Genomic DNA, 72,089 nt, shown 5'->3' with positions numbered 1-72,089 from the left:
ACTCGGGAGGTTCTGCAGCAGCTTTCTGAATTGCCAAAAACCTGTCCACGCTTTCCGAAAAATGAATTCGGGAAGGCCGTGCGTCTTTATCACAATGATAACCAGCCATTCTTGAGCGCCATATGCAGTGGAGGCCCATGAGCACAATTAAATCAAATAGTACCACATCCGCACTTTCTACGCGTACGTACCGGATGCCATGCGGGTCTAGAGGAAAATCTTTCATTAGCGTTCTTTGCAATACATCCCAAAAATATACCCCTTCCCAACAGCGTAAAAAAAACAAAACAAAAACATGGTCTACTGTTTCTGGCTTCCTGAATATTAAACAGTGTGATCTTGAATGCTTCCCCTAAGCAAGCTGTGAATAGTAGTGGCGAGGTCGTGTCTCCTTGCCTGACACCTTCCTCTCAGGTTCAGAATAGCATGCTGCAATTTAAACGGCATTTTCCATAATGCGCGACTGCCGCTATTGAATCATCCGGTAGTATGAAAATTACTTTACACCTCGTGCCGCCTCCAAGGCTGCACCGAGGGAAGCGGATGACGATCAAGGACAGGGATCTCTCCGTCCTCCTTACACGTTGGTTAAAAGAAAATAACCTCGCCCCTGAATCAGAACCTATCTACTCGTCTTACTAAGTATGGTAACGGGTACAGGAAACACTTCAGGGAAGAGACGAAACAGACCAGGAGAAACATATAAGCCACACGTGAGCGCCTTCTCCCACTAAAGACAGTCGCCCAGTCTACTGGCATACAGGCAAGTCAAAATTAGAAGATTTCCAGAAACAGGTTCCAACTACCTCAGCTCCACAGTAGTTAAGAATGCGCCTAGCGGAAAAAGCGGACATATCTGCTGTAGTGGATGCACAGCAGCCATAGCTCTGCATAAACAAAGTAACAAAATTCCCATAAAGAAAGGGGTTAGGCAAGGACTCGGAGACGCGCTCTTCCAGTCCTATTCAGAGTTTGCTTAGGGGAAGCATTCAAATACTTGCAATGGGAACAGTTAGGGATAAAGGTCGATGGAGGATACTCCAGTAATCTGAGATTCGCTGATGACATTGCCTTGCTAAGCCACTCATGGGGATGAACTGCAAATAATGATTGATGGCTTAGACAGGAAGAGCAGAAAGGTATGCCTTAAAATTGATATGCACCCGTAACAATATGCAGAAGACTAAAGTAATGTTAAACAGCCTCGGGAAGGAAGAGCAGTTTGCAATAGTTAGCGAAGCACTGGATGTCGTAGGCGAGTACGTCTACTTAGGACAGGTAATAACCGCAGATCTAGACCATGAAAGAGAAATAACTGGGAGAATAAGATTGGGATGGAGTGCATTTTGTAAATACTCGCAGATTATGACCACCAGTTTACCGGTATCGCTCAAGAGAAAAGTGTACAACAGTTGCCTTTTACCCATACTCACCTATGGGGCTGAAACGGGGAGGCTAACGAAAAAGGTTCTACTTTTAAGTGGAGGACAACGCAGATGGCTATGGAACGCAAAATAGTAGGTGTAACGTTAACAGATAGGAAGTGTGCAGAGTGGGTCAGAGAAAAAAACTCGAGTTAATGATATTCTGGTGGAAATTAAGAAAGTGAAATGGGCATGGGCAGGACATGTAGTGCCAAGAGAGGACAACCGATGGTCGTATTGGGTAACAGATTGGATTTCAATGGAAGAAAAGCGCAGCAGGGGGCGGCAGAAAGTTGGATGGCTGGATAAGCTTAAGAAGTTCGTAGGGGTCAAGTAGATACAGCTAACACGGGACCGGGTTAATTGGAGGAATATGAGAGGTGCCTTCGCCCTGCGGGAGAGGGGGGGGGGGGGGGGGGGGGGGAGTACAGTCCGGCTGATGATGATGGTGATCTGCTGTAGTGATGAAATAGCGGATGGAAACAATGCACGCCACTGGCCGTGTTGTATTAAGAAGTCAGCAAAAAAAAAAAATGCTTCAGTCCGTACGAGATGCGAAGATGCCCGACAGATACACAATATGACGACCCATCTCTGTGTTCTACAGGGTATACATGTTTTATGAAAGATGAGTCTGCTTTGTTTTGCTTTGTGTATCTCTTTGCCGAGGTCTCGTTCGTGCTCAAGTTCTATTTGTTATTGCATCACTTAAGGTTGAAAAAAGCTTCTTTAATGATCGCCGACTTGCGACACTCTCTTTGATCTCGGTACTCTGGAAATAAAAAGTTAACGAATATCTTTTACGCTAGCAAATTTATTTAAACCCCTGATCGGTAAAATTGCAGACTCACTTAGCGAAGTCTCTATTATAATTCGCAAATTTTCGTTACTACTTTAAATAGTTTGGCAACAAGATATACCAAATTACATGTAGGAGGGGAAGGAAGCTGCCATCTGAAATAATACTTCAATTCACGCCGAAAAGAAGAGAGAAAAATAAAGGCAAACTCAAAGTAGACGAACTGGATGGAATATTTATGAAATAAGGTTCATATAAACAAGAAAATCAATAACTGTATTGTTGCCTTTGCCTCAAGCGAACGGGCCACAGAGCCTGGGGTACGTATGCTCCCATCCACATTGATTTCAATGTCGTGCACGCATAAATGTCTAATTTGATCTCGTGGCTGTGCAGTAGACATTCTCAATAGAGCCCACTCCCATCCGCATTCACAGCTTTCTCAAGGGTCAACAGCAGGACGAAATTCCACGTTGCGACATACTGCACCGTCGCTGCACACACCGGCGAAAATCTGATGGAAAGATGCCACTAGAGGGACCCATTCTGTCGCAGAAACTGCTGCGCTGAGTGTCGACACCGCAAACTGACCAGCAGCTTTCCGTGAAACCACAGTTGGCACTAAAGTGAAATTTATGCGCTCTGTTCTCGTCTCTGCGGTAGTTCGATCGGATGCCGGACATTAATTGCGCCTCTTCTTTTATTATTGCGCTAGTGAGTCCAACGATTTCAGTACATTGACTATGTGCTTCGAGAATAAATACGCGTCGGCTACCTCTTCTTCATGGCCCAGGTGGTGTCTTTGAACCACGTGTACAGACACATTAGCGAATCAGTGGCGGCCACACCATTTGGCTAAATTAGCATTGTGCGATTCTTAGCTCCTTGAGTGGCTTATTTTATGGAGATAATCATGATTGTGGTGAGGAGTCTCTACGGCGCAATGCCATGATGCCATGACGCGGGGTATTTCTCTTTGCACAGCCTAGTGCCAATTACCCGCTTCCCAGGGATTTCACACCAGATCCCGTCGACATTTTGGATAAAACCCCGCACTTCCCGCATGCGAGGTGAGGGCTTAAACCAGGAAACCGCTGCGGTGCGTTGGTTTCTTTGCTGCAAGTCTGTCGCTAAAGGCAACAAGATGTCTGACCTTGCATGTCTTTCCAAAAATGTCGACACCGATAGTCCTATTTCTGCTATATAAAACTAAAAAGAAAAGAAAAACCTTGAACGTGACAGAGGAAGAATTCTTAAAGTGCCTCTAGGCGCACAGCACGATTATATAATACCATAGTTAAAAGATAACTAATATGCCTAACGCATGCGTCAATTCTGGTCATAGAGCAAGTAGTTCAAGGGTTAAATTATACATGCAAACACATGACTCCAGAACTTACCCCAAACCGCACGCAAAACAAAACACTCCTAGCTCGACGCACTGGAAGTTCACTGAACAAAGAAAATGAAACGTGTATGGGAAACGTTCTTCCACGAGCTTCTTCAAGATCAACGCACAAAGCGGGGCTCACCGTCCTGAACAAACAAGCACGCGACAGCTCGCACGCAAATAATAAAAAAGAAACACCATCACTCGATAAGGCCACGTACACACGCACGCACAGCGGATAGAGATGAGAGCTTTTATCCTCGGTGCACTGTCGTCCGCGAATTGACAGCTCGTCTTGCTTTTCTCCCGCATGTGTGTGCATGTGTCCGAGTGCATCCGCCCGCGCGGATAGCCTTTTGTCTTGTCCTCTACCAGAAACAAAGACGAGAAAACAAGGCAGCCGTGTTGTACGAGTGACCTCGGCCGCCGGCCCTCGGAGCCGCGGGCCTCAGGTGCGCACCGCGGTCAGCGGGCCGCGGATGCAATCCTTCGTGAGTCTTCTCCACCTCCTCCATCCCCCTCGCTATTGTCTCGCTACGCCCATCCCGCCGGCGGCTCTTGTCCGTCAGCACCACAACGACGATGTTCCATTGTCCAAGACGACGACGACGACGACGACGACGACAAGTATTTGGCGATTAGGCACGAGCGCGCCGGATTCCACGCGCGACTTGGTCTACACTGCGCGTTCTTCTCGTGAGCTTCTGGGAACGTCCTGTAGCGTTAATTCTCGAAGAGTTAGCCCCGAAAAATTAGTACCGCAGCTAAGTCATTCAAAGCTTCGTTGGTTCGAAGCTAAACATTCGGGCGCGGCGTGAGCAGCGCAAACATTACCCGACATGCTCTTCAGAGATCTGGGAATTAGTCGGATTCCGGAAGAAGTTCTGCCCAATGGGCAAACTCTATACAAGCGCTGATGGAGGTTTGCGCCTGCGCTTCGCTCCCGTCCCAGTCCTAATAAATTCGTTTCTCGGTAATTTTATTTAAGAGCCACGTTCTTCCACGGGAAACGAATTGCGTGTGCTTAGGCCACAATTTTCGCAATCTAAAAGAGGAATTGTACAAATTTCGCGTACAATGATTCAGCGCCACTTCGAAACGACATTTGCATATACGACGAGTCTCAAGCACGCACATTGCGGGCCACATGCGGCCGGCAAGGACATGATTGTCATGCAGGCCGCTGGGTCTTGCGGTTTCCGCCTCTGTTGTGCCGAAATACCACGTTTGGACATTTTTTCACTCTTTCGTAACATATACACACAAATTGCAATAGCTTGGTTTCCTTTAGAAGAGCCTAGAAATTTCGAAGCGAATAGAAAAAGGGAGAGAAGACTTTAAATGAAACAAACAAAAAATAGAACTTTTGTTTCCTGAGTTCCGGTAAAATCGTCCCCAGAGAAAATGTCACCAGAGTAAACACCCCAGGAAAAAAAAAAAAGTCCCCATTTGTGATGTGGTAAAAAATGTCCCCATACAGGTGCAACCAAACATACCGTAACACTAAATAACCATCAGGCCTGGTGCTCGGCTTACCCATGCCAAAGGAGAGAGCGTCGTGTATTTGGCTGTCCTGTTTTGAGCCCCTCATAGCAAGTGTTATCTTCGAGTTGTGATAGCGCTTTTTTTTTTTTTTTGTGTGTGTGTGTGTGTGGGGGGGGGGGGGGGGGCTTTGTCACGTGGCACCATTGAGTAGTCATTTTTCTATAACTAAATTACTGCGGAAATTAAGAAGCGGAAATCTAGCGGAACTTAAGAAGAAGAAAGGGGCATGGGCAGGACATGTAAGGGCGAAGAGAGGATAACCGATGGTCGCTTAGGGTAACAAACTGGATTCCAAGGGAAGGAAAGCGTAGCAGGGGGCGGCAGAAAGTTAGGTGGGCGGATGAGGTTAAGAAGTTCGCAGGGGTCAGGGATGCAGCTAGCACGGAACCGGGTTAAGTGGAGAAATATGGGAGAGGCCTTCGCCCTGCAGTGGGCATAATCAGGCTGATGATGATGATGATGATGATGATGAAATTACTGCGCGCTGGTACCAAGGACCCGGTAGAATTAGTTTATCGAAAGTAATAATTGCGGCTGAATTCTTGAGCACGCTATCGCTCTTTATCGCATTTATGTGCTCTTCTCGGTGTCACCAACACTAGCCATAGATAAAAGAATTACTCGGAGTTTACTGTTGTTTTGCTGCGTAGTCGATGAAGCTTTGCTGCGTAAGCCTATTGCCACAACTGTGCCACGAAGTCTGATGTGACGACAGCCTGATCGAGCCTCAGAAATCTGTGCGCTTCACTTTAATTTGTCGTGAGACGTTTACTTTCTATATTCGTTATTTGTGCTTTCAAGGGGGCCTCTCCAGCGGGCTTCAGTTGAAACCTTGGCTTGGTTTGGTTTGGTCTGGTTTCGTTCGAAACCTTCCAGCAAGCGTTCTTTGCATCTGGCTCTATACTCTTAGCGTGCTTTCTTCTGCCTTCTTTTAAACGGGTTTTTGCTTCTCTGTTGCTTCTTTCGCCACCTTGTCACTCAAGAGAGACAGTATACTGCGTCTTTTCCTTTACCTAATTCGAATGTTTTTTTAATACCTGCTTGCTAGGTGTCTGCTTTTGCTCTATGATCTGAGGGCTTTGCACAATTATTAAGAACATTTCCCGCCGATCTTCAGAAAATTAAAGTTCTTTTTTTTTCAGGAAATGAAGGGTCTCACTTCACATCTGACGTCTGAACAACGCTGTGAGCAAGGGATGAAGAAGGAAGTGAAATTAAATGGAGGGCTCCGGTATAATTTCGTCTACTTGAGGATCATTAATGTGCACTTGCAGCCCCTTTATTTCCATTCACGTTTGTCGGGCACACGTCGATAAAGATTTTTTTGTTCTGTTCCTCTGTACATTATTCCACTCCTATTTCCCTCCTTTCCCTCGTCGTCAAAAATGGACCTTTTATAAACTACGGAAAGGTCCATTATAAACTACGGAATACAGGTGTTGCCGTAGGCGGCTGATTTCGCAAGTAAACTTCGTGCGTAGACATCGAATTTGGGCCACTAATCTCAGAGGCAAGCTTGCACCATCATTCACTTCAAAATGGTGGTACCCAGTTCATCTCGGTGTGGACGTCACCAGTTTGAATCGAAGGGCGGGGAAATTTTCAAATCCAATTTTCTCATCATATTTGTTTTATCTTGCTGCCAGGAATGCATTAACGTCCCTAAAGGAGTAATATAATCAAAATTTACTCAAAACCACAGTTGCCCCTTGAAAGAATTCTCAGCCCCACTTCCCCTTGCATTGCATAACTTGTAGATTTAGAATTACCTTTAATGCCGAGTCCCGACCGCACCTTAGCTTCTTTTTTTTTTAAATCGCATGGTAATTTTGACTTCAAGCAAGAAATGACATTGCTAAAAGTAAGTAGGAGAATTTTTACTTCAATTTTCCACATATTTCGAATACTTCGAACTACCTCGGAATATCCTCTGCTTCGTGGTGGCAGTGTTTCTATTGCCCTTTGCTTTTATATCCTATCCATGATTCTCTGCGCATATGGTACCTTTGTTAATCCGTATCTATTTTTTTTTTGTACTTTTCTACAGTGGATGCGTAATGAGCCTGCGTCGTTATAGTTTGATCTGCGTTTTATCTGCTCTGCGTTTTAGCACGATTTATCTGCGTTAAAGGCCCGTCGTAATTAATCATACAAATATATGATGACTTCAACATCGCTATGGGCAGCCAGCGAGTAGCACAGTGATATACCCTTACAATAGGCCCGTGCGGTGCTGCGCAAACCCCCGAGTGTCTCGACTGCTTCGACGCCCACGCCTTCGCTGGCCATCGGGGAAATCTAGCGTACCAGGACACGTAGCGCCATCTGTGAATGGGTTCAGCGTTGCATGACGGAAAGCGCGCTTTCCCTTTGTGCTTGGCTGTTGCGGTGGAAGCCGGCGTACAGCTGCGAATCTGGCCGTTGTAAGAACCAAGTAAGGAAATAATGACGTTGTACTATTTCGCTTTCATTGCTTTTATTTTTAATCACGCCAACTATAATTTTTTAGTTTTGGCAACAGTAACGGTGAAGGGTAATACTAAAACCGGTTAAAGTAGATTAATGTAATGCTTGTTATAAGAACAGGAACTCGCGACGCAGCAAACGTGCACTTGAAATTCTGGTATCTCCTTGCATTAATTTGTTGTACTAATAAGAGGGGGTGGGGGGGGGGGGTGCTTAGTGTTATCGCACGGTCCCCATGACGAAGGTAAGTTAGCAGTTAACCGCAGCGGAGAGTGATAACTATAGCACGGAGAGGCTTGGTGTTTTAGTGTCGTTGGCCTCTATTTTAAAGCTAAGAGCTAAGCGTCTTGAGGCATATGTACCGTTTCCGTGGCAAATTAAAGTAAAAAAAAAAAAAAAAAAAAAAGAAAAAAAAAACGGGCGAGAAATGTTTACTATACTATGTTTATTAATCTGCTTGCTGTAATACGAAAGGTAAGGACGACCGCGGTCAATCAGAATGGTGCGCACTACACATGTCATTCCTTTGCGCGTGTTGGTCACGGCATAAAATGTGCCCTTAGGAGCACGATCGTGGACCACAATCTGATCTACCCAGGCCGCCCTCACATTTCGCAGTGTTGCAAACAGCCTGTAAAACGGAGTGTAATGAGCAAGCTAACCAATTTCTCAAAATTATATCTGTACCGTGCTATTGTTAATAGCCATATTAGTTGATGTAGTTCCCAAAACACAAATCACACTCGGTGCTGTGGATCGAGGAATTTTCGCTATCCTGTACAACAAGTGCACTCGCTTTCGAAAAGCCTGAGCGCAAATCAAAGTGCAGGCGGGGCAGAAATGGTGACGTGTCACTTGCGCGAAGAAGTGGCGTGCTTTGGGGGCTTTGCTTGGAGCGCGGGCTTTTCGAAAGCCTGCATCTTCTCGATAGCCGAAATTTGTTGAGCGAGAGCGCCGAGGATAATAGCGTTTCCGAAATCGTATCAAAGGATATCGCTATTACTTATGGTCGGTAACAAACCTTTAATTGCAAGCAGGCGCCCGAGTGCGATGGTTACAAATTACTCATGCGAAATTAGTTAACCTGCTGGATAGTTAACACCATACACCAATTTTCTTATACACGCTCACAAGGACGTTATTTGGCCGCAGAAGGGCCTTTAGAGCTCGAAAAGTTTGTTTTAATGATTTAGTAGTGGCCTTCGTAAAAAATGCCTTGTGTCTACCAGCCCAGTCGGGATAGGATATGGACAGTTGTGCTATATAGATTATCGACTCTGGAAGCTCTGCTTAGAGCGAGCTTTTTCGCGCAACTTTTGGGGTGAAATAGCCAAATATTTGTTGAACCAGAGGGCCTAGATTAATCGCTTTTTGAAAAAAAAAAAAAAAAAAACTGGCGTGGCTATTACTAATGGCCAGCTTCGAGTCGCCATTTTCAATTCAACCGTTAACTGTAATATCTAAAAAGTTAATTATATAAATAGCTAACGGGCTTGCGTGTTAACATTACCTCCTTATTTTTCTGATGTCCGCAAACACTGGTACAAATGGGGCTCAGAACCCGCATTCATATCGAGAAAAGCTCATTCTTTAAAAATTAGTGGCGGGTTTCTCGAAAACACCCGGTATGTGCATGAAGAACAGGGCTAATGAAATATAGGGCTAACTGAAAGGACACGGGAGGGACTTTTGTCTTACAGATGACGCATTTAGGCTATTGGGGCTCGATAATGGTCAATAAAATTGGTACGAAGTTGTTCGTGCTCTAAATGCACAAGAATACATCATCATCATCATCATCATCATCATCATGACTATACCCACTGCAGGGCGAAGGCCTCTCCCATATTCCTCCAATTAACCCGGTCTCGTGCTAGCTGCATCCACTTGACCCCTGCGAACTTCTTAACCTCATCCGCTCACCTAGCTTTCTGCCGCCCCCTCCTACGCTTTCCTTCCCTTCGAATCCAGTTTGTGGCCCTAAGCGACCATCGGTTGTCCTTTCTTCGCGCTACATGTTCTGCCCATGCCCACTTCTCCTTGGTTTTCACTAGAATGTCAGTGGCTTGAGTTATTTATCTGACCCACTCTGCACGCTTCCTATCTCTTAACTTTAACCCTACCATTTTTCTTTCCATAGCCCTCTGCGTTGTCCTCAGCTTAAGTAGAACCCTCTTTGTTAGCCTCCACGTTTCAGTGCCATAGGTAAGTACAGGTAGGATATAACCGTTGTATACTTTCTTCTTGAGCGATACCGGTAAGCTGCCAGTCATAATCTGGGAGTGCTTGCCAAATGCGCTCCATCCCAGTCTTATTCTCTTTGTTATTTCCCTTTCATGGTCCGGATCTGCGGTTACTACTTGTCCTAAGTAGACATATTCGCCTACTGCTTCCAGTGCTTCGCTATCTATCGTAAAATGCTGTGCCTTCTCTAGGCTATTGAACACTCCCTTAGTCTTCTGCATATTGATTTTTAAGCCTACCTTTCTACTTTTCCTGTCTAGGTTATCAATCATTCTTTGCAATTCATCTCCTGAGTTACTTAGCGAAGCAATGTCGTCAACAAATCGCAGATTACTGAGGTATTCTCCATTTACCGTTATCCCTAACTCCTCCCATTCCAAGTCTCTGAATACTTCCTCTAAGCAAGCTGTGAATAGTACCGGGGAGATCGTGTCTCCTTGCCTAACACCTTTCTTTATAGGAATTTTGTTGCTTTTTTAATGCAGAACTATGGTTGATGTACACCCTCTATATATATTTTCCAGTACTTTCACGCACATAACATCTGTCAAAAGTTCCCGACAACTATTGAGTTTTATAGACGGGAATTTAGGCTCCCCTGAATCTCCAGAGCTTTTCAGAGGCTAGGACGAGAGGTGTGCTCACTTTCCAGATACGTGGAGCCTCAAAGAATACGCAACTGCGGATTGCTACAGGGTTCAACGTAGAAGATTTTGGACAGAAAACTTCTGCGAAAGGCTGAATATCCTGCCGGTGGAATATCCTGCCGGTGGTCAGGCGCAGAAGGAGGAGGAGGCGGAAGAGGAAAATAGTCGCAGCAGCTAACCTGACCAAACACACTAGCTATGCCGTTCCTTGGCAAAGCTGACTTTCTGCCTTCAAAATGAAATAATCATTATCATCGTCGCAGTCACAATCATTATAATCGTTATTGTTACTACCAAATGCAGAGAGAGAGAGAGAGAGAGAGAGAGAGAGAGAGAGAGAGAGAGAGAGAGAGAGAGAGAGAGAGTTTTATTGAGGATAACAGATGCAACGAATAACCAGGCGCACGTTTTATGGATATTCGACGAGCAATGATGTGCTGAAATCCCGAGAAAAAAAAAGAAAAGGCGTTTTTGTTGTTCACATGAATGCATTTTTTTTCTCATAATGCAAGACTGCACTATAATAATCAATATATAAGCGCATCATCCCTCGGGTCTCTTGCATTTTCGTTAGTTATTGTCAAAACGCACCGAATTGCTTATTTTTTTATGTGTTATTGCAAGATAAACTTGATGCGCAATTGTACACCAGACAGTGTCCATCAAAATGTTTATAACTGTGCGTCGCAATGTTCCGCAGCGGCCTCTGAATTATTGCCAAAAACGAAACCAAATTGTTTTCAGTGGCAGAACAGGGCACATTTTAAAATCAAGGTTTTCCTACACGCCGCCACTTTAGTCAGTTCCAGTGACTACGTTCATAACACTATTTCAAAGCATTTCCATCCATCTACGCAATTAAAAGCGATATCCAAGTGTGCTGAATTTACCGTCTGGAAGCAAGGAGGGTTCATGCGCATCTGGTTGAACATGCGCAAGAAGACAAGCTAAGGTCGCTCGAATACAGGAAAATTTCGAGCCGTTAGTCGAATGTCCTCCTATTCGATTGATCGAATGAATCTGATAGAGTATCATCAAAATTATTCGAAACCATCCTGATATATCGAATATGCTTTTACCTTTCCAAACAATTTTCGATTATATGGCACCAGATTAGAAAACACCCGCCGCATTTTTCTTCGACAGCTGTTCCAAAAACAGGATCCGCAGCTGCAGCACATTCCATATGCTGCCATGATCATTATGCTCGGAATGCAGGATACAGTGCGTCCCGCCGCGGTGGCACATGTGTCAGGGTGCTCGAGTGCTGTGGCCAAGGATACGGGATCGAATCCAGTCCGTGGTGACCGGTTTTCGCTTGAGGTGTAAAGCAAGGCACTCGTGTGCTGTGCGATGTCAGTGCACGCTAAAGAGCCCCAGGTGGTCGAAATTTCCGGATTCCTCCACCACGGCGTCTCTCATAGCCAGGGTTGCTTCGGGACGTTAATCATTATGAACCAAACCGAATGGTTCAGTACGCGTCGCGACGCGGCCCATTTGTATGGCGGCGTTCATGCAAAGACTGGACGACGCAGAATAGTTCAGGCAAGTTCAGTATAGCCTGCCCTGACGGTCGATATAGGATGACATGGCTCATACGTATAGGTGTCACATGTCTCGAGTCCTGAGCGGTGGCTTTTGTTCACTCTCTTTCGTTAACAATGGTAGAAGGCAATTTTACAATTCGTATAACTTGTTATACGAATCATGTCATGATGTTATATTCACTCCATACTGCAACTCCATAGTAAAGGTAAGCGTTGTGCCTTTTGCATCCACCGATTCACAAGTTATAGTACCTTATCGCGCCATTGGCGATGACGCTTCAGTATTTTGCAGGATTGCTCGTTTTGTACGTACGTACACGCGCACAAGTAGAAATTTTCAATTCGTGTTCTATTCGATTCTTAGCTACTCTATTCATATTTGATTCAGTTTGAAAAAAGCTGCCGTTCGCGCACGTCTACAACACATGAAAACCTATAGGTCACTGTTATGCGAAGGTAGGATCGCATAATAGCTATTCTGCCTAGACAATTATATATGGCCGCCGTTCCTTTAGCCACATTTCTGGTGAGCTTTGGTTCGGTTCGCCTACGAAGAAAGGAAAGGCACAGTAAATGAACGGACAGATGATGCACGCCACCAGGGAGTGGTTGAAGGCAGAGAGATGCATTCTCTTTCAGTAGACGTAACTATTGTTATTTTGCTGCTGCTGTTGCTGCTGTTGCTGCTTTTGCCAAAGATGATGAGGAAGACTGCGAAGAAAGAAACTGAGGAAGAAGAGCAGAATGATACCACGGCGTGTGAGCGAAACGACAAATTTGTTCACCTGTCAACTGGTTAGATATGCCCTCGTTATGGGCAAAAATGAAAAGAAAAGAAAAAGAACGGAAAGAATGCGCAGTTGTAAAAGTCACTCTCTTTCCCTTTTCTGTTCCTCTCCCCACTGCCCCGTTGTGTCCGGAAGTCTAATCGGCGACTATAGACGACGTGCTTCCGCCCGTCAGCTGCCAGTGGTGATAGCGCATACTCCACGAGCAGGCCAAACACGAGCATCGAGAAACGAGTACTTAAGTTGCTGCGACTCTGCGAGAGAGGAAGGTAAGGCGGGAGAAGATATCGAGAGGAATCACGCGTCAGGAGCCTTCCACCACCGCCCTTCTCTAGGGCAGCAGATCGAGCGGACGACCGTGGCAGCGTGTGTGGGCTTCTAGCGGCGCGCGTGAGAGGTTTGAATTGCAAATTAGCCCATCCCGACTCGACAGAGCGTCAAGAAAGCTTGAGTGGCGCGTGAAAGAGCGCGCAGTCCGGCGGGGCGTTTGTAAGCCGGACGTTGCCGGCCGGTGCAATCCAGCGCTCCATATAATAGAGCACGGTGCTTCGGTTGGCGTTCTGCTTTGGAGTGGCTGACCGGGGCTTTAGCCTGGAGCCGCTAGAATCCCACATGTATAGAAGCCGTGCAGGCAGAGCTGAACTAAATTGGTTGACTGCGCGTGTGTGCACGGTGTGCGCGCGCGTGTGTGCATGCATGCGTGCGTTTGTGCGTGGGTTCGCTGCTTCGGCTTACGTAGGGGGCCAGGCCTGCCTCATTATTCAAGATATTTTTTCGAGTCCTTTCAAGAATTTTAACTGGCGGCATGTACAGCATCATGTAGCTTTCGAATATTAATGTAGAACACTTATCATAGAAAACCGCGGATGCGTCAGGCAACGTTTATAGATCCTTTTCGGTTCCGCATCTCCTCGTCTTACCATCAGGCAGTATTGCGCGGCCTGCTGCATTTCCCTCCACCGTGGCGCTGCTGTTGACCTTTGCGCCATGGAAGAGTGCCGTTTGTTGCAGAAGCGTGGATTTCCACGGTGATTCCGAACTGCGCTGGAGGCATTGCAACGCTCTGTGACGTTATTATCGGTGCTTTGCTAATTTATGGACTTGAGCCCATAACAGTACGAGCTACTGCTGTTCAGAAAATGGGGGCATCCGCGAATTTCATCAACATGCATATATATATATATATATATATATATATATATATATATATATATATATATATATATATATATATATATATATATATATATATATATATATATATATATATATATATATGTATGTATGTATGTATGTATGTTGGCTGGTTGGTTGGTTGGTTGGTGGGGTTTAACGTCCCAAAGCAACTCAGGCTATGAGAGACGCCGTAGTGAAGGACTCCGGAAATTTCGACCACCTGGTGTTATTTAACGTGCACTGACATCGCACAGCACACGGGCGTCTGGCTTTTCGCCACAATCGAAAAGCGGCCGCCGAGGCCGGGATTCGATCCCGCATGCATCCTTGGGAATAGTAGTCGAGCGCCGTAACCACTGCGCCACCCCGGCGGGGTTGTATGTATGTATGTATGTATGTATGTATGTATGTATGTATGTATGTATGTATGTATGTATGTATGTATGTATGTATGTATGTATGTATGTATGTATGTATGTATGTATGTATGTATGTATGTATGTATGTATGTATGTATGTATGTATGTATGTATGTATGTATGTATGTATGTATGTATGCATGCATGTATGTATGTATGTATGCATGCATGCATGCATGTATGTATGCATGCATGCATGCATGTATGTATGTATGTATGTATGTATGTATGTATGTATGTATGTATGTATGTATGTATGTATGTATGTATGTATGTATGTATGTATGTATGTATGTATGTATGTATGTATGTATGTATGTATGTATGTATGTATGTATGTATGTATGTATGTATGTATGTATGTATGTATGTATGTATGTATGTATGTATGTATGTATGTATGTATGTATACCTACGTGCACAAATGACGAGCACTGCCGCGTGTTGCAACACTTAAGAGGGATCTGGTTGCGGTTTAGTCGCATTAGACAAGATTTTTTGAATTGCTCAAGATGCATAACCTTTCATATGCCAAATATTGTACGCTCTGCAGTGAGCGTGTGCTCGCTATGCTCACTCCCGTTTCATCGGGTGCTCTTCAATGGAAGCTTCTTCATTATTGTGATTTAGCAATAAGAGACACGCCACCACGAAAAAAAAAATAAATGGCATGAGGCGTGTTAGGCCACCAGTCGGTGATGTCGTTTGAAGTGAAGACGTGAGACGATTCTGGTGAAAAGAACTGCGGGCCTTATAAAGGATGCACCACCTTTTCCATCTTGGTTCTTCAGAAAGGCCTTTAGTCATCTGAAAGGCAGCCGTGAGTGGCGCTTTCTTCAGCTCTTCACTGAGTTGGCCAATTTGTTTCCGGTTTTGCTGCGGAGCTGCTAGGGCACGAATAAATTTGTTGTCAAACCAGGGGCTGCGAGGAACTCTTTGTTTATGGATTATAACCGACTTGTTTTCGAGGATCTTCGCCATTTGCAAAAACCTTACACAGACCACCTGTTCTCCCTTACAAGTAGGAAATTAGCACCGGTTGGGATGCACAGCCCCCGCGATGCCAGAGGTGCAACTATAGCAGGCCTGGCATTGTTAGTACAACTTGCATAATATTGCTTCTATGTCTCTTACCGAATTATTTGCTAGATCTATGGTACAGTGTCGGTACCAGATGACCGCGAGCAGATAAACTCAAGTCTTCGCGAAATTGAACTCTTTCGAATATTGAGTAATAATCCTGCCTCGAAAACAAAACAAAAAAGAAAGCCTATTGTCTCTGTACATTTTATTCTTCAAAAACTGCCGATTTCGTGTCGGGGTAACTGTAAAGCGCTTTTTTCCACCAGCTGATTAAAATCCAGTCAGATCATTTGCGCGGTATCCTCCACAGCCTTGCTCTGCTTTGCCGCAGCGTGTCTTGGGATCCCGACCGCGGCGGCTGCGTTTCGATGGAGGCGAAACGAAGGGGCGTCCGTGTACTGTGCGATCTCAGCGCACGTCAAAAATCCCCAGGTGGTCGAAATTACTCCGTAACCCTCCACTACGGCTCCTCTTCATCTCTTTTTACTTTCATTACCACCTTCCTCCCTTCCCTTACAACGCGGTTCAGGCGTCCACAGAGCAAGTGTGACAGATACTGCGCCTTTCCCTTCCTGTGAACCAATTATTATTGGTTGGTTGGTTGGTTTGTAGGGTTTAACGTCCCAAAGCAACTCAGGCTATGAGAGACGCCGTAGTGGAGGACTCCGGAAATTTCGACCACCTGGGGTTCTTTAACGTGCACTGACATCGCACAGCACACGGGCGCCTTGCTTTTCGCCTCCATCGAAAAGTGGCCGCCGAGGCCGGGATTCGATCCCGCGTCCTTGGGAACAGTAGTCGAGCGCCGTAACCACTGCGCCACCCCGGCGGGGTCAATTATTATTATTATTATTATTATTATTATTATTGTTATTATTATTATTATTATTATTATTATTATTATTATTATTATTATTATTATTATTATTATTATTATTATTATTATTATTATTATTATTATTATTATTATTATTATTAAAATAAACAATGGCTCAAGGCGTGACAGATAAATTGTAAATGTAATATTTCAGCCTATATAGTTTGTAGCCGCAGTCACCAGACGCCTACAGCTGAGTTTGAACAATAATGTGTACTGTGCATATTAGTGTTTGCGCTGAACAGCTCACATGGACATCAGGTAATCAATCATCAAGGATATGAGCACGCAGGTTAAGCAAAAATTAGAAAATAAACTTCCGTTGCTATCCTCTGTGGTGAAGAAATGAGATTGACAACTTACACACCTCTTCTCACCTTGACTCTTTTTACCCAGTGAGAGGGCACACACGGCCCAGGTTTAATTGAATCACACGGCCAACTGTACGCAGACTAAATTGAGACATAAAAAAGCTCACTGATCGGCAGATGAAAGCGGGGGTTTCAGTAAAGGTACACTACACCATTATCGCGGAGAATTACCGCACAGCTATCTCTGGCTAGTATAGTGGCATACTGCACAGGTATGCAAAGTTACTTGTAGAACTCTCCCCCCCCCCCCCCTCCCCCTATACGGGACAATGAGCATTTTGTTGAACGCTATCTTCGGACAAGAATGACATTCGGGTGCTTATTCAATGTGCTTCATGTGCGATCAGTTTGCTAGCCTAATACAGACATGGAGAAGAATTATTGCGCGCATTTCCAACAAACATGCGACCCCGCCGGGGTGGCGCAGTGGTTACGGAGCTCGACTACTGTTCCCAAGGACGCGGGATCGAATCCCGGCCTCGGCGGCCGCTTTTCGATGGAGGTGAAAAGCAAGGCGCCCGTGTGCTGTGCGATGTCAGTGCACGTTAAAGAACCCCAGGTGGTCGAAATTTCCGGAGTCCTCCACTACGGCGTCTCTCATAGCATGAGTTGCTTTGGGACGTTAAACCCCACAAACCAAACCAAACCAACAAACATGCGGCGTCTTATCATTTCAATTATTCAGTCACGGACGTCTAGAGCGATTCAATTTAAATTACTTTTGTTATCTTGCGCCTTTCGCCAAGCGCCATCCTCAGATGCAAAATTAATGCGAGCGCGCGGCTCAGAGATGTCTGCGAACAACTGAGACGGCGTAGATACCCGCTGCCGCGGCAAACTGAGCCCCGCTGGTTCGTTCTCGCTTGAAGTATTGGCGTGGCCCCAGCAGCGAGTTGGCAAAGGGACCAACCAGCTCAGACGGCTTGGGCATTCCGAGAGTCTCCGCGCGCACTTGTCGTGGGCCAAACTATAAAAAAATAAATAAAAGGGTTTGAGGCACGTTGCAGAGCCGGCGGTCTCAGTGGCTGGCAGCTGTGCTGATTAGTGTGGAAGAGAAACAAAAAAGTACGGGCGTGCCTGAAATCCCAGCATCTCCCCCGAATTCCCTCGCTGAAGTGCGTTACGGCTACTTCAGTCAGGGGCGTCATTTCCACCAGTGAATGAAGCCCTTTCCGTCCGATGACATCGTTTCTCTCCAGCCAGTGGGGGCATTTTCGGTCTGGTGACGTCACTTGAACGATTGTCAGGTTTTGACAGGCATTTTTTCCCCGATGAGTCTTGTATACTGCTATCGAATTAACGACAAGTGGTAAGTAGCTAAAGGTTATGCTTACCTCTCTAAGTTTAGAGCTTAAGAGGCGCCGAAGTGCTCTATCAAATGGCTAAAAAACAAAAACCGTTGCATGGTTACTTTTGGCGGAGAATTAACGAACATAAATACACCAACTCATACCGCACGAGTCCTGTGTGCACGCGGGGTCCCCGGTCTAAATCGTGCAGTCTGTGCACAACAGTCGCTAGTTCACCGACGGGAATCTAGGCCTGTCCGACATAAGAGCTTGAGAACAGCCTTGGTCACGTAATATGCCTTCAGTGAGCGTCGCCGCGGCGTCTAATAGGGCTTCAGTGGAAAAAGGGCGAGGTCGCCTTACGGACAGCTTCCAGTTCTCTCCTCGCGTCGAAGCAGCGACGGTGATCCCGAAGGATGTGACGAATGGTTCGTTACGAATCAAGGTACGACCATGCCAGTGGCCAGTTTCCGGAAGTAAGCAGATAGTGGTGCTAGCTATGAGGTGGGTTGTCCATTATCGGTAGCGCTTAATTTATTCCGCAGGGTTTAGAGTTACTAGCGTCACCTGGCGACAAATGGCAGACATATTCGAACGAAGTGCGCAATTATGTTTGGTTTGGTTTGTGAGGTTTAACGTCCCGAAGCGGCTCAGGCTATGAGAGACACCGTAGTGGAGGCCTCCGGAAATTTAGATCACCTGGGATTCTTTAACGTGTACTGACATCGCACAGCACACAGGCGCCTTTCTGTTCGCCTCCACCGAAAAGCGGCCGCCGAGGCCGGGATTCGATCCCGCGTCCTTGGGAACAGTAGTCGAGCGCAGTAACCACTGCGCCACCCCGGCGGAAAGCGCTGTCTTCTCGTTGCTTCTGTGGAGCAGTGGATTAACGCTGCTTTTTCGAACGTCGAAACAGCACTTCGAATCCACTTCGTAAGACTTTTTTTTTTCGTACTTATTTTTTTTTTGCATTCGAAAACAATTAAATAATATACTAACATATTTCATGAAAATGTGTTCTTTTTAATGTTGCCTTCTGTGGTGTTTTTGATTATTATTAGCCGTAAAACTAGCCGTGTACAAGCTGGGAGGCAGTATCAAATGCTGTGGTATGGCAATGTTCATACTATATAATTCCGTAATTATTTCGGTAATTACTTCCCGCCTTCAGTGCGTGCGTGTTACTTTTAAGTTGCGTCCAGACACAATTCTGCACCGGAATTACTGTTTAATTCGCTGACATGCGACTGTTGAGAAGGAAGAAGAATTCGTTCCGGGACCCTATCGCTGAGAGTCCAAATTTACGCATCGGTGGTACCTTGCTAGCTGAACTTCCACACTGAATTCGCACTCTTTTTTCTACGCACCTAGCTGTGCAATTCCTCTGAATGCCGCTGGTCACGTTGACCTAATGAGAGCGTAAGACAAATTCGACAAGAGCCTTCGCGGCAGGCACAGTTGAAGACCACTGCTGACAGCATAACCAATCTGGCTGCTGCATATACGCGTAAATGCGCTTGTCAAATCTCACGACGAAGTGGGCGACGGGCCGTGCAGTTTAGCAGATGATCCCGAGATCCTGAGGAGTTCGATTCCAGATAAGTTGGAGCATTGCGATGGATGTAAAATCAGCTTTACCGTTCTGTTAAATTTTCGTCTAGATTTTGTTCCTCCCAAGATATCACAGCGAAAGTCATTTAAAGTTGGACGAGTGAATAAACTAATTAGTTTGTCCCGGGCAACCAATAGCCGCAAAGCCTCTTGGCATAAGTACTTATGCTCACCCCAGGCGGTCGAAAGTTCCGGAGTCCTCCGCGGCGTCTCTAATAGCCTGAGTCGCTTTGAGACGTTAAACCCCAAATCAAACGAAACCAAACCAAAATCACATTTACAGATTAAGGTTTGCTATATATCTCGCTGACTGATCACTTGATTGATATGTGTCGAAAATATGGCGGTTCCTTAAACAAAAAGAGTGCCCAGATGATATCGGCTGCTCGCACCTTATATCTCAGGCGCAGCGTACACAGTGTAATTCGTTAAAAGTTCGTGCTGGGCGAGTTGGTATTCTTCTTGATGAAAGGGTTTTATAGTGCATAGATTTTATCTTTCCTTGCTGCTGATATTAAATTTTTTGTTAAACGCAGCTCCATATTAATTCGCAAAAGAAAAGTTTCCGTTCGTGTGATACACGCGGCCGCCCGCGCATGCGTTCTAATTTGTTGGCTCTATCAACCGGTGCTTTCCTTTGTCAAATTTTGAATCATGATTTTCTCTCTCCCGACCTATTGGCCTATATAAGGTGTGGCCTCCCGCCAGTGAAGCCAGGTGTATGTCTGGCCCCTCTCGTCCTCGTTTTTGTTTGCGCTATAATACTTCTACATCAAGGCAGCGTAATTTGTAGCCTGTACTCCAATCTTCGCGTTCAGTTTGTAAGCTCCGTGTTTTTGCTGTCACTTGCCTTGCCTCTCGTTTTCCTCGTAACCATTTTATCCCGGAAGTTTTTGATTTGATTCAGAAGGCGGAATGTTTTACAGGAGTCTATGGCATCCCTCGTTGCTTCACTCAGGAAGGCGCTTGTGCCCGCAGGGCTAGCGTCGCGACAACATGTGTCTGTCCGTGCCTAACATGGTCCAGACTGGTTTTTCCCACTGTGACATCGACGACTCGACCACTGTTCTTCTCCTTTGAAACTTCAAAGCAATATTGTCTTTTTCTTGAGCAGTCTATAAAAATATGCGGCTGCAGTCATGAGTAAGGCGAGCGTATCAACTGCTTCTCCAGATTTTTACATTGCACTTTCGGCAATCAGTTCAGTTCAGTCGTTCAGTCGTGTCCGACTCTTCGTGACCCTATGGACCATGTCACGCCACGCTTTCCGATCTCTCACTACCTTCCTAACATCCCATAACTTCATCTGCAGTGCCTCGAGGATGCCATCTAACCATCGCGCTCGCTGCCTACCCCTTCTCCAGCGACCCTCAACTTTTCCCAACATCAAATCTTTCTCCAGCGACGCTTCTCTTTTCATCGGATGACCAAAGTAGCTGAGCTTTAACTTTAGAATTTGACCCTCCAATGAGCAGTCAGGGTTTATGGTCGACAATATCGACTGATTTGATCTTCTGCCAGTCCAAGGAACTCTCAAGAGTCTTCGCCAGCACCACAATTCAAACACGTCAATTCTTCGGCGGTCAGCCTTCTTCACAGTCCAACTCTCGCATCCATACATCACAACTGGAAATAGCACGAGTTATACGGATCTTGGTTGGCAGACTAATGTCTCTGCTCTTTACTAGGCGGTCAAGGCTAACCATTGCTCTCTTTCCCAGAAGCAGGCGTCTCCTAATTTCATGGCTGCAATCTGCTTCCGAGGTAATCTTTCGGCAATACGAGGTTATTTTCTTAGCAAGAAGGGTGAGAAAGCGACATTAAGTGACATGGCTCTATGGGAGTGGTGTGCCCAGATTCATGCTTTCTTTTCGCTGTTTGCATTATGAGACAAGACGACATTCGCCAGTCTTAAGGTCGGCTCCCACCTGTTATAGGTGCTGAAGCGTTTGCATAGCCTCGGCTAGTCTTGGGCATCGGTACCTCCGGGGCCAGGAAAGGTTGCGGGATCACGGACATGAGCCATCACGACGGATGGAGCGGTAGTAGTGAGTTATGTGACTCGCCTGCTGTCTCAAAAAGGCGAGCCACGTAACTGTGACGTAACGTTGCTATAAGATCGTCCCAACGTTCGAAGTTCCGTCCCACTGTAATGCTTTCGCCATGCTTCTGCTAGTACGTTGCGATGCGCTTGAGGAAGACGGTGAGGAGTTGCTACTAATTAGGCGGTGAAGAAATACAGCGACTTCCTTTGTGTATAGGTGGATATTGTTGCGTCCAGGGATTTATGCCGACATAGGCTGGCAACACTGTGCACACCTGCACAAATGCTATTCCTCTATAAAATTTTGCCAACAAGTCTGCAGGCATAAAATGATACCGACTTCGTTCCAATTACTTCTTGGGCGTTGATCATTAACAGATGGCTAATAGCAAAACTCACCCCTGGACTTCGCAGTCCTGTAAGTTTTTCTCTAATATTGCGCGGAATAAGCAAACACCCAGGATCCTTGCAAACAAAAGAAACCATGCGTATCTAGCAGAGGAGACGATTCTTGTTCCCAAAGTATTATGCATTGACTCATCAGCAGCGAAGCGGCTCTTTCGGTGTGTTGCTGACTGTTTTAAAAAAGCCGCCACGGTACCGCCAATACGTAGGCTTCCTAGGTTGTTCTAACTGGCAGCCTAAGTAGGGAATTATGACAAATGGGGGCCCTTTTTGCGTCCGAAGAAGAGGGACTGAAACTGGTTCACTCTCTGCCAGGTAATCCGTGACCACCTTTTTTTCCGGCAACAACGTTCACTAACTATTTCTTAAGCACCGCGACTTAACACTGCCTTCCGGCTCGTCGGCATTCCCACGGTGCTTACAGTGAGAAACGGCTGCAGGGGTTTTCTCAAGGAAGTTTCAGTGTTCTGATCTTCCGGACATGTTTTTCTTTGGTTACTCCTCAGTGAGCGCAGGAAGTGTAAACGTGACGACGAGGTCTTCGATTTGTAATTCGTTGTGCAAATTAGGTCCCATTGTTTTTGTGAAGGCGTTCCTCCAATCTCGAATTCGCCATGATGTTTTGCGTCAGTCGTCAGGTATAAAAACGTCCCTTCCATACACGGATTAGCTCTGCCTGCGTCCTTCTAATATAAATACTAAAATCTTAGAGACATTTAGGCACCACCTTTAAGGGAATGACGCGATATTTTTAGTGGATTCCGCCTGTGGCTCTCCTTGCGGATCATAGTTTGCGTAAAAGCACGCTGCTCCTCGCTTAATATGTAATCCCTTAATTTCTGCCTCTATTTTCTCACACGTGCTCATTGACATACAGTTGCAAAGTTACCCAGCTATGGATAAGACCACCCGACATAAATAAAGTCCCGCTTAACCAAGTTGTATGAACGTGCTTGTGTGGCCTATTTATCATTAAAAGTTTCGAAACTTCCCATAGGGTTCATCTATAAAAAAACGGCGGTTTTGATTGGTCAAAATTCGGGTGTATACGAATAGCGGCGGCACCCGCGGCCATTGAATAAAACTGCGTCTAAGTTGCAAACTTTTAGATTGTTGACAAATGCGCCTCCCATCACATGAAAAATAAAATTTATTGAAGACTTGCAGTAGCAAAAGTTCTCAAAGATAACAGCCGCAGAGTTAAGATAGAAAAGAAGAAAGGAAAAAAGTAATTTCCAAGAGACAATGACGACAATTGCAAAAAGCTTCCGTTGACCGCTTCTAAATGACGTGACAATTCATAACACACCTGAGAAATGCACATAGAAGCTAGTCACTTTGAAGCGGAGTTTTCCACCAACTGGTATGATCCAAGAGCTCTGCTGTTGCGCGTCCGGCACGGGATCCAAGAGCTCCGCATGTTTCAATTCTCATCTCACCATGCCATCTCAAAGCAAACAACAGCTACCTGAGTTGGCAGTTTGTGCCAATTTGGCTATGCACAGTCTTTGTCAAAAATATACGGCCCAAGGGTTTCCTTTCTAAGCCCTGTAACGCGGCTTCTGGTAGCAATACTGAAATATGAATGTAAGCTAGAGCAGAATAAGAACGAGTTTTGTCATCTATGACATTTGGAACGACAGAATTGCGATACGAGCCCCGTTACGGGACCTAAAGAAAAACCACTGGGCCGTATACTTTTGACAAAGACTGTACGTACTGAGGTCTTGAGACGTCACGTAACCCGCTGACCAATCAGTGCCAGGTACATCTGCCAACTAGCCCTTGCCAGATACATGCTATTTATAGCTCGTTACGCCGATAACGCCGTACTTTTTTCTGGTCCTTTAATGCTATGTCTTTACTACGTTAATGAAACCACCCCGAAACTGGCATGAAGGATATGCTATTGAAGTTGCAATTGAGAGATGTAGTTCCGCGTGAAGAAGAATGTTTTGGCGATAGGAAATTAGGCACTATTTACCGTTTCGATTTGGTTGAGTGCTTGAACCGTCCCGCTATAGAAGAAGATAGAAGACGAGTGGAAATTAGAAATGACGGGGGGGAGGGAAAAAGAGCGGAGACGCATACTATGCACTATATAGGCCATGATTTGGGGATGGAGGGGTGTATAACCCACGTGTGCTCGTGACCATTGGTGTCGTACATTAACACACGCCTACACACAGTAGGCCCGCCCATTCGGGCTGCGATAGTAAGTAATTTTAGTCCGTAGATATCGAAAGAATGGAGTAGTTACCACGTTAAAATTACGGCCTGTGAGACGAGTTGGTTCATGACTTAAAAACCACTCTGGCGCAAAAAAACAAACAAAAAAAAAAAACAACAACACAAGAAAGAGAAGGACAGCACATGCGCTCATGCAACACATGTGCACATGTGTTGTCCTTATCTTTCTTGTGTTGTTTTCTTGGCGCCGTAGTGATTTTCAGCTACCACGTGCTTAGCCTTAAATGAATGCCTCTCAAATAACACGACCAACTGACCTAAGATGGATAACTATAGTCTAATCAGATACCAAGACGTTCACGTGCCAATAATCCGCACCGAGAAAAACATAGAAGCTTTCCACCACCGCAGTATGGTGGTCTATAAACATGCATGTCATGCCTCTCAGAAAGCTTTTCTACGGGGAACTATTTTTTAATGTTTTATGGGCGCTTTTGTTTGCGGACAAAAATTACCCGTGCGACTGATAGCTCCACCGTTAGCTCCACGCCACTTGTCGAGAGCTGGCACGTGGTTGTCTTCATGTACAAGCACTATCTTTGTATTTTGCTTCTTGCACAAACGCCGATCCGGTGACGAACAGCTTCAGCTGACATGAAATTATATAACGAGCTGGTGAAAGCAGACTCACGGAAGCAGACACTGGGAAACTAACAGTGAGGTAGTGCATGTGCGCCCGGTTGCATGCGGGGGCTCCTCGGGAGGCTAGATGCACCCCAACCCTTGGACGTTGTCCATCATATATTACCCACGCTCAGAGAGCCCGCACAGACTGCAGAGTTAGAGGCGGCCCATTTTTCCTCCCACACCGATATCAGCGAAGAGTTGCTAAGACCTAGGGGTTCGTTTCCGACCATCGCATACCTGTGATACCTGGATGCCATGGCACCCGTTACTCAATTATGGCTTGAAGCAGAGCTGCACAGTGATATAAAGAAGCAGGTTCATTGGTTTTCCCTTGAAGGGTGAGACGACGCGAAAGTGACGTCGGGTATATAGTAAGCAGCACTATGGGGTTCTCTAGCCTCTAGGGTACTCCATTCGTTCAAATATAGTCTTTTGTTTTTTCTTCAGGCTTGCGATAGAGTATTTGACTTAGCATATCACTGCTGTAGCATTCCTCTGCATAGCTTCTGGAGAGCAGACGCGGTTGGATTCGGATTTGTCACGCGGAAGTCCCACAGATGGGTGTGCCCACACTCTTCAACGGTTGCAATCGACTTTAGTTTGAACAAAGCTGCACCTTTGTAAGGGCGAGAGATAGAGAGCGTAGAATTAGAAAGAGAGTACGGTCTGAATTGGGAAAGAAGAGAAAGAGGGGGTGGTTGTACGGTGAAGACGTCGTCCAATTTATACCCGCTGTCTCCGACCTGGATCACAGGGGAAGAGGCTCCGGTAATTAGAAGCCCGACAGAGACAACAGAAGTGAGACAGGCATCGTGCAAGGATTGGTGGGGTTGTGAAGCGCACGCGACTGAAGGAAGCTTCTGGAGAGAGAGAAAAAAAATTGAGCCGAATCTGAAGCAGCGATTGATTATCGATAATTATCGAGCGTTAATGTAGAAGAAATCAACCTTTTTTTATAAAGGGATTTAGAAGTGCTGTAACCAACTTTGTTTATGTCCGGATCACAAGGTGTATATCCACCTTGGCTGTATTAGACATACTCCTTTGTTATATCTGAAACGAACGATGCGAGACAAATTTAGATAAAAATGTGTACAGCAAAACGGCGAATCGCTTGACACCATTCTGAACTTTATGCGACAAACGATTCGGTCTCTGCGACTGTTTGAAGGTACCAGGGTGGCATGGTTTGAGAGAGCAAAGGTCGCTGGCGTAAATTCCCCGCGTAAAATAATCTCCAACTTAACTAGCAGTTTTAAGCTCCGCGAGGCTCTGAACTGACACCAACCGAACCTTCAACGCCAAACAGTTGGCCGACAAAATTTATACAAATGGTGGTACCAAGGGGTCCAACTTCGAAACGAAAGTATAGGTCTGAATAGTGGCGCTCGAGCACCGTCGCTACGCCTCCATTGTTGCTACGCAATTGTCGTGTTGTCACAAGGTATAGTTGCATTTTGGTCACGTGGTATGACACCACCTTAATCGCCTGGTGTATATACGTTTTGATATGCGACGGCCACACTGGGTTGCCCTTTTTGAAACTATGGCTCACATGACCTTAGACTGGAAGATATGACCTTGAGAATCGTAACTAGAAGAGCTGACGCTCTAAATAGCCGCACAAAGGGAGGGAAGACGCGTAACACTACTGCCCTTCTCCGCGTCTCTGCTGTCTGCACTTCGGATCGATTGACTGATACAACCTGACCTGACCACCCAGTCGCCTGCGGTACGACGTCTCTGCCGGGAGTTGCGCAATGGTCGTAACTGTGTACGGCTCCTCTGATTGAGGAATAATTATATCCGCCAAGATTAATGACGAATGCGCACAGATTGCCTTTATTTAGTGACTATGATCGTTATAACCGGACTACTGACTATTTCATTTTATCGCGAGACCTGCCAGTTTCAGAACAATATTGCTGCGAAACTGAAAGGAAAATAAGAGAGTGTAGTCCATCGGTGTGCTAGGGGAATGTTTATTACAAAGAGGAGACTTTTCATTTGCCCCAGGAGCTAACCCGAAAGTGGACGTAAATATGTTTTTGACCGCCAGTCTATTAAATCTTCTCTAATATTCTTGCCTGTTGCCTGATTGGGTCATGCTGCTTCCCTATTGTCATATCGTGTTGTGGCTTGTGTCGTGTTAAAAAAAAAACACACACACAAAACAACAATAAAGAATTTTCCGTGACATTCGTTACTGGAACTGTACACTTAAGCAATGAAGAATGTGTTTTTTGTATGTACATGACAGGAAGAAAATATGCTCCGTCGAGGGCTGGTACGCATGATAACGACTAAGGAGCATTGTCGAAAGATACTGCTCTTATGCTTTCTAAAGAAAACAAAAATCCGTAAGTGATAAATGAGTTTAATACGGCACATACTCGTTATTTGCCGTTCTATAGCATGCAGCGTGATTATGTTATGCCTATGTAAAGAAATGTCAGAAAGAGAGTAATACCAGTTTGTGAATCATTAATTGGGCTGTGGCAATTTGCTTTTACATAAAAGGCGACGTGGGATGTCTTGTAGCTGTCGACATTTCTTTCAGGTGAAGCTTTTGAGCCCAATGGGACCATCATTGCCTTGTGGTCAGAAACGGGGACATACCAGAGACATGCTCGGGTCACATGCCATGATCATAGTCAAGGTTTTTTTGAGGCTGCATGGCTTCAAACGAGGGTTGCAGGGGTCCCAGTACGTTTGATTCCAATCTCACTCTATCATATTGGAGGAGCTGTTAGAGTGGACCGGCGGGTCAGCTTCGTAAGACCGGCAGAATACGCGTACGATACCCTTTATTACCAATGTATAACATACCGAAAAAAAAAAAAAAAGAAAGCCTTGTTGTAAGTAAACGAGTTCACTTTTCCTGAACATCGAAAACGTGAACACGCAACATCATGTTTACTTTCCAGAACCAACCAAGTACGCGGCTGCAGAAAAATGACGACGCCGATAAATATAAAATGCGAGCCGACGGGTTACTATCGTAGTAGCGAAGAAAAAAAAGATAGAAATGATAATCTGGTAATGTCGAGCCTAGAACGCGAGGCAAAAAGCGAAAGGCACGACCCACCTATTACTCATCAATAAAACGCAGAGCGAAAAAAAAAAAGACCTCTATGGTGAAGAGCACACCTATACTTCGGATGCTATAAACATGCAGATAATGCTAGAGTGCTATCAAACATGCTACGGCACAGAAAGACCTGGACAGAGACATGATGGAAAGATCCATGACAGATTTCGCCTAATGGGCTGTTCACTCTTTTAATCCCCTGTAAAAAACTCGCGCTGAAGGGCTCTAGGGTAACGCAATCCAGGCCCCCCCCCCCCCGCAGGAGGGCTCACGTCTCATCGCACGCTCCGCGCACTCGCCTTCCATTTTCGACGAGTCCTTCCACGTCTTATCCGGTCAGGCGAGCGAACAAGCGGTCTCCAACAAAGATAAAACGCTAATCGGATTGCATCTCCCGTCGCAGCGGCCCTAACGGTGGGACCGTTATTTCTCGCATGCTTCGGTGACAGAGTGGCGACGACGAGATTCCGCAGCGGGAAAAAAGGTTCGCGTCGCGACTCGGTCATGCGGCAGGGGAAGAGGGGGAAAAGGGAAGGGAGAAGAGGACGATGAGGAGGACTCTTGCAGGGGGCGAGAGGTGTTTGCGCCAAAGGCACGTCGTGTCAGAAGGACGGTCGTTGCTTTTACGTAAAGCTCTCGCAAGGACCCGACACGCGCTGAGCACTCATGCAGCGACAAAGAACCTCCTCTAGAAGACTCCACGTTGCGCAATTAAGCATTCCAGTTGTCGCCCGTGCACGCTCCTTTTCACCCTCTTCCAAGATTCCTTCAGTTGTCGAGGTCGCCACGTTGTTTTCCGCGCAGTGCCCTTCGGCCAAGGATACCGACTTACGCGGGAAGAAATGACGTGAGTGGAGACGCTGGCACCAAAAGGATGAAACGGGACACGTTATTCCGGATAGAAGGTGGTGTTGAAAAGGCCTTGGGGAAAGAGGAAAGGACCTCTACAAATAGAGCAACACGGCTTGTTTGCGCTCCTTTCTTTCAGGCCAGTGGTGCACTCTGAAGGAGCTATCTTCAAAGCAGCCTGCTCGCCTTCTGCGCCTCTATATAAGATGGCTTTCCATTAGTCCAATAAATTTAGACGACCTAGCTGGCTCTGAAAGTGGGCCACGCGGAATAGTTGAACGGGCTCCTTTTTAGAGACAGCCAGGGAAAGAAGACGAAGGCATTAGAGCAAGAGTGTTCGAAGCAAAGATGGGGAGGGGGGTGTGGAGGCTGTGAAAGAATTTAGGTCACTTGGTAGCGGTTACACGGCGCCTCATTCGTAGAGACGGGCGAGATGTTTTAGTGGTAATCGTTCGCACTGCAGAACCAACGTCGTGAACCAGTCCAACATGGAGCCTAGCAGAGGTTTCAGCCCGGGAGTTACGTTTCTCCTACCAAACGAAGTTGAGTGGTCGCTGCAAAATGAGTTTGGTGTGTGACCAGTTGGTGAGAATCATGTTGACCAAACACTGCAGGGGCAAGGTGTGGGAAGAGGCTGAGACAACACGAACATCGGCGTCCAACCTGCCTTCACGATGCTTTTTTTTTTTTTAACTTGGTTTCTTGTTTTCCTCTTCCGTTACGCCCATCCTTTATGTATAGGCGACCAAGAGGGCATTGGCAGCTTGTCCTCCCTCTGTATCTTGCCATCTAAAGCGTGTTGGTGTTGGACTGTGATGTAGGTGTTGGTGTTGTGATGGTGTTGTTGGTTTTGGACTGTTGGTGCTGGTGTTGGACTGTAGCCCATGAATTGATTTGTTACAAAAGGTGCGCTTATTCTGTACGATTTGCTTTCTCAGTGCAAAAGCCGAACCAAATGTGTTGTCACGAAATCATACACCGTGATAGAACCCTTACCCCCTCTTTTTTTCACTATTATGATGCTTTTCGTTTTTTTTAACTCTTACTCATACACAACAGTAGAAAATGCCTTGCCAGAAGCAAAGTGCCTTATCCTAGCATTAGGTTTCCATTTCTCGAAACAATTGACTAACTGCAGCTGACAAAATTGCCAATTCCAAATTTGTCCTAGCTTGTAATGCGGGAAAGCCACGGGTGTTTGATATTTATCTATATTTTATTCATTCTCAACAACATGCTCAAATTATAAACAACCGAGTTTGCATTTTAATTTTTCTTTGACGTTCTTTAAGACAAACGCTCCTTTGGCAAAAAAAAAAAAAAAAAAAAAAGGAGCACAGCCGCCGATATGATAAATGAAAAATTTTCTTAGCAGAAATCGCAATTCAGGCCCCATATTTTTATGACAGTTCAAAAAGAAGATGTAATGAAATTTCAACTGCTCCCTCCCCCTTTTCCGCCGCCATGCCTTCTGAGAAATATTTGCAATAACACCTTGGTCGCTTAATACCTTCACATAAGTTTGCTGTGAGATTTTTTGTTGATATGCTGTGGCATGATTTTCTTTAACGTTAGCTCTATACATTTCCGAGTAGGTCCGGCGTGTCTCGTTGTTCACTTGTACTATGCATCATATATTTCGTAGTGTAATATTGCGGCAAGGCTTTTTTTGTGTCCGTGAATTTTAGCTCCCAGTCTTAGATTAACGTATTCACTGGCAGGCACAACAACGCTCCTAGTCTGCAGCTAATATCCAGTCTGCATCAAACAGAGGGGGAGCATCGGTCTGCACGCAGGATACGTAGAGAGTTTCTCGTCTATGGATTTGTGTTCGCAATACGTCTAAAGTAAGCAACGGCTTCAAACAAAACACACGCATGCACGTGCACAAACTGGTGCCCCCCCCCCCCCCCCCCCAACACACACACACACCCTAGAAAAAATAATTAAGAAAGTGTACGCTTAAATACATATCTTCAATAAAGCATGTTGCCGGGCTAGCTGGTCTAACATCTTTTAAAACTGGGAAAATAAACTCTGGTGCCAAAAATTCACGCACACAAAAGAGAGAGACAAAGGGACAATGGACAGGCGCCTGTCCGTAGTCTCTTTGTATCTCTTTTGTATGTGTGAATTTTTTTGCGCCAGGGATTTTTTTCCCAGTTTTAAAAGATACATATATTGTTTATTTTGACCTCATGAGGAGCAGAACGTCATTTCATACAGAGCGACTGATACAAACTAAAGTAAAATGTTGGTAATACACATAAACATTGGACTAAAATAAAAACAGAAAGAAGAAAAACTATAAATTGGGAAGAGAAAGAACAGTGTAGAACAGTAAAAATAAACCTAAACTCAACTGTAACAAAATAATAAGACCAAAGGAGCCATTTTATGTCGGGGAATTCACACGTTTACAAGAGTAAAAAATGAGTGCTAACCAAAAGACCTGCATTTCGGAAAGTGATGCCGAACTGTTCCCTCCTTTATGGAAAGCACGCGTTCCCGACTCTAAGGGTGCGCGTTTGCACACACGGCCTGCAAGGCATGCGTGGAGGAAGAGGCCGTTGAAGGGCAGCTATTCACACGCTATTGGAGCTGATTGCCGGCAAGCAAGGGCAGATGGATGCTGAACGAGTTGAGTTCTGCGAACGCCGATTTACTTTCGAGGAATCGTAGAACGAAAGTACGATGCACCTCCTGCCAGCTGCTTTGAAATCTCATTGGAATTAAATGCGAATTTGTCGCGGATAGTTTTTTTTTTTTTGGCTGTAAGTAAGCCCACAATCTAGCTCCCTTATCTAGCCTCTAGGTTCGAGGGTAAAGGCGTCGTTCAAACGAATTGTCGCGAGGACAAGGCCGCATCGACTTGAGTGACCACAGGACTCTCTCGATACCCCGGTTTACGTAATGTGTTAATTAAGCGTTCTAATTTTCTGCAGCCCCTTTCACTGTGGATGAACGCGAAAATCCTTTCGCGATAGCTGCAGTTGCCAATTAATCCTATGAAAAAGGAAAGCATGCTTGAAAAGGAAACTGGATGTGAAAAGTAACTGAAGAAAAAGTAAACACTTTGCCGTGATTGCTTGATGCCCACTGGCTCATATTATTGAGCTGCAATCACCTGCTCAAATGGCGTGAGTATAACTAATAGAATCAGAGCTATAAAGTTTGCTTGTTAGTCAGTCATCGCAGCAAAGTGTGAAACTATTTGTTTGCAGGGGCGAGGTCAGACAGGAGCCGCTTGGCGGGCAGCCGAAGTCCAGTTACATGGTATATATCTGCTTTAGTATGCCTCCTCTCCTCTGTACTAGAAGCCTCTGTTAACGGAATAATTCATGGCCGGATTTGGTCTTTCAGTGCAGGTACACGTTCTTATATAGCTGACAAACACTTTGAGCAACGCAAATGCTCGTTAAAAACCATTGCTCGCAAATTTTGTTAACAAGGACCTCGTACGAGGGGGTACCCAAAAGAAACCGAACTAATGTTTTGGTGGGCAGCGCTTTTGTAGTACCGTGTTTTGCCGCTAGGAACGCATAGAGTGACCATTCGAGAACAGGGTGCCTTAGAACACGCAGCTACAAAAAGAAATTTAACAATGAAGATGACGCATGTGCTGTATGTGGTAACTCCAGTGAAACAATTGACCATACCATGCTCGATTGTAATGGTATCCATCCGGAAGTTGACGCAGGCGCAGTCACTGTTCCTGAAGCTCTGGGATTTGGAGATACCAGTGGCCGGGGGAATAAACCGGCGGTGGAAACTAGCAAAAAACGACTGGAAGATTGGTGGCTTAAAAGCAGAGAAGTGACATATAGTTAGTAATGTAGAAATAAAAATTTAATAAATACAATGATGGTTTAATTAACCAATCTAAATCAATAATCAAGATATAGGGATAAAAATGAGCGTGATAGCTACTGCTACCACCCCGTTTCGAAGAGGACGCTCCTATATTCCATCCATCCATCCATCGAGAGTCAGTCAGCCGTGTGGCGTCGCTGAAGGTCAGACGTACGTACTAGCTTCGACAGTTTATAGTGACAACTGTTTTCTGCGAGTGTCGTTTTTGCATTGGCTGATTTTCTTGAACAGCGTGCGGTTGTGAAATTGTGCTTTCTGCTCAGAAAAAATGAAACAAAATTCTTGAAATGCTAAAAACAGCGTACAAGGATGATGCTATGGGGAAAGTGTTTGAGTGGTTCTCCCGCTTCAAAATTGGTGAGATGTCAATTGATGACCAACCTCGTTCTGGTCGTCCTTTCACGGCCCGAACACATAAGAATGTTTGCAAAATTTGTGCAATCATCAATATTTGACCAAAAATGGTATGAATCCTGTTCCTCAACCGCCATACTCACCGGATCTTGCCCCATGTGACTTTTTTTGTTACCCAGAATAAAAAAATACATGAAAAGAAAGCATTTTGTTGATGTTACGGAGGCAAAGAAAAAACGACGCAGGCGCTGTCAAGCATTACAAAAGATGAATTTAAAGAATTTTTCGAAAAATGGAATAAAAGATTAGACAAGTGTATTAGTGCAAGAGGAGATTACTTTGAAGGGGATTTAAGATTTAGGCTTAAAATGTGAATAAATAGGTTCAAAAGGAAATAAGTTCGGTTTCTTCTGGGTACCCCCTCGTATATAGACTGTCAATTCCTTCAGCTTTGATTTAGTCAGTGACAACACCTTTTCACTTCTAAAAGACATCGTGGTGGCGAAGTGTATAAAAAGCTGGCTTGCACTTCAAAGAAGCTACATCCTACGCCGGAAACAGTATCTAGACTTAGTGACTGTCTTCGAAAGATGTACAATGCACACTGCCAGAGCCAGAACTTAGTGACTGAGGAAGTATAGCGTTGAGAATTACGGCGATTCATCGCAGTTTCCTACCCGAGTTCTGGAAATTTTGCGGCCAGCAGGCTGATTAGCTGTGTCTCATTTGCTGTTAAAAAAAAAAAAAAAAAGCAGCTACTACTAAGAGCGTAATGAGAGAAGACACCTTTTTTCTTTTTTGCTCTTCGAAAAACTCTCTTACTGTGCTACATTGTAACTTTCAGCTGGACGGCACGAATTGAAGCACTGTGACGGAGAAATAATGTCATTGAATGAGATGGAAGTGCCACGGATAAAAAAAGAGAAAGAAAAAAAAGCGCGCAGAAAAAAAATCGAGGAAGTTATTTTAAAGTCCCTTCAAAACTTCACCGTTGTTATGCTCTGGTGAAGAGACATGATTGCGTTATGCGCTTGTTTAGAACAAGAAAGAAGTGTATGGCTGGACGGTTTCGCGGTTTAAACATTAAGGAGCCTTACTGTGCAGTGGTGTGAATAGTGTTTTTGCAAATATTGCGTATTACGCACCACTGTCCCATATGCAACACCATGGAAGATTAGCTGCCTACGTTTAAAAGGGATTTAGACTTTTGAATTCAGTGCAGATGAGGATACCGGGCGGCTTCAAAATAATCTATGAAATTACTCATCAGGTCCACCCTTCAGCACATATTTGTTTTTTTTTCAATGTTGAAGAACAAGGGTTGGATGCATCCCCGAAGAGAAGAAAGTACTTTGTTTATCAGTTGTACAGTTATGTGACTACAATAGTTTTACATCTGCGCTCCTTTGCGTTTTTGCCTTTTTGATTATTACCGTGACCACCACCGCCGCCGCCACCACCACCACCACCACCATCATTATCATTATCCTGACTATACCCACTGCCGGACTAAGGCCTCCTCCAATTAACCCGGTCCTGTGCTAGCTATGATCCACTTGACCCCTGCGAACTTCTTAACCTCATGCGCTAACCTAACTTTCTGCCGCCCGCTGCTACGCTTTCCTTCCATTAGAATCCAGTTTGTTACCCTAAGCGACCATCGGTTATGCTCTCTTCGCACTATATATCCTGCCCATGCCCATTTCGTCTTCTTGATTTGGACTTGAATGTCCGTAACTTGAGTGAATTATTCTACCCACTCTGCACGCTTCCTATCTCTTAACGTTACTTCTACCATTTTTCGTTCCATAGCCTGCAATAGCCCCAAACTGAGATCTGAATATTTGAAGACGATAAATAAAGGAGTTGGGGCTCAGCCGAACTGAGGCTCCCCTTCAATCCTTGTTTAGTGCTCATTTATACTGTGTAGTCATGTTTTTCCTGTGGTTCTACCCTATCACGGTACAGTATGAATCACGCTGTTCTGTACCACGGCCGCTCGATGGAAGCGCGCACTAGGTGCGGCCTGCTACATCGCCCGAAACCCGCGGGAGGCGCCTACTTCCCGTCGCCACCGCCGCGGCGCCACCGTTCAGGGACAGCCGCGCGCGGAGAGCTGCGCCTGGCTTCGCTTTGAGCGAGGCGTCGGTACGGTCGGAGCTTACTGTTTTAAGGATTTAAGAGCTCCGTTTCACACAATTTTGAAACATGAATTCCTATATACTGTCATGTCTAGTGTGAATATGTCAGCACTACCGCGTTTTCTTCGCAAGGATGTATATACCGGCGTGTACACCAAAAACTTATTGTGACGGTAGTTCAAAGCCGCTCGATAGTTCGCGCTTTACCTTGATGTGCATTCGGGTCAAATTGTTTGTCAGATGAAAATTTCACTCGTCTGTCAGCAATTGGAAGCTGTTCAGCGGCCAAGGTAGCACAATGCATTATCCTTTACATCACAATGTCGCGAATTCCTTGCGTGTCATTTTCACACCGTTTACTCATTCTTGCATAAAACGCGTATACAAAAGATTGATGTCAACCTGTTCTATGCTGCCAGCGCAATCCAATAAGAAAATGTGATCCTATTGTGACTGGGCGACTGTACTCTACTGTGCAACTTACAGCTAGCGTTCAACAATTTCTAGTCTCAAGATTGCGCATCCAGTCTTCCAGTTTGAAACTAACTTACCCGCGATCAGAAAAATTGCTTAATGCTTCGCTAATATTCAGCACATTTCCGTGGAACACCAAGGTTGTAAACTGTTGTAATTTAGAAAAACTAATACATTTAGTATAGTGAAGTTGTGAATTTTTCTAAGCGCAACTGGAGCCGAGGAAACCACAAACTGCTTCAGCAAGACTAGATACATTTATTGCACAGTTACACAAAAAGAGGAAGAAGACGTTCACAAACGGAGAACCTTCCTGGAGAGAGGTTTATGGCATAGCCTTAAAAGTCGCTCCACTGTTGCGTTGAGATTCCCGGCCCAGTTCGCTATCAGTGGGCGCAGCAACTTACTTAGGAATATCTTGCAAAGCTCCTCAGTGTGGGCACGGTTGTTTTTTTCGCAGATTAGCTGCGGGTACTGCGTAAAGTGCGGAAGCAATACTGAAATGAACAGTTCACACAGCTTGCTGCTTCGCCGCACCTCTTGAGACTTCATTATCCGGTTAATGAAGACGCACGTAAGCTGACAAAGCTTGATTGCTTCCATTTTGGGGTATACCAAGCCTCCGTTGTCCATGTTTTTCATTAGCCCGTAAACAGGGTCGGTTGGCTCTGGTTCCTGCAACAGGGTCTTGCACGACTCGCATGTCACCTGAAAACCATCAGAAAATATCACATAAACCAACAACTTGGTATAGTGGTAGACAAATTTGGAGCTTTCTCCCCTTACGGATCCTCGTTGCATACATGCACTTGCTACCCGCTTATTAAACACATCCCTTAATTACCGCCTCTATCCCTTTCATGCATACTCTTTAGCATACAGTCGGAGGCAATCATATTATGTTAAATATACCACCGGCACAGATATAAAGCCCCGCTTTAACCAAGTCATACGAACGTCCCTGTGTAGTCTCGGTGTAGCGTGCCTGACTCATGATCCAAGGATCCCGGTTTCCATTCCCATCTCACCCTCTCATCTTAATGAAGCTGCAGAGTTCGCAGCTCCTGCCAACTTTATCATGTCATGTGGTCTGGTTGCACCACATATCCCGCCGAACAATCAGGGTCCGGCCACATCACCTGTAAAAAACCTCCTGCCACAGACATTCTCACGGCGTTTTGCCGACAAGGCGGTCGCCATTGTTTCTGCGGATCGGGGCTTTTAACGCTATCGCATTGGCTCCTACTCAGACAATCTCAAGAGTATAAACAAATATTATATGCACAGGTTTCTTTGCTTCCAAGGCCGTTCAGACAAGAGGAAAATTTATAACAATGTGTATGTTTATGTAAAAAAAATCAGTTCATACCTTTTCCTGACATGTTCTCGCAACATAACCAGCGAGGAACGCTACTGGTGCCACCTCAAAGTGTTCCTCTGCTTCAGAACACAGCGTTAAAAATTCGAGTTCACTGGCCAGCTCCCTGGTAGCAAATTCAATGGCAGTTGGCAGAGCATATGTTTCAGCATCTGGACTTGTTGCCCTCAGCGCTGCTTTCATTTCAGAAGAAGTGGGTGCATTGCCACTTCTCGCTGCTTGAAGGATGCCAATCTGAAGAAAAAAAAAAGAGAGGAGTGTGACCTTGCATATTGTACCAGGGAAAGACACGGGGACACAAGAACTGGCCCAAGTGATCACCATGTTAATGTGACCTTGATGAGCACACTTTGAAATATTTTTAAGCAGTACCTTTAGCAGTTTCTCCGCTGTCAAAAGTGCAGTCCTGGCATCCACCCGGTCGTTGCCGCCGTTGAACTGCCGAAAACAGCTAAACAGCGATTCCACAGGGTCACTGTTTAGCCCGCGTGTTAAGACATAGTGGAAGCTGCAATTATGATATTCATTTGAGTAACCTGTTGCAAACAACGTAAAACTGAGCCGAGAAAAAAAGAACCTACTTTAGGTGGTCAAGAAGATATTCAATCAGTGCCACTGTTGACCGTGTTGTCAGGAGTGTTGCTTCGTAGGTCTCTTTTGTGATTCGCCTCGACCGCCCAGCATTTATTTGGAGGTCTTCCAAGTAACAGATGAAATCTAGCTCCAGCCAGGAGAGTCGTTCATCACCTGTTAAAAAGAATGCTTTCTCATGCGTCCCGCTTGCCTTCACTGCACCGATATCATGTAGGGCATACCATTTCGCAACCATTCGCATGAAATATATTGTAGCCGAGCTGTCTTTGAAGTGGCATGCTTCTGGATGACATTCCGGGTTCTCTTGAAGAAATTGTAGCGTTGCTATTACTGCCGGAGAAAAGATTTGAGTGGCCCTGCAAACTTTCATTTTCTCCAGGTTGTTTGGTTCAACGTGTGCACGAGTAAGGAACCTGACTGGCTTAACCAGTAGCTGTGACTGAATTTCGAAGAGCTTCTTCAAGTAGAGACCACCTTGATGAGTGCTTCGCCGTCCATCATCTCCCGCTCAAGAAAGTTAGTGCGAAGGTTCTTTATGAGGTGATTCGGGTCGAATGACAAGAACAGTGGGTGGTCTTTTCGCAGAGGGTGAGGCACTGCATGAATAAGCGTGCCATCTTCTGAAAGACCTTTGAAAAAAGCAACATTTGTCTGGTGGTTGTCGGTGACGATCCTTACTACACGAAAGCCCACATCTTCGACTGCTTTCATCACTTCCATAGCCATTATAGAAAGCTTGTCGTTCTTGAGGCACCGCGTGAAGAAATAACCAACAGGTATAACATAGGCTGTTGATAGTCCTCGCAAAACGAAGCACAGCAAGCGGTTGGCAACTCTGGGCACTGTGCTTGACTCTTCCTCGGGGCCCATATCAACAAGACCAAATATCTTATCCACCTGACGGTCGTATATAACTTTCTGGGCAATAGCCATCTCATCGATGATAAGAGAACAGTACACCTCCTGCTCCACACTTAATCCTGCGTGTTCCACACGGAGCCGCTCCTTTATCAGTGAAGTCACACCAACTTCCCCGGCTGATTGTCCTACGTAGTTCTGAAGCGTAGCACGACATGGAAGCTTTAAAAGGCCCCTGCTTCGAACATGCTCATATCCTTTGTTTGAGCAGGCCTTCCACAAAACGCATTCCCGCAGGATGCCTTCACTGTAGGCTGGTCTTTTCTTGCTGAAACTTTGCACTTGGTTGCTGATAAAAAGAGCCGCTTTGTCACCCTTTTCCGCTGCTTCCAATACCTTTTCAAATGCCTGCAAATCTTTGTTGTCTTCGCAGATTTGGAGACGTTCTTTCAATTCATCACGATCCGTTTGTAATTTTTGGAGCTCTTTTCCTTGGCGTGCAACCTTTTTTTTCAGTCTGTTTTCCGTTTTCTTCGCCTCTTCCAACACATGCAAAATATCCAGTGTAGTTTGGCAGGCTTGATCAACCGGAAAACTACATTCCGCGTATGTCTCTACGGCATCCTGTGAAGAAAGGGCATCTGCAGCGTGGCTAGGAGAGTGCAGATGAATTTCACTATCGTGAAGGTTTTCTCCTGAGCCTCCACGCTCATCATCGTCTATCCCAACTACTATGCCGTCAGTAGAGCTTATTCGACGGCGTTTTTTAGACTGGACATTGTCCTTTTGCATGTACTGGGGATATCTATGAAACACAGTCGGGACTGCAGTGGGAAGCAGGAGCCTCACCTTGGTATTCTTTTTGTAGTCATTCTCTGTGAAATGTAAGGAACATACCAGAGACCTGTCGCTAGGCGCCCACTTGCTGCTTTTTCCCGCTTGTCCTTGGCGGGAGATATTCTTGAGCCACGCTTCCCTACGCTGGAGGTCGCATGGGAACTCATGATACCTCACGGTAGGGTATTTTCTCGCGTTTGTGTCGCAGAGCGGCACACAGCAGTTTCGCGGCATTGCGCCGCACGCGTGAGACTGACCACCGCACGTGCGCACAGCAAAAAGCACGAAGCGAGCCCAGCACACAACGTAAACGCGTCCCGTCTAGACGTGAACAAGCTCACACACGCGCACACAATAAAACTTGAGTTGATTACGCCGACCTGAGGCGAACGCGTCCAGAGACGAACAAAACCGCGCGCCCCGAGCCCGCAATCCCGACGGTGACGTGTCCCTGAACAGTGGCGCCCTCAGCAGAAACAGCGGGCGCAACTGTAAACTCCCCAAGGACACGCTCGCCCATTGACGGCGGCGCGAAGCAGCAGGCCGCACCTGCGCTTCCATCGAGCGGCCGTGTCTGTACTTTCAAGCGAAAGTATAGTGTCGATGCATTGAGTACCAAAACCAGTGAATGACTGAATTAATAGAGGTAGCGAAATAAAGGGCGTACAATAAGTGACACAGTGAATAATAATAATAATAATAATAATAATAATAATAATAATAATAATAATAATAATAATAATAATAATAATAATAATAATAATAATAATAATAAATCTTTATTTAATGTGCGCAGGAACAACCATGTGGTCTTCGTGCTGCAGCACAAAAAAAGAAAAGGAAAATGCACAAACAAATTTACACACACAGAGAGAACACAAAGTAAGAAATAAATAACATGAAATGAAACTGAGACGAAAAGTGTCACGGAAAGAAAGCAATCAATGAGTACCATCTCTTATATACACACGGAGAGAAGTGTTGATCACATCACGAAAAAAAAAAAAAAAGAACGGTAGATAGAGAGAAAAAAATAACTGACATTGAATATAGTAATACAGAAACACACATAAAATAAACAACCCTTCCAGGCGCTACAAGTACGTGGTACTTAAAACACAGGTTAGAAATACAGGAAAATACAATAAAGAAATAGAATTGAACGCGGAACAATAAGATTCAAATATAAAGTTTAAAGTTAAAATATCAGTAAGAAACGAATAAAGAGCAGTTCAAGATACAGACAGCATTGAACAGGAGAAAAAGCAAAAAGTGAAGTAAATACAATATTTGAGGCTAGAAAGTGGGAGTTATACGTGATAAAGCACTATTTAGAATACAACGCTACGTACATCCAAAATAAATGAAGAGAGCGAGTTTTGGAAGATGTCAAGGTGAAGACAGAAAAAGTTAAATAACCACTGCATTCTGACCAGAGGGGAATGGTAATGAAATACTTTATTGCCATCATATTTTGTGACAAAATTCAACAGGCTCGTTTAAGCCACTGGTGGCTTGTGAGACTCGTCCCGGCAAGTTAACGCGGCACAACAAAGGTTTTATTGTATTTAAAATACAGTAAACAAGCGAAGTAGCATAATAAAAGCTCCCTGTTTCTGACAAGTAAAACTGAAAGATAAGATACTCCAACAATTCAATCCAATTTAAAAGGTTCATATCAGACGCACCTGTCAATGAAAAACCCGGCGTGAAGGTACAAATAAGACTAAGTTGATTTTTTTTTAGCATGGTTATAGATGCAGCAGAACAAATTTCACCCTGCAAGTCATTAAACACTTTCACCCTTACTGGTGCTTGGTCATGGGACGAAAAACGGGAGGCGTAACGAAGCATGCGCTGTGGAATATGCTCAGTTTTAAAATCAGATTCCCAAAAATGTCGTAGTACAACTGTAGTGGTTTGAAGAGCATGAAAAGTAGGAAAATCAAGTTCTTCAAAAATGTTATCACATTAAACCAATTGCGAATTGTACGCTACACTCTTAAGAATACTTTTCAACCGCGAATCGTCACGATTGAGAAAAAAAAATAATCTGCGGCTCGCACTGATGTGTCGCACTGATGTGTCGCACTGGTGTGTCGCATTGATGTGTCGCACTGATGTGTCGCACTGATATGTCGCACTGATGTGAAACCGGGGAACTCAATATATGCTGCCACATACTTGTCGGCATTGCTAGGCGGCGGTTGTTGTAGAGCCGTCAGTTTAAAATAGTCTCCGGTCTCCGTTCACGTCTCGATCGGCTTAAGGATTAAAACTTCTAAAGCCTTACCGTTTCAATAGGCTTATTAGAACGTTGTATCACGAGCGAACACTGTATCTGAATAGGCCATGCTGAGGCTTCACGACGACTTACTTAGTTGTGCTTAGCGTCCGAAGTTCTTAAGTGCTTTGATTAACTCTGCCCTGTTTGCGAAATTCCACAACTGTTTAGAATGATTCAAGCTATCATAGACAAAATTCGAGGACTTTGGCGACTAAAGTGATGAAAGGCGAAAGCCTGAGTGCTGCATTCTGCTAAGCGACTGCTGCGCACGTAGCGATGAATGCTGCTACGAGTAAAGCGAGCGACTACTCTTTCACATTCTCCGAGTGCATTTTTTTAATAACGCTGTTTATTGCCTCAGGGCATAATAGAATATGTAAAAAAAAAATAAATTGGTATTAAATATTCAGTGAATTCTGCTCGGAAGCGACGAGATCGCGCTCCTTGTATCTTCTCAGTTGTTCTACGTTTAGTGTTGTGTGGTTGATTTTACCGGGTGTGCTGCATTAATCAGTGAAATATTGATTACGCAACTGATACTAATTAGTAACCAGTAAATAAAAAGTAATTAGTACCTAATTAGTAATAACCTATTTAGTCATTTATTAGTAATTGATAATTGAGTGGCATATGGCCATGTAAGGAACGCATTCGCGCATACTGTGGTAGTGCTCTGTGATTGGCCGAGACCTCCATGACGTCATCCCGTCTCGACCAATCAGAGCTGTGGCAAAAGCGTGACACTTTTGCTGACGACAACGATGGGGCAATAAAGACTTCCGCCTTAAAAAGCCGCCCTTTACTCACTATTCCGAGTTTTTTTTTTTAATTGGAAACATTTTTTTTTCTTTTTGGCCTTTACCATTCTCTCAGGCCCTGCTGACTGCCGCCATTGCGTTTATACTTTATGTTCCGCTTTGCCTCCCCTTCGCTGGCCGTGTCTTAGGTCACAGTACGCGAAGATAAGAATTACCGACGTAAGCTAGGCTTTTTCTTCACAAAGGATTTCCAAGCCACGTGTCGACTTACATGCTGTTTCGCCTGCATAAACATAAAACCTTACTGCTCGCGTCGGCTAGCGTCCTGTTCATTTTCCTAAATCCTTTAATTTTGAAACGCGCCCAGGGTCTGATTTTCGAGTCGCTAGCCCGAGCTAGGTAACGTCGTTTGCTCGCCAAAGGTCATTTCGCAACACTCCTCATTTACGTAACGGAACCTTCGGCGTCCCCTGCAGCACGATGCTTCCCACGAAGGTCTTAATTGTATTTTTGCTGAAGAGGGAATAATACAAACGCGATAGCGCGTCACCGTCCGAGGATGCACAGAAATTGCGGAATCGAAATGCTTTGCGAAGCAATGCGTGTAAGACTTTTACAGGCTTTTCAGCAAGGGAACAAGATACAACTGTCGCAAGTTTTCAATTAGGAAAGCCCGGGGTGAGGATGCCAAAGCAGGGATTGAGTTCGCTTATTTTCTGTTTAATTGTGTTTCTGAAGAAATAACAAGGCGAATTTCAGAACAACCGAGCATACAACCCTAGCTTCATGCACCTACTCGGGCTATTGAGATCCACAATTATATGTGTACGACAAAGAATACATTAACCGCGCTTTGCAAATCATGAGTGAAATTTTCAAAACAACAATAAACGGTTTAGAAGTAGAACGTGTATGTGATTATGGTAACATAAGCGGTTGAATTAACCAGCCAGAGACACTGTAACGCGACGAAACAAACAGTCAGACCGTCAACTAACTGATCGATCAAGCAAGCTATACGTATGCCTGAACAAGCTAGCAAGCGACAATCCTCCCACAAATATGCTCATTTGATACCCGGACCGTATACCGTTACAGCGATCGCTGTAGACAATCTATTATTCCTATAATTCATCACCAAGATCGTAGCTTCCTGCGAATTTATTCAAACAGTACGCCTATATAAATACACGTATCTAATGACCCACTTCACGAAGTCAGGTGAATTAGTCTAACGCGCATGCTGCTGCATACTCAAGTTGGAGCTTTTTTTAATCTGAATTGATGCTTGCCCCGCTAAGGACGATTTATTGCCAGTACTAGACAATATTTACTACTGTCAATTCAAGGAATGAGGCGACAGACATGTGTGAATAATGAAAACGTTGCACCAGCTTTATCAGTAAGCACGCGTACAGGCAGCGCCGCCGATACTTCTCGTCTTCACAGCAAAAATCAGAAGCAACCTATAATAACATCCAAGGGCAGCTACTGAACAAACCGAATGAACCAAATGACTGTCGTGGTGGCCTCAAATGACGTAGCCTCTTTTTTTGTTCACATCATTAATTCAGAACGCTTACGCTGCATTTATCGCAAACTATTAAAGTGGAAGTTCGGGCTTGTTGGTAACACATGCCAAAAAAAGCGCAGGGGCAGGACAGGGAACAGGAAGCACAGCGCTCGTGTCCCTGTCTTGTCCGTGCACTTTATTTTTCTTTTTGTTTGACATCGCGACGGTAGTTAAAGAAGGTTCGCTGCATTCGATATATGCAATATTTCGTTATGTCCGCTCCCTTGTGGTGAAGCTGATAGATATGTTGAACAATTCTGTTATTCTGTTCTGTTATTATACAAATAACAGAACAGTGACGAAGAATTGGAACTGGCCGGTGAGTACTAATAAAAAGAAAACAGCTCAATAATGCGAGCGCACAAAGCTTAGAAAGATATGGACGTACCGTATGACCATTATCTATAGGTTCATTTTACGTGTCATGTGCATATCGAAAGAAGAAACGCTGCATAAATGAGTGAGATATACTATGCGCGGCTACGGCGATGAATAATGCATAGGCGTTTCCGAATATCTTCCTTTCAAACGTTGGACGGGTGTAGCGCCAGTGCTCTCTTTTCTCGTTATGAAGTGCTCTTACTCCCGAGTTCCGCTTCGTTTTGTTTTTCCCGTTTAAGGGGGTCTGCTTGCCGTCCGTCGAGAGCATTTACTTCCCTATTCTCGCTTTCCAAATAGGGCCAACCGATACCGCCGTGCCTGCACGTCGTGCGTTTTTACTCACGTTCGATGTCGTACCGGCTTTTTTTCTTTTCTTGCGCAAATGTTAATAAGGTACAGCACTCGCAATTCCACGGCACGACCGCTTTGGTACTTTCCTCTCTTCTTCCTATCCCTTTCGTGCCCTTCCTCTCTTGTCCCCCCAGTGCTCGTTTTCCAGACCTGTGTGCAGTGCACACACCGCAGGTTCCCTTCTTATTCTTGCTCCCTCATTTTGCGCCCGGCTGGGTTCCCTAATTGCGGCAGTAAACGCTTATCGACCCGCCCATTGATTTGTGCGTATACCTGCCAGCAGCGTTCGTTTCCCGCTCTCAGATTCAAGCTGCATCCTCCTTCATGTTCTCTTTCTCCTCCAGGTCCTCACTGATGGTCATCACCTCGGTGCCCTCGAGGTCACTGGAGACATAGGCGCTACAACACGGGCAACGTTCCTGGTTCCCAGGTTTCTTCACGCGTTTTACTCCCTGTGCGTCCATGCTTCCTTCCGTATGTTCGCGGGCTTGGGTTTCCTGGGGGCCTACACGTGAGCGGGTAGTGCAGAAACGTACCCCATCCATGGGCTCACGAATGACTTCGCGGTGTTCTCCCGGAACAGTGCGAAGGGAAGGCGTGGCTGCTAGTGATATTTGCCTCTATTCTGAGAATAAGGCTAAATAAAAAAGCTGGATACACGGCGACGAGAAAAAAAGGACTCCAAAGAGTTGCGTAAAAAGCGTTCTGCGCTTTGTCGCATGCCTTCGCTAGACTCCTGATCGAGGAATCCGGGCTATCACTCACGAGTAGCCATTTGCCTTTCGCGGGAAGGTGAAGGCGAGTGTTGCTGGCAAAACAAGCTGAAGGAAACTGTATATAGGAGTGACTCGGCCGCCTATAGGTTGAGATCAATGCGGACAACGAATATGTGTCCATCATCAAGCGTAATTCACTGTGTGTATCATCAAGCGTAATTCACTGTGTGTATCATCAAGCGGCCGTACGTTATGCTTAATTGCTAGCTTGAGTAAATACAGAAAATGCAGATATATCGTGCACAATGAGATTCGCGCACTCTTATTATCATAGATTGTTCTCCTTAATGTTATAATTGGCTAATCTTTTTTAATCTGTACAAGTCGTCTTTCAAAGTCGCGAGAAACGCTGCGATGGGGTCTGTTCAGGCGATATGGCATGGCAGACATTATGTCTAAGTTAGTACTCAGTTAGCCGAATTAGTTAATAACTGTTGATTAACTTTTTAATTTCTGCAATGCTCTAGGCGAAACCAATATTTAAAGTTCCTAAATTGTCGTTGTGGTCAGAGATACCAAACGTGAAATGATTCATTCAAAGCGACCCGGCATCAGGACAAAATATGCCGCTGTTGTTAAGTGGTTAGGGAGATCGGCTATTAAGTCGGGCACCAAACCTCTAACTCGGCCGGGGCGGCCGCATTTAGATAGAGGTGGAATGCAAGGCGCCCGCGCTCTCTTCGAGGCTTGTGCACATTAAAGAACTCCGCGTAGTCGGAATTATCCGGGGTCCTAGCTACTATAACGTCCCCGTGTAGGCAACAGACCAAAAATGAGGCAGATCTCAGGTTCCAACTTAAGGCCTATGCACGCTTGCGAGTCGCGAAGGGAATGCGACCGGCTTTCGTATGCGACCATGGCATCCAGGTGAGATCCAAGGGGGAAGCGGGTTGGGGTTAGCAGCGGGCAAGGTCAGTAGGCAATAAGCATGGACGTGAACTCTCCCGCGTGCGAAACTTAGTACAGGAGTTTTTTAATCCGTGAATATATAGCGAGCTTTCGATCATCTGGGCAAATGCAAGGGCAATGGCTGCATTCTCGGCCACTCCCGAGGACAGAGAGAAGGGATAGAGTTGCAAGGGACTAAAGGTTATTGTCCACCGCGGCTGCCACCGCTTTCTCGTGCGAGCATGCATCGCCTACCCATACTACGTCTGTCTCTGAGCCGTAATATTTTTGAAGTGCCTTAGCCTGAGCTTGGCGGCGGGGCTTGTGGTGTTGCGGATGGGTGTTTCGGTGACAGGGCTTTACAAGAAGGTTGGAGTGGATAAGGCATGGGATGGAGAATAGTGTGGGATCGTCAGCTGGGATATGAATATGGAGAGTGTTAGGATGTGGCATCCGGTGGTGGTCCGCGTCAGTCGGAAATACTGGATCTGTCTGTGGGCCTCCGCTTCGATGGTGTTCGACGGCCGTGGCGACGCACGCCTTTTTCTTTCTTTTTTCCTCTATCATTCTATTCTCCTTTATGAGTAGCCCCCATGAATTTGGAAGGCACCACTTGGTTGTCCGTATATAATCAAAACGGGGAAGACACCAATTTTGGTCAAATTCGGATCAAGTTGAAATTCGGAGGTCCAGAAGTCTCAAATTTTGAGGGGCCCTTGTGTGCTTTTTGAAGAAACACATGCTTTTACTAGTAAGAAAAGTGAGCACTTCCTGTCTTTTAACGTTACTGCATCATCTTCATTTATATAGCTCGCTGCGTTGTCCTCAACTTAAGTAGAACCATTTTCCTTAGCCTCTACATTTAAGCTCCGTGGGTGAACACCGGTAAGATACAACTCAAATTTTTCTTTAGAAAGAAACTGGTAAACTGCCATTCATTGTTCGACAGTTCTTGCCAAATGCACTCCACTCCATCGTTACTCTTCAGGCTGCTTCAAATTCGGAGTAACGATTTGCGGTGACTAGCTGATCTGAGTTAGCTTATTTCCTTTATCCCTGCCAGAGCCGCCTCACAAACTGTAGTATAAACTGCTGTTTCCTTCCGAGACCTGTGATCATTAGTATAGATTTCGACATATTTTTATTAACCGGCATCTATCTGCTTTTCCTCTCTAGGTCATTGACTAGGCTTTGCAATTCGTCCACCGAGTTACTTATCAAAGCAATGTTATCAGCGAATCGAAGATTACTAAGGTATACTCAAGTATTATGCCCAACTGTTTCCAATGTAAGTCTCTGAACACATCCAACAAACAAGCGGTGAAAGCACTAATGCTTACCACATGCCTACCACTTTTACTTTTTTGGATTTCATTACTGTCTCTATCGAGGATTATGGCGGATTTAGCAGAAGCTATAAATATCTCATACTTTTACTTATGACTCTTCTTCACCCTGGTTCTGCAGTGGCTGAATGGTTGCTGACGTTTCCACCGAGTCAAATGCTTTCTCGCAATCTACGAGGGCCACTTACTATAGGTGTTGTTTATATTTTGTTAATTTCTGTATCACCAGATTGGTGGTGTGATTATGGCGTATTGTCCAGTAGCCTTTCCGAAAGTCACTCTGGTGTTTTGGTAGCTACAAGTCGTAGGTAGCCCTGTTTTGGTTAGCCATTACTTTAGTAAATACCTTGTAAACAACGGGCAGTAAGCCAATCGGTGTGTGATATAATCCTTGATGTTTCATCTCTATTGGATTAAGAGAATATTAGCATTCTTCCAAGTTTTCGGCATGGTAGAATTTATGAAGCATTGCATATGCAGGCTAGAAAAATCTCCCAACCATTCTTTAATATATCTGTTACGTGATCCTCATCAGCTGCTTTTCTCTTTCGCATTGCTTCTAAGGTTTTCCGTACTTTCTCCTTTGTCACCAGCGAAATGTTCAAGTGCTCTGCGCTGGTACCTCATAATTATAGTCCAGATTACTTTTGCTCCTGTGTAGAATTCTGCCCAACTTCTCGGTAACGTTTTCTATCCTATCCTTTTTAGTAATTGCATTGTCTTGTCTCATAGCTCATGCGCCTTATTTTTGTCGATAAGGCTCACTGATTAACGCCATGTCTGTCGGGTTTCATGCTTTGCCATTTCTTAATCAGAGACCATGCGGTGTAAGGATCTCTGAATTATTTCCGGTTTTATTTAGTGGGACGTCAGCGAGACAGAAGTAGTGAGCAGACAGCCACACAAGAATAAGAAGGTAGCAGCTCCCAACGTCGGCGATAGACGCGCCAGGGCTAACCACTGCCTTTGTCATACAGCCATTGATAAGGTGTGGCCAGTATAAATGAGCCAATTTTCCGTTCGATGTCGTGGACTCCCGAAAATCGCGGTTTCCTCGCCCAACGACAGTGACCAATAGCAGAACAAATGGACCCGAAATGGAAGGTGTTTAATGGATCCCTATAGACCATGGCTCCAGATCTTCCGCATCCTAAGAGAGCCCCAAGGCGCCCCAAGGCGCCTCTCCTCTAGAGGGGAGGACCTGGGGTAGAAGAGTCTATTCTGTCGTACAATAAAGTTGACTCACTCACTCACTCACTCACTCACTCACTCACTCACTCACTCACTCACTCACTCACTCACTCACTCACTCACTCACTCACTCACTCACTCACTCACTCACTCACTCACTCACTCACTCACTCACTCACTCACTCACTCACTCACTCACTCACTCACTCACTCACTCACTCACTCACTCACTCACTCACTCACTCACTCACTCACTCACTCACTCACTCACTCACTCACTCACTCACTCACTCACTCACTCACTCACTCACTCACTCACTCCTGAGAGAGCTCATCGAGTTCCTAATTATGGTACTGCCACCTTCTTCTTAACTATATATATGAGATTACCGTTGACTGCTTTAACATTAGAGACATCGGATTCGCTTTAAGAGAAATATTTGTTCTGCTGCGAGATGCCGAATTTCCCTCATTTTCTCTTACCGCTAATTCACTGACGGTCTTTTGTCAGATTCTTCGTTTGCCTCTTCAAACCGGGGCTAATCATCGATCTAACCATCTTACGGCTACTACATCGCATCTTGCCAAGCACCTTTACATCCTACAAGAAGCCTCGTTAAGCGTACAAAATGAAGTCTATTTCATTTTTGGTGCTGCCATAGGAGCTCTTGAACGCCCACTTTCGGTCCTTTCACTTGCGGAGGAAGATTGCTAAAGATTTTCTTGAGAACTGGGCTTTTAACGCTATTGTGTTATATTACTGTCCTGTCTGACTTCTTCCATCCTTCACCAGTTTAAACCGTTTTTTTTTATTTTGTCACTAATTTTAGGAACATAGCATTGGTCCACTTCAAGTCTGCGTGCTATATGCATGGCACCAGAATGCGTATACATAGTCGTCTATAAGTTCTCCTACATTAACTTAGTAGCCTGTAGTCTACGCGGAAAACCCAATAACTCAACGAGCTATTTGGGCAAGTATTGGAGTCACCTTCCTTGTCCTCTGTTAATATAAATGAACGTTTTCTGGTGATACAAGTGAATATTTCGTTTCGGGCAAGTGAGATTATTAACAACAACAACAACTACAACAAAAGCGAGCCGAATAAAAATTGACGCACGTTTCCACCAAAAATGCCGTTCCCTTCTTTCATTTGACTTTTTTTCCGGGGCACCTTTTTCCAGTTTGGCTGCAAGGTCGGAGAACGCTTCAGGACAAAGCCTTGGACGCAAGCGTTTGTCGTAATCATCCGTGCTTCCGGTCGCTCGTTTCCTGGCAACTGTTAATTTCATAACCTTCAGGCTGTTATTAGTTTGGCACGCCACGACGTTCGCTCACAATTTCAAGCAAAATATACCGATGTAGAACTGATGCAGGCTTCCACAGCGCTGAATCTTTGTTAATTCAAGCATACGAGACATCTCAAGATCTTTTGAGCCACTTGTCTACAGATAAGACACTGTTTCGAAATGTGCCTTACAAGACCATTTTTCAGTTTCACCCAGCATGACCAAGACTGGTATAGATACTCAGTACCGTCTAGTACGCTAAAGATTGTCGGCGAAGCTTGGGGAGGGTATCATTTCTTTTCTGCCTTTCCCTCACTGTATGGAGGCTTTCAACAGACGCGCATTGTGAGGCCACCCTTAAAATGCACCTCCTCATTGAAGCATTAGGTGGGAGGGGGGAGAGGGGATTTGATCGCCTATATACTGCTTCACCTTAACTGAGGCTGTACTCTGCCAACAACACTACGAAAAAAAAAAAAAGGTACTACATATTACAACGATCACTAACGAAGCTATAACTGTGCCCTGTCTTACTTATGACGTAGTTAAGTGTTAGCGTCTTCTTCTGTTAAGTTTATCGCATACATAACAGTATTTAATCCTAAGCTGGAATATGCATGTGCATGTGTGGGACCCTCCCATTTCTTACTTGACTAAAACATCTGAATCAGTTCAGAACCACGCAGCTAGTTTCATCCACTCTGATAACTCGTGTCCCTCTAGTGTCATTCCCATGAAGTTTAAGGCTAATTTTGCATGACCTCGAGACGCGGCGCAAAATGTGCAGACTTCACATCTTTCAAAAATTTGATCACCCAGTCACTCATTCATCGCAGATTTTACACCAGCTGCTCACGTCCCCATTCGCACGAGTCGCACCAAAGTAGTTTATATCCTCCTCACGTACGCACTACTACGCACCTCCATTTTTTTTTTTCAAACATCGATCGACTGGAATGGCCTGCCTGCCGAAGCCGCACTCCCCACCAGCACCCTTCATTTTAAGAACACCATCGGAAACATTGTTATTGTTCTTTAATCCAAGTGTCATTCACTGTATTAGTATTTCGTGTTGTCTTCTATTTCCCTTCTTGTAAAACCGCTATTCGAGGCATTTGGGGTGTACGAAATAAATAAATAAATAAATAAATAAATAAATAAATAAATAAATAAATAAATAAATAAATAAATAAATAAATAAATAAATAAATAAATAAATAAATAAATAAATAAATAAATAAATAAATAAATAAAAATGACGGCATTCAACCAATGTGAACTTCGTGAGCATATGGAAAGCACACATTTAATTATATCCGAACGAATTATATCCGAACCTTCACCTTGACGGGGAACGGCCATAAGACGTTTTCAGCATTTAGGAAAAAAACAGAAGTCATTCTTTTGTGCAAACTGATTGCTCTCTCTTTTTTTTTCTAATGGATGTAGCATTTTTCCTTTCCTAGTGCTCGGTTTGTCTTTCGAGAAATTCATGAAAAATTGCTTTTTACCCTATTTTGCGCAGACAAGAATAACGTATGTCATGGTGTTCTTCGCCAAAGCTGTGGTTGCATCAACAGAAATCAGCGTCACAATCACCATCAATAGATGTACACACACAAAAAAAAAAAAGAAACAGTAGACTTGTATCAGGTTACCATAGATGGAGCCAACTGATACCTTCAGCCTTAAAGCATTAGCTGTCGTATATCTTTGCTATCTGGCTCATATGACTTTCCAGCGAAAGGAAACAGCGGTTTTTAGTAAGTATCTGATACATATCTGTGAGACACTGCCGTTACATCCTATATGGACGTGCAGCGTCTAGTAAGATTTACTCAGCACTGATCTTCGTATACTCCGCAAACCTGAGTCAAACATACGCTCTTACAAGTAGGGCAAGCCCAGCTTACTTCGTCATCACTTTTAACTGTGAGGGAAACATGAAATATTTTCAGATACTGTTATGAACCTATTGGTGGGAATGGTCTAATCTTGTACTGCATGATAAACAATCTTGCTCTATGAGCTTGTCCTGCACTCGGACCGAACAGCTATGATTGAAATAAAGAAATACAACCATAGGAGACACTTAAGCTCAGATTTTAAGGGTATAAAGCGATAGCGTGGGATACCAGCCCACATATAAAGCCGTATGAACCAAGCCGCATGAACCTGCCTGCGTGGCATAGGGGTAACGTGAATGCAAGGATCCTGGCAGGCTGATTCCGATATTCCCCTCCCATATGAAAGAAGAGCCCCGAGTTGGCAGCTCCTGCCTAACGTAATCACAGGCAACCTTATGTCCAATCAGTGGGCGCCCATGTCAGCTGCCAGTGCCAGGCTTCTTATTTTTCGCTCAAAACGCCAAACGCGAACGCCGGCTGCCGACGCCGAATTTAAGTGAACGGGGCCTTTAAAGTTATTGGGTTGAAATTGGGCTCGCTTCTGATAATAGTCAACAGGAAAATAACAGCTTCCCGAGAGATACTCTGCGAGTATATTGAATGTCGTGATGACATCTTACCCTGAGCGAAAAAGTCGCATTCTTAAACAAATTCATTTAGAAAACGTGCTATTATCCAGCATTACTGGGTGTCAGTGTGCGACTACAAGACTTGGCTGCCACACCAGGTCGAGGTTATGTCTCGCGATTAGCAGCCTGCTGCACACCCCAGAAAAAAATGCAGATAGAAAAAAAGAGTTAAACGCGAAAAACAAAACAATCTCGCCATGGTACAGGGCGCTGGTGCGTGGCACGCCTGTGCGCAAAAACAACGTGCGCGTGCGCACTCCCCAAACGAAGAAGGTGCGCCCCAACAGTGGCAGTGACAGCACCGTCAGCGAACGTGGCTCTACCACCTCGTGCACGTGTTAATTAGGCGACTGTTAATTGCGCATTAGCGCGCCCTGCCTCTCGGCGCTCTCCGACAGGTGTCGCGGACTGCGCCCTAAGTGGCGAGGCCATTTCGCTCCTTCGCTAGGGACGCTTCATGCTTCTCGTAGTGTTGCGGCCGTATACCTGATGCATTTTAATCATGCTTTTTTCTCTTCCCGCCGCCCTCTCGGTCCCCAACCTTGATTCATTTTTTTTTTGTCTTAGCGATATGCCTCGTTGCTGTAAACAAGCTTTGCAAGTAACGGCCTGCTGGGGCTTCGGGGTGGCTGCGGGAGAGCCGTAATGATTGCTTCCATCTCTCGGCACACGCTTCGCGTTGCGCTGCGTTGTATCGCTCGAGCCAACGGTGTCGCTCGTCTGCACGCGCATGCGGGCCGCGTTGCGAGTGGCGGAAGAAATGGCGTTCTGTGTCTCTGTGTAGTCATTACGCGATTATACTGCGTTTCGGTCGTTGTGCACGTTGGCTGCTATTAATAGCAACCACTTGACGCCCGTTCCTGCGAAGAAGTGGACTAACTACATGTGGGCCGGATAAATTGTGCCATACATCGTCGCCTTCCCGTTGCCTGGGGCTGCTATATTCTGGACCTCACACATCTGTCTGGCTTACACACCACCTGCAGTGATCATTGTTCTCATAGGTAAATACCGAAGAGAGCAATACGTCAGTACTGCCTCCTCGGCATGGCTGTTATAGAGCAGCCTTAACCCGGAGTACAACTAATGCCATCATAAAGTCGACCACGGATACAGGACTTGACTGCTCCTCGTGGACATTGTCTTCAGCATACGCGTATGCAGATGGCTTTTGTTGGCCGAGGTTGAGCACTGGCCGAGGTTGAGCACTGGCCGAGGTTGAGCAGTTTCGCGTGGCTCCTGGAGAGCCGTGCTGCGCAAGCGCGAGGAGCAGTGACGTCACTCGGCACGCAGCTGGCGTGCCGGAGCCATGCGCTCCGCCCCCGCCACACGCGCGCCTCTCGCCGGTGTGCGCATTCCAGAGGAGTGACGTCTGCGGCAGACGCACTGGCGCCGTTGCGTGCCCAGCTGTGCTCCTCCTTTGCGTAGTAGCCTAACGCTACGTATATCCTGACATAGCCAAGCTAAGCCGCTGCCATATTTTTTTCTTTTTTTTTGTGTGTAACAACGTATCACCACTTCCTAGTTCCTAGGTCTCCTCGCTTGGAGGGGCCTGGCTGGAACATTACCACTCTAGCCTCTCTAGTTTTCAAGAAAACCTGCTTTCTAGTCTGGGTCTATGTATAGACCCAGTGATCAAATGCAGAACTGGATTGCGAGTTGTCGGAATTAATGTCCCTAAACGACACATTGGCTACGAGGAAAATTATTGTGAAGCGTTCCGAATTAATAAATTAAGACCACCTTGGATTATTTAGTGTACGTTCACAGAGCACAGCTCAAGGGAATATAGTTTTTTCCTATAACATCATGACCATCTATTCGTACTAAACACTCTTTTTACTTTTCCTTTCTCCACTAGTGAGCAGCAGGACAGCGTAACCTTAGCGCTGGCCCACCCTCTCCACCTTTTCATATTACTTTCTTTTTTTTCACTAGTATTTCACCTGAACCGAAATATGGCCGCCGCAGCCGGGATCGACATCGCGACCTTGAGATCAGCGGTTGAACGCCAAACCCACTAAGCCAGCGCGGCAGGGCTGTGAATAAAACACGTAAAAAATTGTAGACGTGGGGCAGTTCAGGAGTGAGGCTGCGTTTTGCGACCGGCTTGAGTTGTTAGCAATCGGAGGAATTTCATCAAGGAAATATTTTTCAGCCTCCAAGGTTATGGCTAAGCTTGCGACTTCAACGCAGAGAAAGCCAGCAGTCGAACATGTTCAGGTGTCATATTCCAAAAGATATATGTATATATATATATATATATATATATATATATATATATATATATATATATATATATATATATATATCTTTCATAAAGGGACATATATATTAGTGCCCCGTAGTTTTATTGCCATATACATGCGAAATGCTCAGCAAACATGCGCTGTGTTGTGCAAGCATCTCAGTGTTGTCTGCCTGACGTATATAGCTATGTTTCCTGGTTCTCTACAGGACAATCGAAAACATATGTCTCTCCGCGCCATGACGTCATACCTCCCACGTCAGAGGCGTCTTTCCGATTCCGCTTGCTGCATTATCAGTAACATATCTGTGGATTTTTCGATCGATTCCTGTCACAGTAGTTCCTGCTCGAATTTATCTTCACAGTAATCTCAAGCTCAGCGTCGTCAGTCAGCAGCGAAGGAATCACGGCTGTAGACGGGCTTCCGACTAGTTTTTGTTTTAACAATCTTTAAGGCGCATGTTGCCCTCTTACAGTGGCTCACTAATTCAATGTTTGGACTGATTCAGTGTTCAGGAATTGTGGAGGCGGCGTATCGAAAGGTTGGTCCTGTGGTTACTATTTACGCTTTTATGCAGTCTGTAAACGAAAACTCAACAAAAAGAAGCAGGTTTGGAAACTGCAATAGTTTCGCTAAGTAAACTGACTGCATTATTTGCTGCGAAAGCAAGCCTGAAACCAACATTGTTCGGTCACTCGGCAAAGTGTTTCGCGGCACAGAGTAATGCTTCGACAAGAGAACGCCTTAGAGTACAATATACTAGCCCCAGGACATATTTCACGGGGAAATAATGTTTTAGCCATATATGTTAGTGAGAACACCTAAGAGTACAATATACTAACTCCAGGCCGTATTTCACGGGGAAATATTGTTTTAGCTCTATATATGCTAGTAAGATGCAGGGTATCATCCTTGCGTGCAAATAGACATTGGTTCGAATCCAGGTGTTGCGCAATTCTTCACAGGAAAAGAAAAAAAAAAACGTGTTGATGAAACTTTATATCAAGGCCCAATGTACAGACCGATGCCAGTGACCCCACAATGCACGCCATCATTAGAACACGGTTTAGCCGCCTTGATATAGGAATTGGCCAGTACATCCTACATGTATTCATCAGTTAATTTTTAGTCCCCAGAGCCTGCAGAGCGACTGACAGAGTCGGTGCCGGTGGATCTGTTACGCCTCAAAAAGTGAATCTCTCGCTCCGGACAGGCCGCCATTGAAAACTGAACTTGGTGTGTTTGGTAGGACTTCAGGTTGTCCGCAACCAGGCATGCTAGTTCATGAAACAAAAATAATTGCTTGCTTGCCGAGGCTGGCATCTTCTTTAAGTATTCCATATCTACAGCGCGATAAACGGGACAAGAGAACACAATAACGACAAACACAGCGCTGACTGACAACTGATTTTTATTGCTTGTCCAGCCGGTATATATACCCCACTGGAAGGCAGAGATAGAAATAAGACACACAGATCATTAGTACACATAAAATTCACACTACTACAGGGTCGCATTAACATTCGCATTCGAGATAAGCTGTTTCTTTTTTTTGGTAATGCCACAGATGGTGCGCTTATACAACTTTCCGAGAGCTTATACAACTTTCTTTAAGTAAAAATTGCGAATGGGTACGGGTACTAAGGAGGGCTGCATATTGCGCCCGATCTGAATATTGTGAAAGAAGGCCAGGTCGAGACGCCAAAGTCGTGACGGCAAGGCAAGGTACGCCGTGTCAGCGTTTTAATCTGATGGAGAACCCAGGCGCGTGCTGCAGCCGGCGCCGCAGGACAATGACGATGGTATGTACAAAAGAAAGAAGAAGATTATGGTATGTACAAATGAAAGAAGATCCGTGGAAGGCTCACACAATCATCCCGGGGGGTCGGAAGCGGCCAGCCTGGCCGCTCCTAACCAACCGATGCACCGCGGCGCACAAACGGCTTCAAGCGGGAGACATGAACAATTTCAGTTCCACGGTGGCGTCGATCGGCTGGGGGATCAACAGGTGTGACTTGGTAGTTCACGGGGGAAGTTTGGTTTATGATCTTGTAGGGACCAAGATAGCGACGCTGAAATTTATCACTAAGGCCCGGGGCGCGCAGTGGTGTGTAAAGCAGGACTTCGTCACCGGGACGAAAAGAGACCGCATGATGCGTAGAATCGTAGCGACTCTTGCGGTCTTCCTGGCGCGCTTCTGTGTTGAGGCGGGCAAGATGACGGCATCTGGCCACACGGGATAAGAACTGGGCTGGTACTGATGAGGAGTAGTCGGGCGTAGAGAAAAAGAAAGTGTCGAGCATTGTAGTGGGAGGACGGCCAAAAACGAGGAAAAACGGAGAGTAACCGGTAGTGCGCTGTACTGCTGTATTGTAGGGGAATGTGACGAATGGTAGAATAGTGTCCCAATTTCGGTGATCCGGTGTGATGTAAATGGATATCATATCGGACAGAGTGCGATGAAATCGCTCCGTAAGACCGTTAGTCTGGGGATGGTAGCTTGAGGTTGTCTTACGAAGAGTGGATGACGATTGAAGAACTTCAGCAACGACTGTCGATAAGAAGGCCGTCCCGCGGTCACTTAGAAGGACCCGAGGAGCGCCATGACGCAGGACAATTGATCGCAAAAAAAAATTAGCTACCTCTTCGGCAGAACCAGTCGGTACACGGGCTGTTTCAGCGTAGCGTGTAAGGTGGTCAACGGCTGTTATAATCCAATGGTTACCCTCATCGGAGAGAGGTAGGGGACCATATAAGTCGATGCCGACTACGTCGAATGGCGTGGCGGGACATGGAAGAGGCTGTAGGAGGCCAGCGGGCGAAGAAGTCGGCCGCTTGCGGCGTTGGCACAGATGGCAGGAAGCGACGTATTTAGCTACGGTAGAAGATAGGCCAGGCCAAAAGAATCGTCTTTTCACGCGGTCATATGTTTTGTCAAAACCAAGGTGACCTGCAGTAGCGTCATCGTGGAAAGCCGCCAGTATACGTGGGCGAAGCGCACGCGGGACGACAGGGAGCCAACGAGTTCCATCAGGGGAATACGCGTAGCGGCGTAGTATGCCATCTTCGAGTTTGAAATTGCGAAGCTGTCGGCGAAGCCTAGCATTCGGCGGGTTGGAAGCGCCGTTAAGGCGGTCGATGATGGGCCGACAGTAGGCATCAGCTAATTGCTGCGAGCGGAGTTCGTGTTTATGCTCAGAATCGTCAAAAGAAACTGTTGTGATATGCGTCGGGGGAAGAGATGGTCGGCTGTGGTCAGAGGTGGAAATTCGTTGCGAAGAAAAACAGCAGGCTGATTCCGTAATTGGGCAGCGAGAAAGAGCGTCGGCGTCTTGGTGTTGGCGACCCGATTTATAAACGACGTCGAAATTATATTCTTGCAGGCGTAGAATCCAGTGGCCAAGTCGGCCTGTTAAATTTTTCAGTGAAGACAACCAGCAAATAGCATGGTGATCGGTCACAACTGTGAAGTGCCGACCATAGAGGTAGGGGCGAAAATTTTGAACAGCCCAGACGACGGCAAGACATTCCTGCTCGGTAATGGTGTAGTTTTTCTCAGCTGGAGTCAAGGTCCGACTGGCGAAGGCAATGACTTTCTCACGCGAAGTTGCATCGCGCTGCAGAAGGACAGCGCCAAGACCGTGATCACTGGCATCAGTGTGCAGGATGGTAGGAGCGCTGTCGCTGAAGTGGCCAAGAACGGGATCTGTTGTGAGGGCGTGCTTTAGGTCGGTAAAAGCAGTGTTGCACTGTTCAGTCCACACGAAAGAGCTGCGCGCTTATCCACAATATTGTGCGTTATCCACAATATGGATAACGCACGATATGAAGCAAAAAAGTGCACAGCAGCCGGCAAATTCCCGCCTCTCCTTGCAGCAGGGAGACCCACGTTTAACGCTAGAACCTTACCTTTTGTGGATAGTCCAGCAGCGCTTTTCCAGGAATTAGCACGCATTAAATGAGGCATCATCATAGTAAATAAGAAAGAAGACGCAAAGGATTCGAAAAATTACAGCCCAATCTGCTTACTATTCGTTAACTACAGGGTTTTTGCTAAGATAATCGCTAATAGAATTAATGCAACCTTAGACTTCAAACAACCAAAAGATTGAGGAGGTTTTCGGGAAGGATACCCGACTATTAATATCCCTACTATCAACCAGATGTGAGAAAAATGCTCGGAATATAACTAGCCCTTATACAAGGCATTCATTGATTACGAAAAAAAATTGACTCAGTCGAAACTTCTGCAGTCATGCAGGCATTACGAAATAAGGGTGTAAATAAGCCGTATGCGAAAGTACTGAAAGATATAGTGGGTGCACAAAAACCATAGCTCTGCATTAAGAAGGTAATAAAATTCCCATCGAATCTATCGAATAAAACAATGCGCTCAGTTTCGTATTTATTTTCGCACTTTTATTATACATAATGTAATAGGTTTTTAGCGCCCGATACTTGTGAAAATTTGTGTCGTGTTTTTAGACAGTTTAAATGAAAATCAAAGATGGTGGTGATTAGTAAATTCGAATCAAAGTTGCTTTTTGATATCGTTACCTAAGGCGATGCATGCGCTGATATGCGCATAAGAAGGAAAAAGAAGAATCTCGGTAGTTTTTGGCGAAGACGACGACGATATTCGAGCAGTGTCGGCTGGTGCCTGCAGGAAAGGCCTGTTGTGTGAAAGCCTTGTCTCCCGCCTCCGCTCTATGCAACCTCACGCTGAACTACCCTCCGTAACATCTTGGTGGAGGTGCGGTTCATCCCTCATCCTCGCCTTGCACCGTCGAAGCCAACCGTACGCCGGGTCCATCTGCCGAAAGCCCGTGGAGATCGCCGCCCAGCTCTGCCCCAGCTCTTTTTGCTCAGACCCGACCAGCCGCTCTCTGCAACCTCACGCTGAACTACACCCCGTAACAATATTTTTGAATTTTGAGCAATTACGAAGTAATATGGAGAACGAACAGACAACTCCAGGGCTACATATGTCTGCAGGAATAAAAACAAGGCCTTCGTAATACCCAGAAAAAGTTTGAATTGCAACAATTTCTTGGATTGTGGCAAAATTTAGGGCTAACTGTTGACAATTTTCAGTACAAGCACTCAGTTTTATGTTAACTTCTACAATTCTAAACATTATAATGACACATTTTAGTTCCTAATGATTCTGAGGTACTGAGGGTTCTTCGGAGAGATTTTATTAAAAATCGAAGATGTTTTTCTGTTTTTAAATGTGAATCAAAGGTGTCCCCCTTTTTTTCCTGTTTTCGAAATTTGGACGAATTTGATACGCCGGGGAGAAAACACCTACCTGTCTAGAGCCTCAAATATTGCCTGAAATTAAGCTAATAGCCGCCACAATCAAGATAAAAAGTTTTAGTAACAAACAACAACGTAATACTTGATGCTAGAATGTAAGATTGAAAATCGACTTTTTTGTAGCGCATTGCTCCTAGAGCAAAGTTTGAGATTTCTTTTTTTTTACTAAATAAATTGCAGCAAGAAAAAAAAAATGTTTTTAACAACTCTGCTTAAAGTACATTTTGCATACACTTTTTGAGTAACAATTATTGCACGACAAAATTTTACCGTGCAAGCAGCATGACTCCAAACTTGCAATTTTTTGAAATGTAAAAAACGGCGTTTTCCATCTTTAGTGATATACATTTTTTTTTTCAGAGAGAACTACTGGATATCTTGCAAAACTATAAGGTTCATTCCTTTGTGTCGAGATATTTGCTAATCACATACAAAAACTTCATTAGAAAAAAAAAATGTTATTTAAACATTCTTGCATTTCCATTTCACCGCGACTGCCTTTTTGCGGTTCATTGTCGTCACGACTGAATTCCTCAAGCTGCATTTTTTAAAACGCGATAGCGTAAAATACCACGTTGTTCAGAACATTCCATGTCGCCGTTGTCGACGTTAGACGAAAAATCAGGCGCATGACTCCAGGCAGGTGACAGCTGGAAGGTGGCATGGCTGACACTGATTGATCAGTGGGTTGTGTGGTGTAACAATACTACGTGCTGTCACAAAGTTGGCAGGAGCTGCCAGCTCGGAATGCTCATTCGAGGTGGGAAGGTGGGATAAGAGCAGAGTTGTATGTAATAGCTCATCTCATAACTTACTGATGCCCTGAGGCAATAAATATCGACTAAAAAAAAAAAAAAGGACCCCTAATTAGTTAATCTGGCTTGCCCACATTGCTTGGATGGATGGATGGATGGAATATAGGAGCGTCCCCTTTGAAACGGGGTGGTAGCAGTAGCTATCATGCTATCATGCTTTCTGCCCCGAAAATGGCGCCACTGGCGGCAAAAAAAGAAAAAAAAAAAAAAGAAAAGAAACAGTGCTAAAATTGTATGGTACTGCTACACACACATGCATATAGTGCTGCCGTGGGGAACTCTGTGGAGGTGTGCGGCTCCGTAAATCATACAAATTACGACCGTAATATATATATATATATATATATATATATATATATATATATATATATATATATATATATATATATATATATATATATATATATATATAATAATATTACCCCGCTGCGGTAGTGCAGTGGTAAGATGCCCGACTACTGTGCCAGAGTACCCGGTTTCGATGGAGGTGAAACGAAGCTGCGTCCGAGTGCTCTCTGATGTCAGTAGTTGGTGTTAAATGCACGGGCCTGCTACTGGCCCTGTAGCTAAACCTAAAGTCCCTTATCTAAACCACCTCCGCTGCCTCGTGCGGACAGAAGAGAAAATAGAGAAGAAAGAAAAAAGAAGAAGAGAGAAAGAAAGACGCGCGTCGCAACAGCCATCGTCCACCACCGACGTTGTAGCGGGTGCAATGACGGCGAACAGATAAATATGGTGGTAGGCTAGCCCCCACCGCAAGCGGCAGTGACCTACCACTCCCAGCCCCGTAGGGCCACAAGCAACCGCCCTCATCCGTCCTGATGTCAGTGCACGTTAAAGATTCCCACGTGGTCGGAATAGAAGCCCTTCACTACGTAAGGCACCCATTTCACTCTTTCCGCTTTCATTTCCACCTTCCTCCCTTCTCTTACGACGCGGTTCAGGTGTCCACAGAAGCAGCGTGACAGATATTGCGCCTTTCCTTTCCTGTGAACGAACAACGACGACGACGACGACGACGACGACGACGACGACGACAACAAACAACAACAACAACAACAACAACAACAACAACAACAACAACAACAACAACAACAACAACAACAACAACAACAACAACAACAACAACAACAACAACAACAACAACAACAACAACAACAACAACAACAACAACAACAACAATAATAATAATAATAATAATAATAATAATAATAATAATAATAATAATAATAATAATAATAATTTCGCCATTATTGGGAAATGCAGCATTGAGGTGAGGTGAAGCCGACTTAACATTTATGAAAGGGGTCTGTTGATTACGTGTGATCGATTACTTGTGATTTATTACGTTTTTCGTGATATTGAAATCAATTGATTACTTTTCGAAGCTTTAAGTTTCGGGTCATTCAATTGTTTTCTCTGCAATTGATTAAAGTTAATCAGTTGCTTGTTTGTAAATATTGTAGAGGTTCAACTATACTTGAACCGAATTTCACGCGCTTTAACCATCGACCGCAGCCGCAGTCGCTGCTGTCGCTTCGATCTTGGCTCGCGTCGGCGCTTGGTAAGCTTCTCGCCAACGGGCTAGCCTGGCTTCTCGTTTTTTGATGGTCTCGACAGAAACCGCTGCACTCAGTCGGCCTAAACCTGCCGTCTTGATGTTGCAAGCGGCAGATAGTTTTCTCCACGCAATAGGGAGAATGGCTGACTGCATTGATTGGGCAACTTAGTACTGTAAAGCATGAAACCAGAAAAAGCTTTTTTTTTTTTTTTTTCACTTAGTAACTCCCAATATTTGACTGCGTTCCTCTAGTGCCCTGCACTCTGGTGTCTAAAATTGCCTTTTCCGTAGTCCTTCTCTTCCCCACCCTCTGTTGGGTAGCTATTCAGAATTCCCATCTTCTGGTTAACCTCCTAGTTATTTTCTTTTACCCCCGTCTCTTTCACTTTCAATGTCTCCACCATTGCACAACGCATGCTATATCCCTTTACATCTGCTGCTTACTGTTCTTGCAACAATGCATACCAGTAACAGTTCGCGAAGGCGAGTGGACGAGCTCGCTAAGTCTCTAACGTACCGTCAGCAATGGCCGAACCGGATCTATCCGTCAAATTCCTTTGAAATCCATTCTGTCCCTTCTTTAGATGAGAGGCTGACAAGAATATAGCGCGCTGCTGGCAATCCAATAAAATATACCGCGGTGACTGCCTTTATAACAATCTGGTATTTCTGTGTCAATGTTCGAAGAACAGGGCGAATCATCCGCGTAGACTCAGCGTAGAGCCCTATGCGTGAAACCTCGCACAAACGCCGCCGCCGGCTGTTCATAATGTATTATGAATGCCGTGGGGCGCTCTCTTTCTTCCACGTTTCGGCGACGGGGAAATTCCATTTGCGTTTCGCGGCTGCAAAGACAGCTTCAGGTGCATGCGTCAAGCAATACATCGGCGTCAGTTGGCGCCGCGGCTTTGAAGTGTCACGGCGTGAAGAAGGTCAAGCTCTTGGGTTATGACTACGATTTAAGGGGCTTCGTTTTCCAATGAAAGGTGGGGGTAGATTTGAGCGAGGAATCAATAAGGCGTACAGCGGGGCCCGAAACAAAAAACAAAAACTAAACGTCTCAGCAGGGAGGCAGCGTTGCTAATTGAATCTTCAAGACCCGGGATCGCGAATTTCGCAAGTTTCGCAACGCAGCCGCTCGCAGGCATAAACAGAGGCAAAATGCTGGGTTATCAAACTACCGCGTCACCCGTGCGCGCGTGGTAGATGCGAAATATTGGTACAGCTTAATATAGTTACGTTCGAAAGAGAATGAAGAGGAAACGAAAAAGAGCAACAATTAAACGGGTGCAAGAAAGCTGCAGCTGTGCAAGGTAGTGAGTAAGGAGCTATCAAGGTTGCGTAATGCTTCGTCCATTTTAGCGACAAAGCGACGTATACTTACCGGTGACGCAATAAGTATTCCCAATGTAAGTACTGCTATAAGAAACGCCTGTCATAATGGACGCTCGATGCATATCTCTTCCAATCGTGCATGGAAACGATCTAGGCTTGAGCTACCGTTAGCTTGCTTCTTTTTTCTTCCGTCCGCATCTTTCTCTTTCCTAATGAATCATTCGTGAACAATAAATCTGCGAAATTGAGAGCGACCCAGTAAAAAAAAAAAAAAAAAGCTAGAAGCCTGGAACAGTGCGCAGTGTTTGCTCTTCCTTTCTTCGCCCTTAAAAAGCGCTTTTACTGCTCTCTTGATGAGCATTGGTATGAAAAAAATTAGGGGGACGCTTAACCTTCTCTTAAGCGTAGACGCGAAGAGCTTTTAACACCGCCTTTTCATTGTGCGAATTTTTTTTAATTCTTTGAAGCGAAAGCTTCACTACGCCACGTGGCTCGAGCCGTCGGGTATGGACGGTTTTCACCTTGAGGGATATTTAGATGTCATACTTCTGTGTTAAGCCTGCTGGTCGCCATGTTACTTTGGGGCCGTAGTCACGTAGGCCACCAAGTGACCCGTAACCATTGTCATGGTGAAGGCCACGTAAGGTGCCGTCGGGTAGGCACGGTTTTCACCTTGAAGGAGATTTAGCGGTCACACTTCTGTGTTAAGCCTGGTGGTCGCCGTGTGACTTTGGGGCATAGTCACGTAGGCCACCAAGTCGCCCGTGAGCACTGTCAAGGTCAAGATCAGGTGACCGGGTTGTTGCCATGTGGGTTTGGGCATAGTCACATAGCTAACCAAGTAGCCCTAGACCACTGCCAAGGTCAATGTCACGTGACCTAGTTGTCTCCATGTGACTTTGGGGCATAGTCACGTAGGCTACCAAATGGCACGTGACCGCTGTTAAGGTCAAGGTCACGTGAGGTGCCATAAGGTAGGCACGCTTTTCCCCTTCAGGGAGATTTAGGGGTCACACTTCTGTGTTGAGCCTGGTGGTTTCCACGTGACTTTGGGGCTTAGTCACGTAGGCCACCAAGTGGCCCGTGACCGCTGTCAAGGTCAAGGTGACCTTAACGCGACGTGGAAGTAGAGGGGTGATATCTGTATAAATAGGAGCTCCCGGGCTCCTGCCTAGGTTACAGCACTACTCGAGATGGAGCAGGACGAACACCCTGTGCAGTAGCGCGTCGAAACGCGATGAAGGCACATCGGATGAGGCCCTGAAATGACAGCGTGCCGCACCGATGACCGATGAACAACGGGCTTTACGTTTGTAGAAACGCACAATGTGTTTAATCCAAGCTTGGTAGTGAGCGTAGCCATGCACATAAAGCTTTCACTTCCCTGCGGTGTTAACCAAAGTTAAACCACCAGATATGTTTTCTGCTTACAGCATTTCAATCTTGAAGTTAATATTACTATAACATTAGTACAGATCCCATACACACGTTATAGTAAGTCATACGCACCACAACGCTTTCACTAGGTGACCTTCTAATACGCTTGGTACCAGCGCCCCTCCTTGGCCTATCCCTCTTCCTAGTGACTCTTCGTTCCCATCTGCCATGCAGAGCATCTTTGTTCGAACAACAATGGAGACAAATTTATTTCACTTAATATATTTCATAGTGTTAGTTTGAATGTGGGGTGTGTAAAATTCCCGCACAAGTTCATGCGGCTGTGACGTCACAACAATGTAAGCTAATCAGGATTTTCCCGCACGAATATTTCCAACACGCTGGTGGCGACGCCTACAACTGCTACTAGGAGGCCGATGGCGTTTCGGTCGCATGAGCTGTATACATTTCGCATAAAAGAATGGAATGACATGGTTTGTCATGTATTCAGGGTAGAAAGAGGGGAAGAAGATGGTCACACAGTATGAAAGAGAACTGAACAAAGGTTTAAGGGGGAGCCTCATTTATGGTATCCACCCTACCTCAGTTCGCAAGGCGAACCAATGTTTCGACAGGGGCACCTGTCCTCATCTTTCATATGGTATGGAATGGTATGATATGGTATGACATGGTAAGACAAGGTACGGTACGCTACGATACGATATGACATGCCATGTCACGGCAGGATATCCTATTTTATACTATGTTACGGCACGGCAACGTATAGTACGGTCTGGTATGGCATGCAGTAATAGCAGGGTATGATATGGCATGGAATGGCATATGGGATCTAACTTCCTAAAACGACACGTGGTCTATGAGGGAGCCTTAGTGGATGGCTCTGGTTTAAATTCGGCACCCTGGGTTTTCAAACGGGGACTCGCACTCCGTAGCACAGAGGAGCTCGCGTTTTTTGTCTATCTAAAGGCAGCCGCCGGTGCCGGGATTAACCCCGCGTCTTCGGCTTAGCAGCCGGACGCTAGTAACCATCAAATCAAGCATTCCGGGAAACCTTTTCGTTTTAAGGAAATGATGGAATATGATGGATGTTGCCGTGCACACGTTGATGGGAATGGCTCAAGCTTCCTATGCGTTCCTGCGCTCGCCCTAAATGGTTTAATCAAGTGTTTAAAACTACCCTATAAGATCATTGGGCGGCATTGAGAATATCGTGAACAATTATACGGCATTTAAAGATACGTTTCATGAACTCAGTGATAGAAACTGTCAACGCCATATGTGAGCCATATGTGAAAGTGCTGGAAGATACCTATAGTGGCTATACAGCAACCATAGTTCTGCATAAAAAAAAAAGTGATAAAATTTCAATTAAGAAATGTGTTAGGTAAGAAGACACGATCTCCCTGGTTCTATTGCACCTTACGTGGACAGTGCATTAATAGCGATGGAATCAGAGCAATTAGGCATCAGGGTCGATGGAGAATATCTCAGTCATCTGCGATACACTTATTACTGAGTGTTACTGAGTTACTGTTGCATACGAAGGACATTCACTCCCATAAACTTCACCAAGCTCTGGTACGCAAATTTAAAATCCTGAAAGGATTTCATTGTTAATTGGCTTATGCCGCGAAAAGAAAAGCCGGATTGGTTGGTATTGAGATCTTGTTTATCTTGAAAGACAACCTAATCAAAGGATAGATGGAGTTCATTGTAAGACGTTCGGTAATATCTGAGTTGCAAATCTTAGTGATCTCCCCATATCTAGGCTTCCAATCCGTATCGTTTGAAGTTCTGTCCTACTGTTAGAAAAAATAAATCAGACTGACATATCAAGCCAATTGGGTGCGTTTTTTAAAACTTAACAGAAGAAATATAGAAGCATGCCTAGGGAAGCCCTGCCAATATACTAACTGTTCTAATTATGATAAAGAAAGTGTGAAAACAATGCGTTCAAAAACTCGCTCCCAGAAAATGTCTAAAATTTCATCAAGGCTTGTATAGTCAAAAGTTTTCATCGGCCACTGTGGCTGTTTAGAGACCTCTGAAGAGGCAGTTGCGGCACCCTCGAAAGTACAAAGCTTTTACACCATGAGGGGGAGATCCATCGTCACTCTTGATGACCTCGGTAACTTCACAGGCGCGTAACTGCCAGAATAGAGAGAAAGAAAGAAAGAAAGAAAGAAAGAGAGAGAGAGTGTGTGTAATTTATTGAAAAGAAAGGTGGAGAGGTCGGCCGGCACAAAAGAGACCCTGGCCTGCTACTACACACTGTTGAAAGGGGGGGGGGGGGGGGGGGTGAGAGGAAGTTAAAGGAGAGTTCAGGTGTGAATGAAGGGTGATGATGCCATAGTGCAGTGAAGTTTCACTTGTGGTCCAAGTTATTGAGGAGCCCATGTACACACCTAACGAACTCGTGAAAAGCAACATGCCACATATGTCTTGGACACACACCACATGGCATTGAACAACCACCGCCACAATTGCAAAGAACTCTGCACTCTCACACGCCAGCACAAACGCAGGAACACGCACCAGAAAACCTCAAAGTACCAAATACACGTGTGGTGCTAACCTGTACACCTTGCAGCCTGAGATATTCTGACCAACCCTGAATTCTCGGGAGCTCTCATGGATGCACCAGCCTGCAATCGTTTTTATGGAGCACCTCAAGCAGTAGGTCCAATGTGAGCGCTCTCACTCGGAATTTGTTGTAAAAAAGAAGTACGGACGAAGTTCATTATAAAGGATCATGAGAAACTTGAGTCTTTTAGTGCTATCAAATCCTCCTTTGTCCGGCGTCAGAATCTTTATTATGAAAGCGTGGTATGTTTACAGGAAATGCTCTTCAATGGGCGTGAATTGATTGTATCAGAGAAGGTAAAGAGGATATGAGGCTGCAGTGTTGGGAGAAACTCGCTTTTCCCAGCTTGACTTTGGTCTGGGGCTGACAGAACGCCACGCCGTACATCTAGTAGCACTTCTGGAGCAAGAATTACATTGGGGTCACAAACTTTTGAGCCCTGCAAAGAATAGGTTGAATTGAAGATTGGCAGCTGGGCACTCATTGGTCAAGATGGTCTTCATTGAGCGGCCCACACATATTCGCATGCGAGACCCATCATATTTTCCTGCTGTTGGAATCGTTTTCTCAAATCAGTACGCCAATGCGGACTTCGATCAATCCTTTTTGCTCTGCTATTCGGTACAAGCTCAGCACCAGGTCAGTGTACCGACACTGAACGTGAGCCTGAGGCTCTATCTGTCAAACATGTACAACGTTCATCCCTACAGCTGCGTTGAGTTTTTTTGTCCTAATGCTTTTCTTCTTACTGTTTTCTGTGAAGAATGATTAGAACTGTACATTGTCTGCAGGAAGAGCGCTCTTATGTACGAGAATGTACAAGAACTTTCTATTTCCGACTGCGTCAGTGCAGATGCATTGTTGTTTTCACTACCGTACACAAGCATTCTCGCTGTGGACTTCGTCAGAGCGGCTGCAAGGTCGACTGGGTTTTAAAATTTGATTTCAATACCCTGACGGAAGCTCAGATTGACACGAACGAAATTTATCGCTAGTATGAAGGTACGCTCCATGTACTTTCGACCTAAATATATCCATCCCTGGTACTAACGCTAGCTGCGGCGGACGCATAAAACTCCTTCCATAGCTGCTGACGTCAGAGGCTGCCTGGCTAGAGGAAATGCTTTATGGCTGAGATTGCAGTCATCATGAACAGGTCGTTAGCCGCTTGCTTCTGGTGTGTCATCAAATATGATACCATAGTGTTGACCCTAGTTCTACAATGTAATGTTTATCAGGAACTGCTCCTGTAAAAGGAGATGATTTCGGATATCAAGGAAATTTTGTTGTGTTTTTGAAAAAAAAAAAGTATTGCAACTGTTCCCTTAACTAATGCGCCTCAAGTGCCTTTACAGACATGGTGTTAAGGTAACAACGAAGCCTGAAGGATTACATCTGCAAGGAGAAACTGATGCCACCCACTGCGAAAATGCTTATCGACGTTTGAATATACATCTGCCAGCTTATGGTTGAAATTTGAAAAATCTTGAATTAAGCCACAGACCTTGCGAAAAGTTATCTGTTAGACTCACATTTCACTATCCGCTGAGCTTCGTTACATTTTATTATGGTTTTAATTCAACTAAAAGGAAATCGTCCATTGCACAATAAATAAATTATTCAGGAACGAGCATCAAGCGTCTGTAATTTCTTTACGTGCGTGCGCAATAATAGAATCAAGAAACATGACACAGAATATAAAAACGTAAATGCCGCAAGAATCTCATTAATAATCAGTGAATTTTTCACTTTATTCTCTTCGATAATAAAGTGTTGAGGCTGATGTTAAGGCTCATTATTAAAAAAAATACTTGACAAATAGACAAATACTTGCAGTAAGCTAGCGTTTACATAAACTATGCTTTTTGAGAGACTTTAAAATTAACACGCGTAATAAAAATATTTGAAGTGAAGCTGGTGCTGCTTCAGAACCCCCGCGTCTCATAGAACAAAATCCACTTTTTCTGGATGGGTCTGCCCGATGGGGCCTTGTGTATTTACTGGGCGAGACTCGTGCACAAACAGCTCAATACGTGGTGACTATCATTTAGGGTCAGAAAAATACAGCTTCTTAAAAGGTCTCTTGATGCAAGAATCTCAGTTAGCTGCTTTTCAAGACTATCTACACATCTCCGAAACCGACACTTTGTTACCGAAACCAATATATGAAAAGCTAGCTAGTCCTTCGTTACTAACATTATCTTGAAGGGCGAGGACTAGGCCACGCTACTTCGAATAGCCTTCATTTGGTTTAATTGGACTATGACACATCGTCTTTTTGGAATGTTCGGTTTCATTTAGCTGAGACATCTCTGAGAAAACGAGATGAAGCGACTGCTGTTTTAATACGAAATCGTTTGTTGGCTCATGGGTGACGTGAACAGGAACTGTGGATAGAGTGTGGCCACACGAAGTGTCAATAAAGAAAACAAACAAACAATGCACACCTGGGTTTCGAACCCGCGACAGAATAGACGGATAGCGTGCATCGCCCATTCCCGAGAGCGCCGCTGACAATCACGCCTCTCGTAAAACTGCAACGCTATTACGTCAACGTGCTATTTAGTCAACGTGCTATTTAGTCAACGTCGTCGTCTTCATCGAGTTGCGACTGCAGACAGAGAGAGAGAGATAGAGAGAGATAACTTTTAGTTGTTCAGCAGAGTGACTATTCCGCACTTCGGGGGTTGAGCCGGACGTGGGACAGTCGCCTTAGTTGCAGGCCGGTAGTTCTTGGACCCCGGCGGCATCTTCGGCCAGGTGAACAATTTCTTTGGGCTCTTGAGTCTGAGTTTCGAAGAAGGGTCTCCCATGTGTCTTTAGTTATATTTTCAGCCCTGCCTGGTGACTCCGCATAATTCCATATTATGTGATCTAGAGATCCCCTTTCCTTACACAATGAACATAGGTCTGATCGTATTTCCGGCCATATATGGTTGACTAGAACTGGGTGCGGGTATGTATTTGTCTGTAGCTTTCTCCATGCTACTGCTTCTTCTTTGCCTAACGTGAGGTCTGGCGGTAGTACGACTCTCCTGCTCAGTCTATAGTGCGTTGTTATTTCGCCATAGAGAATCAGGTCCTCTTGTTTACCTTACTTCGGTGGCACTCCTCCAGCCGATGTGTGAAATCTCGGGCTAGTTTGTGTGCCGCCTCGTTTCCGGGCATGCCTGTGTGGGCTGGCGTCCAAAAAAGGGTGACGTATCTTTCTATTGGCTTTTGATCGAGGATTTTAGCCACGATCGCTATGACTCCTGCAGTGTAGCTCCTGATTGCGCTTTTGCGTCACTGACTATGTATTGCCTCGATCTGAACAAGAGCCAGTGCTATTGCAGCCTCTTCTGCTGTCTGTATCGATCTTTTTTTTTTTTTTATAGAGATGGCTGTTACCATTTCTCGCTTGCCATTGACTACGACTGCATTCATTTTTCCTTTGCCTCAGTATGCAGCGTCTACATATGCAATTCTATCTGGATTTTCTGCCTCAAATCTCCGTGTCTGTGTGTCTGCCCTTTTCTCTCGTCTTTGCTTATTATATTCAGGGTACATGTTCTTTGGTAATGGGGGGATATGGATCCGTTTCCGGTCCTCCCCTCTCATTTTCTCTGTATTGTCCCAGTATTCCTTCGATTCCATACCTATTTCTCTGAGTATATTCCTTCCACCCTTACTTTTTCCAGCCTTCTTTGTTGTGTAGCTAGTGTTGCTTCAATTATTTCGTCTAATGGATTGTGTATTTTCCGCATCATTAGTCTGTATCTCTCAATGGTAGGGTCCCGCAACTTTTTCTTTCTCTTCACTGGTTGTCTGTCAGTGAGTTAAACGGAGATTGCGGCTCAGAAGTGCCTCTGAAAGGAACCTAAAGGGAGGTGGCAGGCGGTTGCTAACGACCTCTCAAACACATGGGAAAAATACAGAAAAAGAGATGAACATTACAAAAAAAAAAAAAATCAAAACTACCCGTCACCAGTTCTACAATAAGTTTTGCCCTCCATGCTAT

The 72,089-nt window shown here is 45.1% G+C and overlaps 1 pseudogene; it reads right to left on the bottom strand.

Annotated features, from left to right (window-relative positions):
- Positions 1 to 36,022: 36,022 nt before the first annotated feature.
- On the bottom strand, positions 36,023 to 39,369 carry LOC146198877 (uncharacterized; annotated as a pseudogene).
- Positions 39,370 to 72,089: the final 32,720 nt, after the last annotated feature.

This window comes from Amblyomma maculatum, chromosome 2 (assembly GCF_055883805.1).
Source record: "Amblyomma maculatum isolate TAMU_Amacu chromosome 2, ASM5588380v1, whole genome shotgun sequence".
Taxonomy (NCBI): domain Eukaryota; kingdom Metazoa; phylum Arthropoda; class Arachnida; order Ixodida; family Ixodidae; genus Amblyomma; species Amblyomma maculatum.
This window is presented reverse-complemented; position numbering and strand designations above follow the sequence as displayed.